Here is a 60,948-nt window from a genome sequence, read left to right on the forward strand (position 1 = left end):
CTAGGCTGGATTACTGTAACTCTCTATTATCAGGTAGCTCTAGTAAGTCCTTAAAAACTCTCCAGCTAATTCAGAATGCAGCAGCACATGTACTAACAGGAACTAAGAAACGAGATCATATTTCTCCTGTTTTAGCTTGTCTGCACTGGCTCCCTGTAAAATCCAGAATTGAATTTAAAATCCTACTGTTAACTTATAAAGCTCTAAATGGTCAAGCTCCGTCATATCTTAGAGAGCTCATAGTGCCATATTATCCCACCAGAACACTGCGCTCTGAGAACGCAGGGTTACTCGTGGTCCCTAAAGTCTCCAAAAGTAGATCAGGAGCCAGAGCCTTCAGCTATCAGGCTCCTTTCCTGTGGAATCATCTTCCTGTTACGGTCCGGGAGGCAGACACCGTCTCCACATTTAAGACTAGACTTAAGACTTTCCTCTTTGATAAAGCTTATAGTTAGGGCTGGCTCAGGCTTGCCCTGTACCAGCCCCTAGTTAGGCTGACTTAGGCCTAGTCTGCCGGAGGACCCTCCTATAATACACCGGGCACCTTCTCTCTCTCTCTCGCTCTCTCTCTCTCGTATCCTATTACTGCATCTTGCTAACTCGGCCATTCTGGATGTCACTAACTCGGCTTCTTCTCCGGAGCCTTTGTGCTCCACTGTCTCTCAGATTAACTCATATCACAGCGGTGCCTGGACAGTGTGACGTGTGTGGTTGTGCTGCTGCCGTGGTCCTGCCAGATGCCTCCTGCTGCTGCTGCCATCATTAGTCATTAGTCATACTTCTACTGTTATTATACACATATGACTATTGTCACACATGTATACTGTCAGATATTAATACATACTTTCAACATATTGTACCACAGTAGCCAGAACTATAACTATAATATTATTACTTTCAATAATGTTGTTGTAAGCTACTGTTATTACCTGCATCTCTCTCTGTCTCTGTCTCTGTCTCTCTCTCTCTCTGTCTCATTGTGTCATATGGATTACTGTTAATTTATTATGCTGATCTGTTCTGTACGACATCTATTGCACGTCTGTCCGTCCTGGAAGAGGGATCCCTCCTCAGTTGCTCTTCCTGAGGTTTCTACCGTTTTTTTTTCCCCGTTAAAGGGTTTTTTTGGGGGAGTTTTTCCTGATCAGCTGTGAGGGTCATAAGGACAGAGGGATGTCGTATGCCGTAAAGCCCTGTGAGCTAAATTGTGATTTGTGATATTGGGCTTTATAAATAAAATTGATTGATTGATTGATTGAACTGATGGCTCTGAAATGAGGCTGTTAAAGCTGCTGTTCTGTCTCTGGATTAATACACACACACTCAGCAGTATCATCGGTGGTTTTACTGCACATTTTCCTCAACACTGTTAAAATACAACAGTTATTTATTCTGACAGGAAGCTTAAGAAGCTCCTGATACCTGCTGATCTAATTTGGTTGTTTATATATGTGTTATAATGATGTGGTGAACAAAGTGGAGGTGTTGAGAGTAGATGAAGTGTTTCTGTTTCCACTGATGCTGAATAAAAATGTTTTTTTTATCTGTATCTGTGTAAAATCACAGGTTATATAAATAATTATAACAATGTGTTGAATGAAGGTGAGGCATTCAGTTTGTTTCGACTGGCGCTGAATAAAAATGATCATTAAACTGAGTCACAGTAAAAATACAACTCTGCGTCAGTGTTTCAATGTTAACGGAAATCTGAACGTTAAAAAATCTTCATGACTCAACAAGAGTCTGTTTCTATTCACTGAGTTTCCTACAGACCGTCACCATGGTCACACAGACAGAAAAATCAGGGTTCATCACAGTAAACCAGTCACTTTACAGGAATTTACCCTTTAAATTACCCTTTAATTTACCCTTTGATTAACCCTTTGAGTTACCCTTTAAGTTATTAATTTACCCTTTAATGTCCTCAAACACACTGTCACCACCTCACTGAGACTGAAACCCAAAGTTCATTGCAGTAAACCAGTCACTTTACAGGAATTAACCCTTTAATTTACCATTTGATTAACACCTTTAATTTTAAACAACTGAGGATTAGTTTAAAAAAATGTTAAAGAAATAAAAATCGTACATTTCAAGAATAAAGTTGTAATTCCACAAAGTTGAAATTTTCTGGGATTAAATTCGTAATTTTAGGGAAATAAAGTCACAGATTGAGAGCAGAAAGTCGGTAACATGGTATGAAATGTGACAGTGTGTACAAACAGAGTTGGAGTGACAGTAATTCAGATAGTGATTTAAGGGTAATCCAGCTCTTTATAAGGAGCTGACCTCTGGTTAGTTTTGTCCTCGTCCTGGTGATGGGCACATCTGGGTGATGTCAGTATATGTTGGCTGTTTTTCCTACAGCTGCAGAGTGATGCCAACACACCGTCTAAAATACTCAGTAAAGTACATTTGTATTTGAGTAGATGATCTGACTGAGGTGTGTGTGAGGGCGTGTGACGTTCACTGTCGATCAGAGTTTCTCTGAGTAAACTCAAACATCACAGCTGATAATAAACTGAGTAATGAACATTTACTGTAAACAGACTTTTTAATTTTTGATCAGAAATGTGTCATCAGAGGTTTTTTTCCACTTCAAACAGGTCGAGAGGAAACTCAGTGTTCATGACTAGCTCTGAACAACGCCTCAAATACTTCCTGTATGAAACTAACAAAATAAAAACATGTCTGTGTCTCTAATAATCAGCTGCTGCTGCTGCACGTCTTTAATGCCACAGTATTTATTCTATTTTATTTTATCTGTGCACCTGCAGCTGGTGGTTTAAAAAATAGTAAAGTCCAGGACCTGACGGGTTCATTAATGACTTCTATAAACACTTTAAAGACGTACTCCCCTCCCATGTCCCAGCACGCTCTGCACTAACACACACCACCGCCATTTTGAAGAGAACCAACTGTAGTAGAAGAAGAACATAAGATATCTCCGTACGCTGATGATGTGTCACTCTATTTAACCGAACCCACAGGAACTAAACCGTCTCTTCTCATCCAGTGTGGAGACGACTCAGACTGTAAAGTTATTTTCTAATGTAGGTTGAGAATGGTGTCCGACGGGGAAAGACAGGGATAAGATGTACTGACGCTGAGTGACAGACCTGTCAGTCTACGTGTCATTCTCTTCTGATAATTCTGATTCAAACTATTGTAGTTTTATTTCTCATATCAATGGTAACCATGGCAACAGGAACAATCCCTTTTTGTTCTAGTCACATGTTCAACACACAGTTGCTGAAGACAAAAATTTAGCTTGGACTAGTCTGGAGGAATACGCCTCAACTCGTGGAAAATGGGCGTAGCCAATTCCATTCTCTTTCAAACATAGCTCGTTTGGAACAGCCAATTGCGGAAAGGGGGCGGGAGTTGTGAGTATCCACATGAACTGGGTGCTACATGTAAATAGAACCGAAGGGAAACACTTTTCACGGGAGCTGTGGAATAAATAAAAAGCTTTATCATGACCGAAAAAAGTTTAATAAACAATCGACTCCAAAAATTTAATTTTGTTAGAATGTAACGTTTTACCATCATGAATGTTATTTGTGTTGTGGTGTATTTGACTCCATACACAACCCTACCATAACGTCCAGTCATTCATTCCTCAGTCCATGCGAGTTTACAGAAGCTCGCTCAGGAGAAAGAAGAGCCACAGAGCCGACGATGCATCTGCCTCATCATGACAGAAAGCTGTTGCTGTTTGTGTCAGACAAACGTAAGAATACAAGGTGTAATACAACATGCTGCAAAACAACAAATCCCTAATCGCCATCTCCGGCCAGCAGATTGGTTAACTTTGGCCAAGTTTGGTATATAATACTCTTGCCATAGCCCGTTGGCAGACACGCAAGCACATTCTGTCCCTTCACTAAACTTGGTAAACATAGCTTCTGTAGTGGTTTGAAAGCATAAGGCCTCATTTACACTGCAAGCGATGCGTTCGTGTAGCGGCCGCAAAAGGGTCCACAAGCGTAGCGGCAGCACACGTGTATTCACACCAAAACCAAAAGACGCGTCGTACAGCAGCCACTGCTGTCCCGTCAAAATACAAACCACACCTGAACAGTTGGTGGCAGTAGTTCACCGTGTTTGCAAATCTCCAATAAACCCCAAAGAAGAAGAAATAAGTTCAGACCCAAAGGGTGGACAGGTTCGCGCACCAGTGATTATTCCAACGCTTGGAGAAGTAATATTTAGAACTACAAATTGGTAAGTAGTCTGTGTCTGCTTTGTGTTACTACTAAACACGAGTTTGCGTTTGTTGTGACCTCTCTCGGTCACTGTAGATGTCGATGTTTTGTTGAATACCGTGACCATTCGCTCGCAAAAAATCAGCATCTCCTCTATTTTCGAGTTTGCTCGTGAAAGCAGCACAACTCCAGCAGCGCGTAGAACAGATGCGGTGTGAATGCTCTAACCTGTTAAAATGCTTTCTACATTTGTGCCCTCAGGAAGAAGGTGGATAAAAATATGTCCTCAAAAACCATGAAACAAAAGTCACAGTATACTATGCTTTTTAATGTGTTTTTAAACATGTTTTTTTACATGCTTTTTAATGTGTTTTTTAACGTGTTTTTTTTACATGCTTTTTAACGTGTTTTTGTTACATGCTTTTTAATGTGTTTTTTACATGCTTTTTTACTTTTTAACTTGTTTTTAACATGTTTTTTTACATGCTTTTTAACTTGTTTTTTAACGTGTTTTTTAACTTGTTTTTTAACGTGGTTTTTTTTATTCTTTTTAATGTGTTTTTTACATGCTTTTTAACTTGTTTTTTAACGTGTTTTTTTTACATTCTTTTTAATGTTTTTTACGTGTTTTTTTTTACTTTTTAACTTGTTTTTAACGTTTTTTTACATGCTTTTTAACATGTTTTTTTAAATGCTTTTTAATGTGTTATTTTAACGTGTTTTTTTACATGCTTTTTTAATGTGTTATTTTAATGTGTTTTTTAACATGCTTTTTAATGTGTTATTTTAACTTGTTTTTTACATGCTTTTTTAATGTGTTATTTTAATGTGTTTTTTAACATGCTTTTTAATGTGTTATTTTTAACCTGTTTTTTTACATGCTTTTAAACTTGTTTTTAACGTGTTTTTTCACTTTTTTACATGCTTTTTAACGTGTTTTTTAAAATGCTTTTTAATGTGCTATTTTAACGTGTTTTTTTACATGCTTTTTAATGTTATTTTAACATGTTTTTTACATGCTTTTTAATGTGTTATTTTAACATGTTTTTTTAAATGCTTTTTAATGTGTTATTTTAACGTGTTTTTTTACATGCTTTTAAACTTGTTTTTAACGTGTTTTTTCACTTTTTTACATGCTTTTTAACGTGTTTTTTAAAATGCTTTTTAATGTGCTATTTTAACGTGTTTTTTTTACATGCTTTTTAATGTTATTTTAACATGTTTTTTACATGCTTTTTAATGTGTTATTTTAACATGTTTTTTTACATGCTTTTTAATGTGTTATTTTAACATGTTTTTTTACATGCTTTTTAATGTGTTATTTTAACATGTTTTTTTTTACATGCTTTTTAATGTGTTATTTTAACATGTTTTTTTTTACATGCTTTTAATGTGTTATTTTAACATGTTTTTTTACATGCTTTTTAATGTGTTATTTTGATGTGGTTTTTTTTACATGCTTTTTAATGTGTTATTTTGACGTGTTTTTTTTTTACATACTTTTTAACGTGTTATTTTAATGTGTTTTTCATACACACAACGTCTTAATGTAGAGAACAGCCTGATGCCAGATACCCCTGAAGGTATTTATCACCCTTTGTAAATGTTTCTCCATAAAATACTCAGATGGGATCATGGACCTGAGTCACCATAAAAACCTATATTTGACCTGCCAAAGTAAATCTCATCAGTGACCAGTAAAGTCTGTCATAAGAGTTTTATATATAAGCCACACGCTTTAAAAATGGTCTGAACACGAACATAATTATTGACATCAGATCCTACAGATCATTTTAACGAATAAGAGACAGGAGGTCATTTTCCCAACATCTGAACTCTTCAGACATTTACCACAACAACAGAAGGAAACACTGAAAAACTAAGTTCAACAGATTCAACAGGTTCCTCACAGAAATACAAACTGAGGATAGAAAAGTAATCAGTAAAGTTCATCCCTCTCAGATACTCTGAACAAACTACAGCTGACAGATAAATGAACTCTTATCCCCTGACACCTGTAATGAGGAACATGTGACGACTGGTTCTGGAATAATATCTGACAAGCGGTTAAATGTAAAGTTATACAATATTTACAGACCCCACAGTAACAGCTCAGTGGGCTCCTCCCAGTTCAGTCAGGTGCTGGAGAAAATGTGTCCCACAGCAGACCCAAAGGTTAGTCTCCTCAGAGTGATCTCTGAAGGGACTGAGGGGGGATCCTCTCTGGGGCCGCTCTTTGTTCATTACAGTTCTGCTTTTAACACCTTGTCCCCAGCAGGCTGGTCACAAATATGCGAGGCCTGGGTCTCAGCAACCAACTCTGCCTGTGGATTAAGGGCTTCCTCAGCGACCGCTCACAATCAGTGAAACTGGGCACTCGCAACTCTTCGACCCTGACCTTCAGCACTGGCGCACCACAAGGCTGCGTACTGAGTCCCCTCCTCTACATGTATGACTGCGCACCAGCTCACCCCACAAACTCAATAATCAAGTTCGCTGACGACACAACAGTGGTGAGGCTCATCTCAAACGGCAGTGAGGCCGCCTACAGAGATGAGGTGCAGAGACTGACTGTGTGATGTGCAGACAACAACCTGTCTCTCAACATCAAGAAGACAAAGGAGCTAATTACAGACTTCAGACAACATCAGGATGAGCTCCTGCCACTGACAGTAGGGGGAGAGGAGGTGGAGAGGGTGCCCAACTTTGAATTCCTGAGCCTCCACGTCAGCGAGGACCTCAAGTGGTCTGTCAACTCTGCTACTCTGGTCAAGAAGGCCCAACTGAGACTTTACCCACCTCTCTGCCAAACATGTATTTAAGGGTCATTTTAAGGGTAAATCATCATCGTGAACAGCTGACGGAGGTTTAAGAAAAGTGTCAGTTTGTGTCAGTGGTTTCAGAGTCAAACACCTGAAGTCAAATCCAGGACACCACCTCAGACTCCTCCTCCTCCTCCTCCTCTCTGGTTAAATCGCTGGGCTTCACGTCTCATCAGTGTTCGGTTGTTATCGCAGACGCAGCGGGTTGACAGATACACTCACAGTCTAACAGACTGAACATGATTAATCTTTAACAAGGTGTGAACCAGTTCTGAGTTCAGCAGCAGCTTTCGTCTCCATGACAACGACCAAAACCACCATCTCTTTTTGTTTCAGTCAGACCGCAGCCCGGGTCACATGATCACATGATCACAGCTTTAAAGACAAACCACACAGCTGCTTCCTGAACCGATGATGCCTCGCTGCTCGTGGTCGAGTCATCACAGCTGCGTCAGACTCAAGTATCACTTCACTTCCACTATTATTTACTTGTTTATTTAGTTACTTACTTATTAATTTATTTATTCACTTATTTATTTACTTATTTATTTATTTTTAGAACTAATTTTATCACTGTATATTTCCTTTTCTGAGGGCGCTCCTTCAGAGCACCTGAAAGTCTTGGTATGTGAATCGGAGCCCACTCAGGGCGGCTGTGGTCCATCCTCTGTCCCTCCATTTGTAGAAGTTGAAGTGAAACAGTTGTTATGAGATAATACTCAGCTTCACCTTCAGTAAAGTACGGTGTCCCACAGGGATCCGTTCCTGTTGTTATAAACCCAGCTAAGATTCCTCTGTTCACAGACGACACTGCGATTACCCACCAAGCTCTGCGACTGATGCGATGCAAATGACACAAAATACTTAAGTATAAAGCGAGTAGCGTGATTTCACATCCTAAAGTTATTCGTGAGAGCGCTGAACTTCAGCAACTGATTCACACCACGATAGCCAATCAGCATTGACATACTCTGGGAACGTATGACGCTGACCTGTGGGAGTTCACTCATCGATCCAGCAATTATAAACACACATATGATGTCATTTGTGCGTATGAAGTGAGTCAACACAAAACACTGTAGAGTACAAACTTCTACAGGTAACACGATAACGAGAAAATTCACTTCCTGTTTGATGTAAACTGAACATAACTTTTAATCTTTGCAAGTTTGAATTCAAAATAAAGATTCACAATGAGTTTAAACAGGACACAACTGTAACGTTCTGTAACGTTTAAAAACACCGCTGTAACGTTTCTCTGTAACATTACAGAACGTTACAGAGAAGTGTTACAGCGGTGTTTTTACCACATAACAGGACGTTACAGAGAAACGTTGCAGTAATGTTTTTACCACATAACAGAACGTTACAGAGAAATGTTACAGCGGTGTTTTTACCACGTAACAGAACGTTACAGAGAAACGTTGCAGCAATGTTTTTACCACATAACAGAACGTTACAGAGAAATGTTACAGCGGTGTTTTTACCACGTAACAGAACGTTACAGAGAAACGTTGCAGCAATGTTTTTACCACGTAACAGAACGTTACAGAGAAGTGTTACAGCGGTGTTTTTACCACGTAACAGAACGTTACAGAGAAACGTTGCAGTAATGTTTTTACCACATAACAGAACGTTACAGAGAAATGTTACAGCGGTGTTTTTACAGCGTTACAGAACGTTACAGAGAAACGTTACAACTATGTTTATACAACACTACAGAACGTTACAGAGAAACGTTGCAGCGATGTTTTTACCACATAACAGAACGTTACAGAGAAACGTTACAGCGGTGTTTATACAACGCTACAGAACGTTACACAGAAACGTTGCAGCAATGTTTATACAAAGCTACAGAACGTTGTAAAAACACAGCTGTAACATTTCTCTGTAATGTTCTGTAGCGTTGTATAAACATCGCTGTAACATTTCTCTGCAACGTTCTGTAATGCTGTAAAAACACAGCTGTAATGTTTCTCTGTAACGTTCTGTTGCGTGGTAAAAACATTGCTGTAACTTTCTGTTAGGTTGTAAAAACACAGCTGTAACGTTTCTCTGTAAGGTTCTATTACATTGTAAAAACACTGTTGTAACGTTTCTCTGTAACATTTAATCTTGTCACCGATCTTTGGTCTGAACTGCACTTTACAGAGTTCAAACTTACCCTTATAAAGACCCTTATCTCTCAGGTTAAAGGTGTTTCGAGATGTTTCTCAGTCACTTAATGGCCTTTAATCTCATTATTTATTTTACGGGATAAATCCCTGAAACCCCCTTAAAAATCCCCTTATTCTAATATTTCACTGGACATTTTCTCTGAACAAAATGTTTCTGTAAATTATTGTTATTATTACTGTTGTTGTTGTTAATTTCTGTGTAAATAAAAACACTTTAATGTCTGTAGCTGTTGACGCTTCTCTGCTCATCTGACATGTTGTTTTAATGTTTATCAGGTTTTAAAGGTAAACAAACGTTGACAGGAGTTTAAAAGTCAAAACTGAATTTGTGACACACATGTATAAAATATGAGATGAACACTGAGCTGTTGCACATGTGTCTGAGAAACACGCCTGTAACATGTGACAGGATTTATCTTCACATCTGTTATAAATACAGGTGGGTCATCACGTCCTTCATGAGGTCACAGAGGGGGCGGAGCCTGTGTTAGTTTCATAATGAACAGCACAGAGCGCGCAGAGGATCCACAGGTGCACTCAGGACGTCTGACACACTGAAACATATCAACACTCACACACTGCTCTGATACCCGGATTTATTGATCACAGCGTGACGTCTGTGTCATATTTCAAACTGTGGAAGTCGATGTCTGAAATGATTTGTTGGTGTTATGTTTAGGTGATCTGAAGAGTTGCTGCCTCGTTCTGACATTTCTTCTTTTAACTCATGTTCTATGTCAACAGGTTTATTTACAACTGATGTAAAACCGTCCCCAGTCTGTTTAAATAAACCAGTAATGAACCCAGTTTATTTCCAGTGCAGGAACCTCCACACAATCAATAACACAACCTGTCCTCCTCCTCGTCTATATATCTGACAACAATAAAAACTGATTAAAATCTGTGCTCAGCTTGTTCCACAAATCACTTCACTTTAAACGCTGCTGCGGAAACACAGAGCGTTGATGTCATCTGCCAATAAAACTCATTTTAATTTCCTGGACACCATACACACGTATCATTTATGGTCCCAACACTGACCCCTGTGGGACCCCACAGTTATGTCTCACAAACAGCTGCCTGTGTCTCACACAGTTTTGTCAGTGCTATGTCATGGCTCATGGTTTCATGGTGTCACATGCTTTAGTTAAATCTATAAACCCTGCAACTACAGAATAAACCCAGTAGTTTCCTCTGTTGGTTCCATTAATAAATTGTGTTTGCTGACTGAGTGCAGATCACAGCAGCTGAACGTTGGGTAACGAAGGCGGGCTGCGGCGTTTCCTCTGACACAGTTTGAGTCTGAAACTTCTGAAACACTCAGTCTGTGGTTTGTCAACATGTTCCGTCAGTAAAAATGTGTCTGAAGATTTAAAGTCAGATGGAGGTTTAACGACAGCAGCAGCAGCGGATTGGAGCTGAGACGCCAGCCGCCATCCTCCATCCTCCAACATGGCCGACACCAACCTGCTACCTCTGCTGTCGTTGTTGTTTCGATCGTTTGAGACCTCAGAGCAGTTTCCCCCCTTTAATCAAAGTTCACACAGCTTATTAAATATATATTAACTTAACTTTAAGACTAATGTTTGTGATGTTTTCAGAGCAGGTAAAGTTCCTGTGATGTTCAGAGACGTGTCAGGACGAAGTCACGCCGTCTCAGCAGCAGCTGCATTTATCTTAAACATCTCGCCATAAAGTTATTTAAAACATAATGAGTCGTATTTAAATTTAATTTTTCTTCCTGTTTGTGATAAACTTAATTTCAAAGGTTTCATAACTAAAGTTGGAGGTGAAGCAGTGAGACAGGAAGTGGAGACATCTTTGAATCTTTAACACAAGGTTATACACCATTTGAGTCGTCCTACCTGCCAGAGGTACAGTGGCGGCAAGTAGCAGCAGGAGGACACACGTCCACGTCTGGAGCTCCATTTTCAGTCAACTGAACCAAACGCTCGTCTTCTTCTTCTTCTGGTGTCATCTGTAAGTGGAACAGGAAGTGGTGAGGAGCTGCTGTATGGCAGGTGACACGCTCTGTCGACTCCCACACATCACATCTCAACTCTGTGTTTTCTTACACGTTTATATCTGTCGTCTGACCTCAGGGTGAGATCTGACAGACCAGAGGACAAAGACAAAATGTCCTCTAAGACAGATTTATGATTTTAACCTGTTAAATAAACTGATTTAAACTCTGTCACACAGACACAGTGCCGGTGTTTGAGCTCACTGTGATGTCACTTCCTGTAGAATCTTCTAACGTCTCATATCTGTAGAATCTGTAACAGGCTGAAGTTAAATTAACTGAAGCATATGAACCAGAACATCTGATCACAGCATGGAGACTGTGTCGTAATATTAAAGGTTTATAAATGTAGAAACATGGTCAATCAATCAATTCAATCAATCAATTTTATTTATAAAGCCCAATATCACAAATCACAATTTGCCTCACAGGGCTTTACAGCATACGACATCCCTCTGTCCTTATGACCCTCACAGCTGATCAGGAAAAACTCCCCCCAAAAAAACCCTTTAACAGGGAAAAAAAAAACGGTAGAAACCTCAGGAAGAGCAACTGAGGAGGGATCCCTCTTCCAGGACGGACAGACGTGCAATAGATGTCGTACAGAACAGATCAGCATAATAAATTAACAGTAATCCATATGACACAATGAGACAGAGAGAGAGACAGAGAGAGAGAGAGATGCAGGTAATGACAGTAGCTTACAACATCATTAATGAAAGTAATAATATTATAGTTATAGTTCTGGCTACTGTGGTACAATATGTTGAAAGTATGTATTAATATCTGGCAGTATACATGTGTGACAATAATCATATGTGTATAATAACAGTAGAAGTATGACTAATGACTAATGATGGCAGCAGCAGCAGGAGGCATCTGGCAGGACCACGGCAGCAGCACAACCACACACATCACGCTGTCCAGGCACCGCTGTGATATGAGTTAATCTGAGAGACAGTGGAGCACAAAGGCTCCGGAGAAGAAGCCGAGTTAGTGACATCCAGAATGGACGAGTTAGCAAGACGCAGTAATAGGATACGAGAGAGAGAGAGAGAGAGAGAGAGAGAGAGCCCGGTGTATTATAGGGGGGTCCTCCGGCAGACTAGGCCTAAGTCAGCCTAACTAGGGGCTGGTACAGGCCAAGCCTGACCCAGCCCTAACTATAAGCTTTATCAAAGAGGAAAGTCTTAAGTCTAGTCTTAAATGTGGAGACGGTGTCTGCCTCCCGGACCGTAACAGGAAGATGATTCCACAGGAGAGGAGCCTGATAGCTGAAGGCTCTGGCTCCTCATCTACTTTTGGAGACTTTAGGGACCACGAGTAACCCTGCGTTCTCAGAGCGCAGTGTTCTGGTGGGATAATATGGCACTATGAGCTCTCTAAGATATGACGGAGCTTGACCATTTAGAGCTTTATAAGTTAACAGTAGGATTTTAAATTCAATTCTGGATTTTACAGGGAGCCAGTGCAGAGAAGCTAAAACAGGAGAAATATGATCTCGTTTCTTAGTTCCTGTTAGTATACGTGCTGCTGCATTCTGAATTAGCTGGAGAGTTTTTCAGGACTTACTAGAGCTACCTGATAATAGAGAGTTACAGTAATCCAGCCTTGAGGTAACAAAAGCGTGGACCAATTTTTCTGCATCTTTTCTGGTCAAGATAGGCCTAATTTTCACAATATTACGCAGATGAAAAAATGCAGTCCGTGAGGTTTGTTTTAAATGAGAATTAAAAGACAAATCTTGATCAAATATTACTCCGAGGTTTCTTACGGTAGTGGTAGAGGCCAGAGCAATGCCATCTAGAGAAACTATGTCATCAGATAAAGAGTCTCTGAGTTGTTTGGGGCCAAGAACAATAACTTCAGTTTTGTCTGAATTTAACATCAGGAAATTGGTGCTCATCCAGGTTTTTATGTCTTTAAGGCAGTTATGGAGTTTAATTAATTGATTACTTTCTTCTGGCTTCATCGATAAATACAACTGTGTATCATCCGCATAACAATGGACATTTATAGAGTGATTTCTAATGATGTTACCTAAAGGAAGCATATATAGAGTAAATAGGATTGGTCCGAGCACAGAACCTTGCGGAACTCCAAAACAAACTTTGGTACGTAAGGATGATTCATTACGAACGTCAACAAATTGAAAACGATCAGATAAATAAGATTTGAACCAGCTTAGTGCTGAACCTTTTAGGCCAATTAAGTGATCCAGTCTCTGCAGTAGAATTTGATGGTCAATTGTGTCAAACGCCGCGCTAAGATCTAATAAAACAAGAACAGAGACGAGTCCTTTGTCTGAAGCAATCAGAAGGTCATTTGTAATTTTAACTAGTGCTGTCTCAGTGCTATGATGCACTCTAAATCCTGACTGAAATTCCTCAAATAAATTATTATCATGGAGAAAATCACACAGCTGGTCTGCGACTACTTTCTCAAGGATCTTTGACATAAAGGGAAGATTAGATATTGGTCTATAGTTGGCTAACACCTCTGGATCCAGGGTGGGCTTTTTTAGTAGAGGTTTAATTACAGCTATCTTAAAAGACTGTGGTACATAGCCTGTTAATAAGGATATATTGATCATATCTAATATATGAGTGTTAACTAAAGGAAAGACCTCCTTAAGTAGCCTAGTTGGGATGGGGTCTAAGAGACACGTTGATGATTTAGATGAAGAAATCACCGCGGTCAATTCTTGAAGAGAAATTGGGGAGAAGCAATCTAAATATATATTAGGTCTTACAGCTGTGTTTGAGGTTAGATAGGTACTATCTGAGGACAGGAGGTCATGAATTTTGCCTTTAATAGTTAGAATTTTGTCATTAAAAAAGCTCATAAAATCATTACTGCTAAGGGCTAAAGGAATACAAGGCTCAATAGAGCTTTGACTCTCAGTCAGCCTGGCTACAGTGCTGAAAAGAAACCTGGGGTTGTTCTTGTTTTCTTCTATTAATGCTGAGTAATAGTTTGCTCTGGCATTGCGGAGGCCCCTCTTATACGTTTTGAGACTGTCTGTCCAGATTAAACGAGATTCTTCCAGTTTGGTTAATCGCCAATTCCTTTCAAATTTTCGCGATATTTGTTTTAACCTACGGGTTTGAGAGTTATACCAAGGAGCGAACTTTCTTTGCTTTGTTAACTCCTTTTTAAGAGGAGCTACAGAGTCGAGCGTTGTTCGCAGCGAGCCTATGGCGCTATCAACAAAATGATCAATTTGGGAGAGGTTAAAGTCGGCACGGGAAACCTCTGTTATTGAAGGTATTGGTATTGAATTTAACGACGAAGTAATCTTTTCCTTAAATTTTGCGACAGCACTATCTGATAAACATCTAGTATAGTAAGTGTTGCTGAGTGGCGTGTAATCGAGTAAAAAGAAATCAAAAGTAATCAGATAATGATCTGATAGCAAAGGATTCTGTGGAAAGACTTTTAGGTTATCAATTTCAATTCCATACGTCAGAACTAGATCGAGGGTATGGTTAAAACAGTGAGTGGGTTCATGTACACCCTGACTGAAGCCAATGGAGTCTATTAATGAGATAAACGTGGTAGCCAGGGAGTCATTATCAACGTCGACATGAATGTTAAAATCGCCTACAATAATAACTTTATCTGATTTAAGAACTAAACTGGATAAAAACTCTGAGAATTCAGATACAAATTCAGAATATGGGCCAGGAGCACGGTACACTATAACAAATAAAAGTGGCTGCGAGGTTTTCCAGGTCGGATGTAAAAGACTAAGAACGAGGCTTTCAAATGAATTATAATCTAGTTTAGGTTTAGGGCTGATTAACAGACTAGAGTTAAAAATGGCTGCAACTCCCCCTCCTCGGCCGCTGCCTCGAGGAATGTGGGTATTATTATGACTGGGAGGAGTGGACTCATTTAGACTAACATATTCATCTTGACACAGCCAGGTTTCAGTGAGACTGAGTAAATCAATATGATTATCTGATATTAATTCGTTTACTAACACTGCTTTAGACAATAGAGACCTGATATTTAACAGTCCGCATTTAATTCTCCTGTTTTGTCTTTCTGTCACAGAAGAGGTTTTAATTTTTATGAGGTTGTTATGCACAACTCCTCTTTGTTTAATTTTAGATTTAAATAATTTAGGTGGTCGGGGGACAGACACCGTTTGTATAAAACTATGAAAACTATGGCTGGGTAACTGAACTAGAAGCTCAGAGAGGCGTTTAGGACTGCAACTCTCTGTCCTGGTCTCAACTCTGGGTTGTCAGGGATTTAAATTACTAATAAAATTTGCCAGGTTCCTAGAAATGAGAGCAGCTCCATCCAAAGTGTGGTGAATGCCGTCTCTCCTAATAAGACCAGGTTTTCCCCAGAAAGTTTGCCAATTATTAACAAAACCCACATCGTTTGCTGGACCGCAGATCAGAACACAGTGTCATGCTCACGTTTGGTTGTGTCACAGATTGGACTGGATTGTGTGCAAGGTTGACGGATCAGTCTAAAGAACAGAAAACAGGGATGTGCTGCAAAGTGCTGCGTGCACCTGTGTTCACCTGTCTTTACCTGTGGTCACCTGTCCATCACCTGTGTCCACCTGTCCATCACCTGTGGTCACCTGTGTTCACCTGTCTTTACCTGTGTCCACCTGTTCATCACCTGTGGTCACCTGTGTTCACCTGTCCATCACCTGTGGTCACCTGCCTTTACCTGTGTTCACCTGTGTTCACCTATGGTCACCTGTGTTCACCTGTCCATCACCTGTGTTCACCTGCCTTTACCTGTGTTCACCTGTGGTCACCTGCCTTTACCTGTGTTCACCTGTCCATCACCTGTGGTTACCTGTGTTCACCTGTCCATCACCCGTGTTCACCTGCCTTTACCTGTGTTCACCTGTCCATCACCTGTGTTCACCTGTGTTCAACTGTCAGTTGCCTGTGGTAACCTGTGTTCACCTGCCTTTACCTGTGTTCACCTGTCCATCACCTGTGTTCAACTGTCCATCACCTGTGGTTACCTGTGGTCACCTGCCTTTACCTGTGGTCACCTGTGGTTACCTGTGTTCACCTGTCCATCACCTGTGGTCACTTGTATTCATCTATGGTTACCTGTGTTCACCTGTCCATCATCTGTGGTCACCTGCCTTTACCTGTGGTCACCTGTCCATCACCTGTGGTCACTTGTATTCACCTGTGTTCACCTGTCCATCACCTGTGGTCAGCTGTGGTTACCTGTGTTCACCTGTCCATCACCTGTGGTCACCTGCCTTTACCTGTGTTCACCTGTCCATCACCTGTGGTTACCTGTGTTCACCTGTCCATCACCTGTGGTCACATGTGGTTACCTGTCTATCACCTTCAGGCAACTCATCATTAGGTAATAGGTCCAGCTGTGGCTGTCACATGATCTCAGTCCACACCTGTTCAACACCACCAAGTAAGTGTGACAGAGGTTAGACTAGACATGGTGGTGCAGCGGCACCAACGCTGGTGCAGCAGTGTTGTGTGTGTGTGTGTGTGTGTGTGTGTGTTGGTGTGGGAACATCAGGGCACATGTGGGGCACCCCGGTACTGGAGCCCACCGGCCCGTCGCTCACAGAGAAAGTGTTGGGGAACGGCTGCCCCTCCACCGGCTTGTGAGTGGAGATGGTGGCCATGGAGGCCCAGTCACACAGGTGGGCCACGAAGCGCGCGAACCGTGCTTTTGTTAGCTAAATGTAACCACGTGCTTTTGTTGGGTGAATATAACCACATGCTTTTGTTGGCTAAATAATGTTGGGAATAGAATGATGTTATGTGTTTTACTATAAGTTGTGTTTCACTATATAAGTTTTAGATGTGTGAACAATGAGAATACTGAGATGATTTCAGCTGATCTGAATGTGTTTGCTTTGCAGAAGTGGAGAAGTACAGGAGAGGAAGAGACATGAAGTCTGAGGAGCACATACCGCAATGCTTAGATAATTAGTTTCATATATGGTAAAAAGAATAGAAAGTGATATACAGATAGTAAGGTACAGGACGTGTAGGGAGTTGTGTTGTTCTCTTGTCTTTCAAAACAGGAACCACGCCCCCACCGCCAGCTGGAAGGAGTCAGATTAACACGAGGCAGGGGCGTGGTGTGGTGAAGGAGGAAGTGGAACTGCCAATGAGAAGAGGACAACGCCTTGCGTGCACAATGACACTCTGTTACGCTCAAATATACTGGGTCAGGGAAAGGACAGGAGGTCAGACTTCGTGAACTGACACACCTTTGTTGTTCGTCAGGGACGTGAAGTTGAGACCCAGAGCTCTGTAATTTTATTCCTTTACTGCTTAATAAACTACATTAACTGAGACCGAATATCTTCTCCTATTGCTTCATTAAAGAACACGCAGGACTGAGCTCACACATAGCACATTAGAGAGTAGGATGAGACTCTTAGTCCATCAATAACCACGTGCTTTTGTTAGCTAAATATAATCACGTGTTTTTGTTGGCGAAATAACCACGTGTTTTTGCTGGCTAAATACACTGCCTGGCCAAAAAAAAAGTCACCACCAAAAAAAAAGGTCATACACTCTAATATTTCATTGGACCGCCTTTAGCTTTGATTACAGCACACATTCGCTGTGGCATTGTTTCGATAAGCTTCTGCAATGTCACAAGATTTATTTCCATCCAGTGTTGCATTAATTTTTCACCAAGATCTTACATTGATGATGGTAGAGTCTGACCGCTGCGCAAAGCCTTCTCCAGCACATCCCAAAGATTCTCAATGGGGTTAAGGTCTGGACTCTGTGGTGGCCAATCCATGTGTGAAAATGATGTCTCATGCTCCCTGAACCAGTCTTTCACAATTTGAGCCCGATGAATCCTGGCATTGTCATCTTGGAATATGCCCGTGCCATCAGGGAAGAAAAAATCCATTGATGGAATAACCTGGTCATTCAGTATATTCAGGTAGTCAGCTGACCTCATTCTTTGAGCACATACTGTTGCTGAACCTAGACCTGACCAACTGCAGCAACCCCAGATCATAACACTGCCCCCACAGGCTTGTACAGTAGGCACTAGGCATGATGGGTGCATCACTTCATCTGCCTCTCTTCTTACCCTGATGCGCCCATCACTCTGGAACAGGGTAAATCTGGACTCATCAGACCACATGACCTTCTTCCATTGCTCCAGAGTCCAATCTTTATGCTCCCTAGCAAATTGAAGCCTTTTTTTCCAGTTAGCCTCACTGATCAGTGGTTTTCTTAAGGCTACACAGCTGTTCAGTCCCAATCCCTTGAGTTCCCTTCGCATTGTGTGTGTGGAAATGCTCTTACTTTCACTATTAAACATAGCCCTGAGTTCTACTGTTGTTTTTCTTCGATTTGATCTCACCAAACGTTTAAGTGATCGCCGATCACGATCATTGAGGATTTTTTTCCGGCCACATTTCTTCCTTGAAGACGATGGGTCCCCACTATCCTTCCAGTTTTTAATAATGCGTTGGACAGTTCTTAACCCAATTTTAGTAGTTTCTGCAATCTCCTTAGATGTTTTCTCTGCTTGATGCATGCCAATGATTTGACCCTTCTCAAACAGACTAACATCTTTTCCACGACCACGGGATGTGTCTTTCGACATGGTTGTTTAGGAAATGAGAAGCAACTCATTGCACCAGTTGGGCTTAAATAACTTGTTGCCAGCTGAAAGATAATCGCCCATGCAGTAATTATCCAATAGGAGGCTCGTACCTATTTGCTTAGTTAAATCCAGGTGGCGACCTTTTTTTTGGCCAGGCAGTGTATAACCATGTGCTTTTGTTGGCTGAATATAACCACGCGCTTTTGTTGGCTGAATATAACCACGTGCTTTTGTTGGCTGAATGTAACCGAGTGCTTTTGTTGGCTGAATATAATCACGCGATTTTGTTGGCTGAATATAACCACGTGCTTTTGTTGGCTAAATATAATCACGTGATTTTGTTGGCTGAATATAATCACGTGATTTTGTTGGCTGAATATAACCACGTGCTTTTGTTGGCTGAATGTAACCGAGTGCTTTTGTTGGCTGAATATAATCACGTGATTTTGTTGGCTGAATATAACCACGTGCTTTTGTTGGCTGAATGTAACCGAGTGCTTTTGTTGGCTGAATATAATCACGTGATTTTGTTGGCTGAATATAACCACGTGCTTTTGTTGGATAAATATAATCACGTGATTTTGTTGGCTAAATATAACCATGTGCTTTTGTTGGCTAAATATAATCACGTGATTTTGTTGGCTAAATATAACCACGTGCTTTTGTTGGCTAAATATAATCACGTGATTTTGTTGGCTGAATATAACCACGTGATTTTGTTGGCTAAATATAACCACGTGATTCTGTTGGCTGAATATAACCACGTGCTTTTGTTGGCTAAATATAATCACGTGATTCTGTTGGCTGAATATAACCACGTGCTTTTGTTGGCTAAATATAATCACGTGATTCTGTTGGCTGAATATAACCACGTGCTTTTGTTGGCTAAATATAATCACGTGATTTTGTTGGCTGAATATAACCACGTGCTTTTGTTGGCTGAATATAATCACATGATTCTGTTGGCTGAATATAACCACGTGCTTTTGTTAGCTAAATATCATCACGTGATTTTGTTGGCTAAATATAACCACATGCTTTTGTTAGCTAAATATCATCACGTGATTTTGTTGGCTAAATATAACCACGTGCTTTTGTTAGCTAAATATCATCACGTGCTTTTGTTGGCTAAATATAACCATGTGCTTTTGTTGGCTGAATATAATCATGTGATTTTGTTGGCTGAATATAACCACATACTTTTGTTAGCTAAATATAACCACATGCTTTTGTTAGCTAAATATACTCATGTGCTTTTGTTAGCTAAATATAATCGTGCTTTTGTTGGCTAAATATAACCATGTGCTTTTGTTGGCTGAATATAACCATGTGATTTTGTTGGCTGAATATAACCATGTGCTTTTGTTGGCTAAATATAATCATGTGCTTTTGCTGGCTGAATATAACCATGTGCTTTTGTTGGCTAAATATAACCATGTGCTTTTGTTAGCTAAATATAATCATGTGATTTTGTTGGCTAAATATAATCATGTGATTTTGTTGGCTAAATATAATCATGTGCTTTTGTTGGCTGAATATAACCATGTGCTTTTGTTGGTTGAATATAACCATGTGCTTTTGTTGGCTGAATATAACCACATGCTTTTGTTAGCTAAATATAATCATGTGATTTTGTTGGCTAAATATAATCATGTGCTTTTGTTAGCTAAATATAATCATGTGCTTTTGTTAGCTAAATATAATAATGTGCTTTTGTTGGCTAAATATAATCATGTGATTTTGTTAGCTAAATATAACCACGCGCTTTTGTTGGCTAAATATAATCATGTGCTTTTGTTGGCTAAATATAACCACATGCTTTTGTTAGCTAAATATAATCATGTGATTTTGTTGGCTAAATATAACTACATGCTTTTGTTAGCTAAATATAATCATGTGATTTTGTTAGCTAAATATAATCATGTGATTTTGTTAGCTAAATATAATCATGTGCTTTTGTTGGCTAAATATAACCACATGCTTTTGTTAGCTAAATATAATCATGTGATTTTGTTAGCTAAATATAATCATGTGCTTTTGTTGGCTAAATATAACCACATGCTTTTGTTAGCTAAATATAATCATGTGATTTTGTTAGCTAAATATAATCATGTGCTTTTGTTGGCTAAATATAACCACATGCTTTTGTTAGCTAAATATAATCATGTGATTTTGTTAGCTAAATATAATCATGTGATTTTGTTGGCTGAATATAATCATGTGATTTTGTTAGCTGAACATGCTTTTGTTAGCTGAATGTAACCGAGCGCTTTTGTTGGCTGAATATAACGACGTGCTTTTTTTAGCTAAATATAATCACGTGATTTTGTTGGCTAAATATAACCACATGCTTTTGTTAGCTAAATGTAACCACGTGCTTTTGTTGGCTGAATATAACCACGTGCTTTTGTTAGCCAAATATAATCACGTGCTTTTGTTGGCTGAATATAACCACGTGCTTTTGTTAGCTAAATATAACCACGTGCTGTGGTTTGCTAAACATAACCACGTGCTTTTGTTAGCTAAATATAACCACGTGCTTTTGTTGGCTATATATAACCACATGCTTTTGTTAGCCAAATATAATCACGTGCTTTTGTTAGCTAAATATAACCACGTGCTGTGGTTTGCTAAACATAACCACGTGCTTTTGTTAGCTAAACATAACTGCATGTTTTTCTTAGCTAAATATAACCACGTGCTTTTGTTAGCTAAATATAACCACGTGCTTTGGTTAGCTAAACATAACCACGTGCTTTTGTTAGCTAAATACAACTACAGACTTTTCTTAGCTAAATATAACCACGTGCTTCTGTTAGCTAAACATAACCACGTGTTTTTGTTAGCTAAACATAACTGCCTGTTTTTCTTAGCTAAATATAACCACGTGCTTTTTATAGCTAAATATAACCATGTGCTTTGGTTAGCTAAACATAACCACATGCTTTTGTTAGCTAAATATAACCACAGACTTTTCTTAGCTAAATATAACCACGTGCTTTTGTTAGCTAAATATAACCAGACTTTTCTTAGCTAAATATAACCACATGCTTTTGTTTGCTAAACATAACCATGTGCTTTTGTTAGCTAAACATAACTGCATGTTTTTCTTAGCTAAATATAACCACGTGCTTTTGATAGCTAAACATAACCATGTGCTTTTGTTAGCTAAATATAACCACAGACTTTTCTTAGCTAAACATTACCACGTGCTGTGGTTTGCTAAACATAACCACGTGCTGTGGTTTGCTAAACATAACCACGTGCTTTTGTTAGCTAAACATAACTGCATGTTTGTCTTAGCTAAATATAACCACAGACTTTTCTTAGCTAAATATAACCACGTGCTTTTGATAGCTAAACATAACCATGTGCTTTTCTTAGCTAAATATAACCACGTGCTTTTGTTAGCTAAACATAACCACGTGTTTTTGTTAGCTAAACATAACTGCGTGTTTTTCTTAGCTAAATATAACCACGTGCTTTTGATAGCTAAATATAACCATGTGCTTTGGGTAGCTAAACATAACCACATGCTTTTGTTAGCTAAATATAACCACAGACTTTTCTTAGCTAAATATAACCACGTGCTTTTGTTTGCTAAACATAACCACGTGCTTTTGTTAGCTAAACACAACTGCATGTTTTTCTTAGCTAAATATAACCACATGCTTTTTATAGCTAAATATAACCATGTGCTTTGGGTAGCTAAACATAACCACATGCTTTTGTTAGCTAAATATAACCACAGACTTTTCTTAGCTAAATATAACCACGTGCTTTTGTTAGCTAAATATAACCACAGACTTTTCTTAGCTAAATATAACCACATGCTTTTGTTTGCTAAACATAACCATGTGCTTTTGTTAGCTAAACATAACTGCATGTTTTTCTTAGCTAAATATAACCACGTGCTTTTGATAGCTAAACATAACCATGTGCTTTTGTTAGCTAAATATAGCCACAGACTTTTCTTAGCTAAACATTACCACGTGCTGTGGTTTGCTAAACATAACCACGTGCTTTTGTTAGCTAAACATAACTGCATGTTTGTCTTAGCTAAATATAACCACAGACTTTTCTTAGCTAAATATAACCACGTGCTTTTGTTAGCTAAACATAACCACGTGTTTTTGTTAGCTAAACATAACTGCGTGTTTTTCTTAGCTAAATATAACCACGTGCTTTTGATAGCTAAATATAACCATGTGCTTTGGGTAGCTAAACATAACCACATGCTTTTGTTAGCTAAATATAACCACAGACTTTTCTTAGCTAAATATAACCACGTGCTTTTGTTAGCTAAACACAACTGCATGTTTTTCTTAGCTAAATATAACCACGTGCTTTTGATAGCTAAACATAACCATGTGCTTTTGTTAGCTAAATATAACCACAGACTTTTCTTAGCTAAACATTACCATGTGCTTTTGTTAGCTAAACATAACTGCGTGCTTTTGTTAGCGAAATATAACCACAAGCTTTAGCTAAATATAAGAAAAGCTTGTGGTTTTACTTCTTGTACCCTCTCAGAACCAGCGTGCTCCTCCTGACACACCTGAACACAGGTGAGTCATTATCTGGGAGCCTCTCTCCACAAACATCCACAGGTAGGCAGAGCCCCGCCCCCTCATTTCCTCTCCACAGTGTTATCCGTGGATTCAAATTTGGTTTCACTTAAGCTACAAAAATAAAAGAGATGGAGCCATTTTGGGTTTTTTTTTAGCACAAACTTTATTAAAAATATAATTTCACAGCAAAAATCAGAGTCGATAAAAAAACGTCTCATTGGGTTAAATCAGAGTGAAATATAAAATCATTTTAAAGGCACCAAACAAACACCTGAAGTCAGCTGAAGCCCCGCCCCTCTCCGATTTTTAGGAGTTTTTAAAAAACATTTTTTAAGTTTTTCTGTTCGAATTTAAAGATAAAAATGTGAATCAGACAGAAACATGTCTCCACCCTGAATATATAAGGTTTAAAGTGTTAGCACTGTTAGCATTTAGCCTGCTCAGAGCTAAGACTCATGGGAGATGGAATCATTTGTGTTTCCTCTGACAAAGATCTTTAAAGTAATAAATCTATAAAGGTATAAAGTGCACTTTGTTTCATTGTTGTTGCATCAAACATGTTAAATCTTAGAGTGAATATATGGTGCGGTCAGTGGAGCTGCACTGAGCCACAACACAAACACACGGAAATACTTTTTTTATTAATGTGATAGAAGAACAACATGTTGTGTTACAGCTCCCCCTGATGGTCAGACTGTAACACTGCAGCTGGACTCTTATGACAACACACACACGATCACATGTTTATAACCTCTGATCCACACCTGACTGACTGACAGGAAATACTTCTACTGTTGAAGTAGAACTAGAGAGAGAAATAGGACTACAACCCCCAGCAGCTGGTAGCCTCAGTGGTGCTTCCTGTACGGAGAGGCCTGGAAATATTCCTCCGGAGTGACGGTCTTCACCCCGCCAAAATAATCCAACACCCACACCTGGAACGTGGAAGGGGAGGGGCATTAACATCACTTCCTGGCCTCCTATTGGCTCATCACACCGTGATGTCACAACCAGTTGTGGTCTGACGTATTATTAGCAGTATTATCTGTAGTAGTATTTTGCACCACTGGTCGTACTGGGTGGTACAGGTCGTACTGGGTTATACTGGGCGTACGTGTCGTACCTGTGTGATGTTGAACTTGGCGAAAAACCAGTTGTGGTCAGAGGGCCAGTCGATCATCTCCGGGTGTCGACTGAACAGAGACTTCTTAGCAAACTCCGCCTCCGTCCCGTTCACCTGGACAGAAGAAAGGGGCGGGGTCAATGATGAGGTCATGTGACTGCTCACCTGGACAGGTGTGTGTGTGTGTGTGTGTGTGTGTGTGTGTGTGTGTACCTGGAGGACAGATCCAGACAGGATGATGTGAGCACAGAGTGGACTCTGAGGGTCAAAGCCCTGCTGTTTGCAGTAATCTGTCTGAGCCAGGGACATGGACAGGGACGCCTGGGGGGACACCTGAGGGACAGAGACAGACACACCTGAGAGACAGAGACACCAGAGGGACAGACACACCTGAGGGGACAGACACAATTGAGAGACAGAGACACCTGAGGGGACAGACAGAGACACCTGAGGTGACAGACAGGTGAACTGACTGTCTAGGTATGTCCTGTCCCCTCCTGTGTCCTCACATGAGGACACCGGGACTATGTGTTGTAGTCAGAGGAACTAAAAGACAAAATGTCCGTCCTGTCTCTAAGGGCATATTAAGATGTCTCTCAGACTGTCCTCAGTCACACACTCATCACATGAGTCTTTCTGCTGTGCTCATCACTTTGAGGTCACATGACCTCTGGTCTGACTCGTGATTGGACCTCAAACTGCTGAGACACTCTGAGGTCACATGACTTTTGCTGAGTCACTGTGAGAACAAACTGCTGAGTCACGGCAGAGCCTCCGTTACACAACCCTTCATACATGTCTCATGCTGAACAACAACAACAACAACAACACTATAAATCTCTCTAGAGGTTTTGAGTGGCAGATCAGAGAGACATGGAGACACCGCACACACACACACACACACACACACAGTACACACACTACATTAACGTTATATCATGTGTTAACAGATAAGAGAGACATGGAGACACCACACACACACACACACATATTATATCATGTGTTAACGGAGCTCTGAAACAGGAAGTTGATTTCTTTACTTTTAAACCTTTTCCTGTTCAGTCCACGGAGCACCGGGGACTGAGTTACCTGCAGGTCCTGCACAGAGATCTCCATGTGGGTCAGGTACATGTAGGGCACCCCGGTACCGGAGCCCACCGGCCCGTCGCTCACGGAGAAGGTGTTGGAGAACGGCTGCCCCTCCACCGGCTTGTGAGTGGAGATGGTGGCCATGGAGGCCCAGTCACACAGGTGGGCCACGAAGCGCGCGACCCGGGCCACCTGGTCGTGAGGCGGGATCCGGGCCCGGGAGCCGGGGACGGAGGCCCAGAGGAGGCCGAGGAGGAGCACACACGGAGCCCGCAGGACAGCTCTCATGGTCGGGTTCAGATCAGGAGGACAGTCGGTGAGACTCCGGGGGTGGAAGACTTATAAACAACAGGCTGAGATCCGGTTTGGACTTGCACAATAAGAGCCGCAAAGACGGGTATATAACGGGAAGTCCTTCTTGCTCGACGATCGTGTAGGGATTTCAAAATAAAAGCAGTAAAATAGTTAAAACTGAAGATTAAATAGTCTGAACAACTTTATCATAGAGTGACCAAAATCATCGTTATTATTTTCGTTATTTTTATTAGTAGTAGAATTACAATGTATTGTTTTATTCATAATAGTAGTAGTAGAAGTATAATTTTCGCCTCTGTACATGGGGCACCTGCACTATCCACTATGCTACGGATGCCCCAGTAGTAGAAGTATAATTTACTGTTTTATGATTATATAATAATTACTATTATTATGATTATTATTGATATTAGTAGCAGTAGTTAAAGTACTTTTTTATTTTATTTTTAAAACACTAATAACAATTATTAGTAGTCGTATTAGTATCAGTATTATTTAATTTTTAGAATTATTTTATTATTGGTGTTATCATTATTATTTTATTGAATAATAATTATTATTATCAGTGGTAGTATTCAGTTTAAACAGTGCCTGGGCATTAGTTATGTTTACAGATGAATCCAAGTGCAGGGGGTGGACTGAACCATTCTACACCTGTAGGGGGTGGGAGGAGCCTCAGGAAGTTTACACTCTTATTTTAAACAAAGTTCAGTGTTTAAACCAAATGATTTCACTAATATTAATGTAGTTATGGTTCTGATTGTCAGAGTTCACTCACAGGTTCATGGTCCAACCTGCAGGGACGACGTCTCTCTGAAGTCACTGTCACTCTGGTTCCCTCGTCACAAAGCAATGACATTTCAAAATAAAAGATACAGTAACAACTGAACATCCTCCTCCTATTCCTACAGTGGAGTTTCAAAATAAAAGATACAGTAACAACTGAACGTCCTCCTCCTATTCCTACACTGGAGTTTCAAAATAAAAGATACAGTAACAACTGAACGTCCTCCTCCTATCCTACAGTGGAGTTTCAAAATAAAAGCTACCATAACAACTGAACGTCCTCCTCCTATTCCTACACTGGAGTTTCAAAATAAAAAACACAGTCACTACTGAACGTCCTCCTCCTATTCCTACGCTGGAGTTTCAAACTAAAAGCTTGGATGAGGAAACTTTTCCCTTGAACTCTGAAATTAAAAAACAAAAGCCTTCCAAAATAAAAGGCTGTGAAGCTGATCAAAAAAGTCTTTTATTGTTAAAAAAAAACACAGTACAGAAGATTTGAGATGATGACATCATATCCTGTCACTGTGTTTCACCTTCGTCCTCACACACGTCACACAGATGCTCCTCCATCGTAAACTGACCCCGACAACCGTCGCTACCGCACAGACACACCACTTCCCGTTTGCTCTGAGTGTCGGCGGAGTAGTTCCAGGTCAGCTCCGTACCGGCCTTCACTGCCCTGAAACACAGAGGACAGGCCGTTATTACATCATCATCATCATCATCATCATCATCATGGCCGTGACGAGCTGCGTCTGACCCTCCTCTTCCTCACCTGCTGGTGAAGAAGGCGATGACGGGGAAGGCGGGGTCGTGACAGTCGGTGAAGATGTTCTGGATGAACAGGTTGGGCTGACAGCTGTGCTGCAGGGGGCCAAGACAAGGTCAAAGGTCAGACTCAGTGGTGACATCACCTTCACTGTGACGCCACGTTGACTCGTTTCTATGGCGACACAGTTCAGGTCAAAGGTTCAGATGCTGAATATGAGATTTGATTTTTACAACAGTCGGAATGACAGAATAACAAAAATAAATCTCAATATTTCAGAATAAAATTATGATAAAAATAAAATAATGAAAAAAACAAACAATATTACAAGAAATTATTCTTATTTTGAAATTCATAAACTCACTTACGGACTGGAATTACGCTGACGAAGCGGCTGGCGGCCATCTTTACATGGCGTCAGCTTCATAAACGCTGTTAACCTTCACAGCACCGTATCACTTTGGACTTACGTTGATGAAGCGGCTGGCGGCCATCTTTACACGGCGTCAGCTTCATAAACGCTGTTAACCTTCACAGCACCGTATCACTTTGGACTTACGTTGATGAAGCGGCTGGCGGCCATCTTTACATGGCGTCAGCTTCATAAACGCTGTTAACCTTCATAGCACCGTATCACTTTGGACTTACGTTGATGAAGCGGCTGACGTTCCCCTCCTTGCTGGCGTCCAGGACGTAGATGTCGTCCACCTTCATGGCTCTCTTCAGACTCTTGTGGCTCTCGGTGCCGTTCACACTGTGGACTTGCGGTGCCACCCCCTGGGGACAGGCGGGTGTCATGGCGACGTTGTTGTCCTGACCTGGAGAGTGGCCACCTGACTCCCCCACTGATGGAGACAGCGGCGGCGGTGCTCCGACCAACACCGTCTGTAAGCAGAGTGGAGCATATTAGACAGGAAGTCAGAGTGTCTGTGTGATGATGTAACTGTTTCCTGTCTCACCTTGTCTCTGTCCTGTGGCGTACTGGCGGCAGCAGCGGTGTCGGCGGGTCTCTGGATGACGGGGACATGCAGGGGTGGCGAGGTGGGCGTGGACATAGGCTGCTCCAGCAGGTTGCTCCGACTCTCCAGCACGGGCGGAGCGAGCCACTCAGTGACAACCTCCACCTCGTCGTCTGAGGGAAGGTCTGCCCTCGTCAGCTTCGGGGGCGGAGCCTCAGCGGGACTCTGTACCCTCCGCAGCATCACACCTGGACACATGTTATCGTGACCTCACAGCTGATGACAAGAACGTTTACATGAACAACATCGACGGTGCCTCACCTGCGTACATGCACACAAATGTGCCACGGTCCAGGTCGTCACGGCAACGGACGCCCCAGCCACACCTGTCGGTCTGGAAGACCTGGAGGCGGACTTTGATCCCCCTCTGGACCAGCCGGTTCTGACAACGAGCCCGAACGCAGCCGCACCACGGGCCGCACTCGTACACGCTGACAATGATCAGACAGGAAGTGGTCAGAAGGATGTGGACAGTCTGCCACCACTTCCTGTCACCATACACACTGATTCATGTCTTACCCTGACGGTACAGGCTCTGTCAGCCTGTGGTGGCTGTAGCTCCGCCCTCCTCTGGTCATGGCCACACAGGCGCAGCGCTGAGCGTCGCTGCAGCCATCGGTGCAGTCGCAGCAGACGTCGAACAGCGCCGGGCTGCGGGTCAGGAAGCAGCCGTGTGGCCAGCGGTCCTTCCTGTAACGGAAGTCTGACGGCCGGGCGCTGCCGTCCCTGACGCACAGCTGCACCGGCGTAGGCTCCGCCCCCCGGCTCAAGTCCATCTCTGGCCGCTGGGGTCCCGCCGGCGGGGGCGGGTCCAACCGGACGGACGGGTTGAAGGTGAAGAAGTCCACCTGTGGAAGATTTAGAGTCACATGATACTGTATGCTACTTTTCCTGCAGTCCCTGAACACATCGTAACCAACCTGCAGGATGTCGTAGCTCTCTGTGGCCAACAGGAAACGCATCACGTCGTCATGGTTACGGAGGCTCTGTCCACATGGGGCTTTGTAAACGACGTCCCAGTCTTCCACGTCTTTGTCCATGTCCTCACAGACAGTGAGCTCTGCCCCCTCGCTGTCCACCCTCGATGACATCATGGGCATGGCGCTCAGCCTCTTAAAGCCACAGAGCAGCGGAACCTTCAGGGGGTTCTGACCCCAGAACGCAGGGGTGCACTGAGGCATGCTGGGTAGACTGGGCAGGCACGACTGCAACGACACAACACAACACAACACAACACAGTGTATCACAACACAGTGTGTAGCACAGTGTGTATATTGTGTGTTACCTAGGAGCAGGGGTGGAGCAGGTACTGCAGGTGGATGGGGGTCAGTGTGTAGTAGTGTGTAGCACAGTGTGTATATTGTGTGTTACCTGGGAGCAGGGGTGGAGCAGGTACTGCAGGTGGATGGGGGTCAGTGTGTAGTAGTGTGTAGCACAGTGTGTATATTGTGTGTTACCTGGGAGCAGGGGTGGAGCAGGTACTGCAGGTGGATGGGGGTCAGTGGAGGCAGTAGCTCCTCCCGTCCTGTGGGTGGAGCTGTAGAGACAGAGGGGGGGGCAGGGGAGGTGCAGGTGGAGGAGGAGGAGCTGTGGTGGGTGAAGTCTGCAGGCAGTAGCTCACCTAGAGGAGACAGGAAGACACTGTCACAATAAGAGTCTGTGGACAGGAAGTTTACAGGTTCAGTAGCAAGTGGAGTGTGTGTGTACCTGAGCCGATGACCACTTGGACCACAGATGAGTCCTGAGAGGACATTGGAGGACAGTTGAGACACTCCAGCAGCTTCAGGCCCTGGACATACTCTGACAGACACACAGACAAGAAGACATGAGGACAGACTGTCTCTCAGTGTGTCCTGTGTTCCTTCAGTGGTTCTGTATGTGTCCTGTGTTCCCTCAGTGTGTCCTGTGTTCCCTCAGTGTGTCTCCGCGTGTCCTGTGTTCCTTCAGTGGTTCTGTATGTGTCCTGTGTTCCCTCAGTGTGTCTCCGTGTGTCCTGTGTTCCTTCAGTGGTTCTCTATGTGTCCTGTGTTCCTTCAGTGGTTCTCTATGTGTCCTGTGTTCCCTCAATGTGTCCTGTGTTCCCTCAGTGGTTCTCTATGTGTCCTGTGTTCCCTCAATGTGTCCTGTGTTCCCTCAGTGTGTCCTGTGTTCCTTCAGTGGTTCTCTATGTGTCCTGTGTTCCCTCAATGTGTCCTGTGTTCCCTCAGTGGTTCTCTATGTGTCCTGTGTTCCCTCAGTGTGTCCTGTGTTCCTTCAGTGGTTCTCTATGTGTCCTGTGTTCCCTCAATGTGTCCTGTGTTCCCTCAGTGGTTCTCTATGTGTCCTGTGTTCCCTCAGTGTGTCTCTGTGTGTCCTGTGTTCCTTCAGTGTGTCTCTGTGTGTCCTGTGTTCCCTCAGTGTGTCTCTGTGTGTCCTGTGTTCCTTCAGTGTGTCTCTGTGTGTCCTGTGTTCCCTCAATGTGTCCTGTGTTCCCTCAATGTGTCCTGTGTTCCCTCAGTGGTTCTCTATGTGTCCTGTGTTCCCTCAGTGTGTCTCTGTGTGTCCTGTGTTCCCTCAGTGTGTCTCTGTGTGTCCTGTGTTCCTTCAGTGTGTCTCTGTGTGTCCTGTGTTCCTTCAGTGTGTCTCTGTGTGTCCTGTGTTCCCTCAGTGTGTCTCTGTGTGTCCTGTGTTCCTTCAGTGTGTCTCTGTGTGTCCTGTGTTCCCTCAGTGTGTCTCTGTGTGTCCTGTGTTCCTTCAGTGGTTCTCTATGTGTCCTGTGTTCCCTCAATGTGTCCTGTGTTCCCTCAGTGGTTCTCTATGTGTCCTGTGTTCCCTCAGTGTGTCCTGTGTTCCTTCAGTGGTTCTCTATGTGTCCTGTGTTCCCTCAATGTGTTCTGTGTTCCCTCAGTGGTTCTCTATGTGTCCTGTGTTCCCTCAGTGTGTCCTGTGTTCCCTCAATGTGTCCTGTGTTCCCTCAGTGGTTCTCTATGTGTCCTGTGTTCCCTCAGTGTGTGTCCGTGTGTCCTGTGTTCCCTCAGTGGTTCTCTATGTGTCCTGTGTTCCCTCAGTATGTCTCCGTGTGTCCTGTGTTCCCTCAGTGGTTCTCTATGTGTCCTGTGTTCCCTCAGTGTGTCCTGTGTTCCCTCAGTGTGTCCCGTGTTCCCTCAGTGGTTCTCTATGTGTCCTGTGTTCCCTCAGTGTGTCTCTGTGTGTCCTGTGTTCCTTCAGTGGTTCTCTATGTGTCCTGTGTCCCCTCAGTGTGTCCTGTGTTCCCTTAGTGGTTCTCTATGTGTCCTGTGTTCCCTCAGTGTGCCCTGTGTGTCCTGTGTTCCTTCAGTGGTTCTCTATGTGTCCTGTGTTCCCTCAGTGTGTCCCGTGTTCCCTCAGTGGTTCTCTATGTGTCCTGTGTTCCCTCAGTGTGTCTCTGTGTGTCCTGTGTTCCTTCAGTGGTTCTCTATGTGTCCTGTGTTCTCTCAGTGTGTCTCTGTGTGTCCTGTGTTCCTTCAGTGGTTCTCTATGTGTCCTGTGTTCTCTCAGTGTGTCCTGTGTTCCCTCAGTGGTTCTCTATGTGTCCTGTGTTCCCTCAGTGTGTCTCTGTGTGTCCTGTGTTCCTTCAGTGGTTCTCTATGTGTCCTGTGTTCCCTCAATGTGTCCTGCGTTCCCTCAGTGGTTCTCTATGTGTCCTGTGTTCCCTCAGTGTGTCCTGTGTTCCCTCAGTGTGCCCTGTGTTCCTTCAGTTGTTCTCTATGTGTCCTGTGTTCCCTCAGTGTGTCTCAGTGTGTCCTGTGTTCCCTCAGTGTGTCTCTGCGTGTCCTGTGTTCCCTCAGTGTCTCCATGTGTCCTGTGTTCCCTCAGTGTGTCCTGTGTTCCCTCAGTGTGTCTCTGCGTGTCCTGTGTTCCCTCAGTGTCTCCATGTGTCCTGTGTTCCCTCAGTGTGTCCTGTGTTCCCTCAGTGTGTCTCCGCGTGTCCTGTGTTCCCTCAGTGTGTCTCCGCGTGTCCTGTGTTCCCTCAGTGTGTCCTGTGTTCCCTCAGTGTGTCTCCGCATGTCCTGTGTTCCCTCAGTGTGTCCTGTGTTCCCTCAGTGTGTCTCCATGTGTCCTGTGTTCCCTCAGTGTGTCCTGTGTTCCCTCAGTGTGTCTCCGCATGTCCTGTGTTCCCTCAGTGTGTCCTGTGTTCCCTCAGTGTGTCTCCATGTGTCCTATGTTCCCTCAGTGTGTCTCCGCGTGTCCTGTGTTCCCTCAGTGTGTCTCCATGTGTCCTGTGTTCCCTCAGTGTGTCTCTGCGTGTCCTGTGTTCCCTCAGTGTGTCCTGTGTTCCCTCAGTGTGTCTCCGCGTGTCCTGTGTTCCCTCAGTGTGTCTCCATGTGTCCTGTGTTCCCTCAGTGTGTCTCCATGTGTCCTGTGTTCCCCAGTGTGTCTCCGCGTGTCCTGTGTTCCCTCAGTGTGTCTCCATGTGTCCTGTGTTCCCTCAGTGTGTCTCTGCGTGTCCTGTGTTCCCTCAGTGTCTCCATGTGTCCTGTGTTCCCTCAGTGTGTCCTGTGTTCCCTCACTGTGTCTCCGCGTGTCCTGTGTTCCCTCAGTGTGTCCTGTGTTCCCTCAGTGTGTCTCAGTGTGTCCTATGTCCCGTCAGTGTGTCTCAGTGTGTCCTGTGTTCCCTCAGTGTGTCTCCATGTGTCCTGTGTTCCCTCAGTGAGTCTCCATGTGTCCTGTGTTCCCTCAGTGGTTCTCTATGTGTCCTGTGTTCCCTCAGTGTGTCCTGTGTTCCCTCAGTGGTTCTCTCTGTGTCCTGTATTCCCTCAGTGTGTAATGTGTTCCCTCCTGTGTTCCCTTAGTGTGTCTCCATGTGTCCTGTGTTCCCTCAGTGTGTCTCCGCGTGTCCTGTGTTCCCTCAGTGTGTCTCCACGTGTCCTGTGTTCCCTCAGTGTGTCTCCATGTGTCCTGTGTTCCCTCAGTGTGTCCTGTGTTCCCTCAGTGTGTCTCCGCGTGTCCTGTGTTCCCTCAGTGTGTCTCCATGTGTCCTGTGTTCCCTCAGTGTGTCTCTGCGTGTCCTGTGTTCCCTCAGTGTCTCCATGTGTCCTGTGTTCCCTCAGTGTGTCCTGTGTTCCCTCAGTGTGTCTCCGCGTGTCCTGTGTTCCCTCAGTGTGTCCTGTGTTCCCTCAGTGTGTCTCCATGTGTCCTGTGTTCCCCAGTGTGTCTCCGCGTGTCCTGTGTTCCTTCAGTGTGTCTCCATGTGTCCTGTGTTCCCTCAGTGTGTCTCTGCGTGTCCTGTGTTCCCTCAGTGTGTCTCCGCGTGTCCTGTGTTCCCTCAGTGTGTCCTGTGTTCCCTCAGTGTGTCTCCATGTGTCCTGTGTTCCCCAGTGTGTCTCCGTGTGTCCTGTGTTCCCTCAGTGTGTCTCCATGTGTCCTGTGTTCCCTCAGTGTGTCCTGTGTTCCCTCTGTGTGTCTCTGCATGTCCTGTGTTCCCTCAGTGTCTCCATGTGTCCTGTGTTCCCTCAGTGTGTCCTGTGTTCCCTCAGTGTGTCTCTGCGTGTCCTGTGTTCCCTCAGTGTCTCCATGTGTCCTGTGTTCCCTCAGTGTGTCCTGTGTTCCCTCAGTGTGTCTCCGCGTGTCTTGTGTTCCCTCAGTGTGTCTCCGCGTGTCCTGTGTTCCCTCAGTGTGTCTCAGTGTGTCCTGTGTTCCCTCAGTGTGTCTCCATGTGTCCTGTGTTCCCTCAGTGTGTCTCAGTGTGTCCTGTGTCCCCTCAGTGTGTCTCAGTGTGTCCTGTGTCCCCTCAGTGTGTCTCCATGTGTCCTGTGTTCCCTCAGTGTGTCTCAGTGTGTCCTGTGTCCCCTCAGTGTGTCTCAGTGTGTCCTGTGTCCCCTCAGTGTGTCTCCATGTGTCCTGTGTTCCCTCAGTGTGTCTCCGCGTGTCCTGTGTTCCCTCAGTGTGTCTCCGCGTGTCCTGTGTTCCCTCAGTGTGTCTCAGTGTGTCCTGTGTCCCCTCAGTGTGTCTCAGTGTGTCCTGTGTTCCCTCAGTGTGTCTCCATGTGTCCTGTGTTCCCTCAGTGAGTCTCCATGTGTCTGTCCTACCTTTGTCAGTGGCTGTGTTCTTCTTGAGGACCCTCTTCAGGTGATCCAGGTACTCGTAGACTCCGTGGAACACCTGGTCCACGTCCTCCTCACACCAGAACGCTCGGGCCCGCTCTGAAACACAACAGGACACATGTCCTCTTTAGGGACTGTTGTTTATCTATTCTGGCTGAGGGGCGGGGCTTATAACTTTAAATGGTTGAATTCATATACTCATTTTACCACCATTTTTTTAGAGAACAAAAAAGCAGTGTTTCTCTAAAAGATATTGGTGATTGTTTTTGATTAGTTTTGGAATTCATGACAAATTTCTTTTCTTGAAAAATTTCTGGTATTTTTTAAATGAAAAGTTTAAAATCTTGACTGTTTTCTTTTTTGTGTGTTTCCCTAGAGAGTTTTGCCTTGCAGACCCATCTCAGGTTTGGGTCATGTTGTCTTTAAAGCTCTTTGTGGGTTTTTTATTTCTTTAAAATGTTTTGATTTTTTTTTTCCTTTAACATTTCTTGGTGGTTTGTTTATCCCTCTCTTTTCTTTTTTGTTAAAATAGTGGCAACTTTTTAAATAATTAATTACACAATCACATTCAGAAACTGCAAAGACAAAACATGGGTTTTCAAATTTCCCGCGGTCCTTGGACACATCATGTGCAACGAACACCTTTGTAAAAAAAAAAAAAAAAAAGAAATAAAATAAAAACTCAGACATTTCATCAGAATCACTTTATTCTGTTTCATTTAAAATGTGCCTGAAAAACAAGAGTGAAAAACTGAGACTTAACTTTCAAATATCAAAGTTTTATAGAATGTAAGAAGGTGTCTTACGGAGGAGGGTCCTGGGTAAAGAACAGTCCCTAACTGTCACCACACACATCATTACATCTGTGCTCCATCAGACCAGCTGCTCTACATTAAAGGAATAGATAACCTTCAGTGTCATTATCTGACCTGAATTAATATTCTTAATAATAAATTAATATATCAATAATAAATTAATTTAACGTTACAGGCTCCACAGATGACTTTAGACACAGTCTCACAGTGGCTTTAACAACACATGGGAGCTAACACTCCGGTGAGATGATGCTAACACGCTTTATAACTGATCAAACTGCTGCTGCATGAATTCATCCTGTCACACAGATAGTGAACCGTCACACAGTTAGAGGATGAAACCGTTGAACCGGGACTTCTTACCGACGTCCTGAAGATTTAACGGTTCCTCTTCCATCTCCATCAGTAAGCAGCCTGCTAGCACTATGCTAGCTCTGTTAGCCTGCTCGCTAAAAACAAACGGAGCCGTTAGCCTCCTCACGTGTTAACGACCGGAAACACACCACCAACCGTTAACATTAACGACAACCTAACAGTTACTTTATTAATTTATCATCTATCCATAAATTTAACGGTAAAGTTTGAAACATGATCTACCGGCGCGGGTTTTTCATGTTCGCATTGTCACTGATTTACATTGTCCGCGAATATTGGTCCTCAGAGGCCGCCGTAAAAAGTAACAGTATGAAATTGTGCCCTGATTTTAGTTTTGCAGGCAGATTTTACGTCTGATTTTCTTAATACGTCCTCACCTGAACCACAGAGATCACTGCTTTGAATAATAAAGTGAGCACAAACCCAATAATAATAATTTTTTTGACAGTAATGGTTTGTTGACGGCAGTATAACAGCCTGACAGTCTTCACTCTGGGACCAAAATTATCCGACAAAAACGCTTCGCTTTTTAACTGTCCCACATCGACCACCGTACAACAGCACCGGTTACAAACTTGAAGCTGTTTATCGCTTCTGTAACGTCTTACCGAACACATCATGACTTTATATGAACACTAACATGTCCGGACACATGTCAGGAAACAGATTATAGAACAGGAGAGCTCGAGCCCGCAAACAGCTGTTTGTTGATGTTAGCATGAGAGCGTTAGCCACTTCCGGTGTGATTTTGTAACAGTGTGGTAATAAAGTTATGTAAGTTTGAAGTTGATTCAGACACAGAGCTGCTGCAACAGGTAACAGGTACGGAACATAAACACCTTTACACAAGAAATGACCTTTGTTTTGTTTTTTCTTTTATCAAATGTCTTAAATTGAGTTTCCTCCTTCCTCCTCAGGTGAGATGGCTCAGGTGCGGCGGGCAGTGAGCGATGCATTGTGGGGGATGTCTGCGGCCGACTCCATGTCCATGCCGGTCCACTGGTACTATGACACCGAAGACATCAAGAGGGACTTCAGAGGCTGGATATGCGACTTCCAGCCCCCCAGACAGAGACACCCATCCAGCATCCTCAGCCTGTCTAACACAGGTGCGACCAGTCCTGGAACTCCTTCAACAAGTCCTGGAAAGTCCTGGAAAGATCTTCATGTTCCCTCTTAACTTCCTGTTTATGTGTTGCAGCTGGCAGCGGTCGGACCGCCTGGTCATCTGGTGCCAGCCGACCCGATGTGGTCGGTAACGTGATCCTCCACAACAAGCTGGACCTGTGGAAGTCATCCGCCGGCTCCACCCACTACCATCAAGGTACTGCCTACTGAGTACTGCTTACTGACTACTGAGTATTATCAGAGTACTGAGTACTCCCTACTGACTACTGAGCACTATGAGAGTACTGCCTACTGACTACTGAGTATTATCAGAGTACTGAGTACTCCCTACTGACTACTGAGTACTATGAGAGTACTGCCTACTGACTACTGAGTACTATGAGAGTACTGCCTACTGACTACTGAGTATTATCAGAGTACTGAGTACTCCCTACTGACTGAATATTATCAGAGTACTGCCTACTGACAACTGAGTGATATCAAAGTACTGAGTACTGCCTACTGAGTATTATCAGAGTACTGAGTACTAGGGCTGGATGGTATGGCAAAATGTCCATATCACGGTTTTAAGAAAAAATGATATCGGTTTCACGGTACTTCACAGTATTTTGCTCAGGTTCGGCCAACTTGACATGCTGCTGTGTTGTGCTATGGCCTATTCAAGTGCCGGAATTTGTTATTTACCTGACAACACCTGAACGCAACACACGCTCTGCTCCATTAGTGCTAGAGCTTAGATTCTCTGCCCGAGCCGCGGGCCCAAGCCGGGTCGGGCCGGGACCCCCTACCCATCTGACAGGCCCAGGCCGGGCACGGTGAGATATGAGAGAGAGAGAGAGAGAGAAATTGCTACAGGTTGGGGGTTGCAATTCACACATACAGAAAAAGAGAGAAGGGGGTGGTAGAGATAAGTGGGAGGGACAGCGGCTTTCCGTGCCTCAAAAAATATGCCCTATGCATTCAGTGTTTACCCAACACGCTCAATACATGGACATGCAATGACAAATTGTCATTAACTTATTACGTTATAAAAAACGATGAAAATATGGACTTGTTTAAAATGACCTGTTGAAGTGAAAAATGAGTACTGACGGGAACAGATGAGTGGAGTCGATGTTTAACCTGCGCGGAGAGCGCAGGAGAAATGCACTGCCTGTGTGGACAGTCAAGCGCCTGCGGGTACACTCGCAGGACTTCCGCGACACTAACGCATCTGGTGTGTCCTAAACGTTAATTATAACAGCCAGCTTATTGAAAAATGTCAGGTTTAAATCGGGCTCGGGCCCATAATTACAGTTAATTGGACGGGCCGGTCCGGTCCTGGACATAACGTGCACGGGCTCGGGCCCATAATTACAGTTAATTGGACGGGCCGGTCCGGTCCTGGACATAACGTGCACGGGCTTGGGCCCATAATTACAGTTAATTGGACGGGCCGGTCCGGTCCTGGACATAATGTGCACGGGCTCGGGCCAGGTCGGGCTGAATTTTTTGGGCCTGATCTACACTCTAACTAGTGCTGTGCTCGGTTATAACTGTCTCGGACTCGGGACGGGTCGTCTTCGGTCAGGAAAATGCGGCCCGAGCCGTGCTCTAGTGTGCTCACCTGTGTGTGCGCTTTGTCTGTGTGTGTGTGTGTGGGTGTGTGTGTGTGTGTGTGTGTGCGCTTTGTCTATGTGTGTGTGTGGGTGTGTGTGTGTGTGTGTGTGTGTGCGCTTTGTCTATGTGTGTGTGTGTGTGTGCACTTTGTCTATGTGTGTGTGTGTCTGGGTCATCGTGTACAGTTGCTTCACTTTCAGGACTCTCTCCAGCAGCCATTCTTGCCTCTAAACGTTTCTATATGCTCTCACTCTGACCTGCTCAAGCGTGCCTGTGGTGTGCAGCAGTGAAATGGGTCCCCGCTGAAACACTTTGCCGCCGCGCATGTTCCGGACGTTGTTGGGGCTATTCACCGGTATTGCAGTATATCAAAAATTCATATCATAACGAAAATAAATACTGGTTTTCGGTACGAATCGGTATACCGCACAGCCCTACTGAGTACTGCCTACTGAGTAATATCAGAGTACCGAGTACTCCCTACTGAGTACTGTCAGAGTACTGAGTACTATCAGAGTGCCAAGTACTGCCTACTGAGTACTGAGTACTATCAGAGTGCCAAGTACTGCCTACTGAGTACTGAGTACTATCAGAGTGCCAAGTACAGCCTACTGAGTACTATCAGAGTACTGAGTACTGCCCACTGAGTACTGAGTACTATGAGTACTGAGAACTGCCCACTGAGTACTGAGTACTATCAGAGTGCCAAGTACTGCCTACTGAGTACTGAGTACTATCAGAGTGCCAAGTACTGCCTACTGAGTACTGAGTACTATCAGAGTGCCAAGTACAGCCTACTGAGTACTATCAGAGTACTGAGTACTGCCCACTGAGTACTGAGTACTATCAGAGTGCAGAGTACAGCCTACTGAGTACTGAGTACTATCAGAGTACTGAGTACTGCCCACTGAGTACTATCAGAGTACTGAGTACTCCCTACTGACTGAGTATTATCAGAGTACTGCCTACTGACTACTGAGTATTATCAGAGTACTGAGTACTCCCTACTGACTGAGTATTATCAGAGTACTGCCTACTGACTACTGAGTATTATCAGAGTACTGACTACTGAGTATTATCAGAGTACTGAGTATTGCCTACTGAGTACTATCACAGTACTGAGTACTCCCTACTGACTGAGTATTATCAGAGTACTGACTACTGAGTACTATCAGAGTACTGAGTACTCCCTACTGACTGAGTATTATCAGAGTACTGAGTACTGCCTACTGACTACTGAGTATTATCAGAGTACTGAGTACTGAGTACTATCAGAGTACTGAGTACTCCCTACTGACTGAGTATTATCAGAGTACTGACTACTGAGTACTATCAGAGTACTGAGTACTCCCTACTGACTGAGTATTATCAGAGTACTGAGTACTGCCTACTGACTACTGAGTATTATCAGAGTACTGAGTACTCCCTACTGACTGAGTATTATCAGAGTACTGACTACTGAGTATTATCAGAGTACTGAGTATTGCCTACTGAGTACTATCAGAGTACTGAGTACTCCCCACTGACTATTATCAGAGTACTGCCTACTGACTACTGAGTACTATCACAGTACTGAGTACTCCCTACTGACTGAGTATTATCAGAGTACTGACTACTGAGTATTATCAGAGTACTGACTACTGAGTATTATCAGAGTACTGAGTACTGCCTACTGACTGAGTATTATCAGAGTACTGACTACTGACTACTGAGTATTATCAGAGTACTGAGTACTGCCTACTGAGTACTATCAGAGTACTGAGTACTTCCCACTGACTGAGTATTATCAGAGTACTGAGTACTGCCTACCTAGTACTATTAGAGTACTGAGTACTGCCTACTGGGTAATATCAGAATACTGCCTACTGAATACTGTCAGAGTACTGAGTACTGCCTACTGAGTAATATCAGAGTACTAAGTACTGCCTACTGAGTAATATCAGAATACTGCCTACTGAATACTGTCAGAGTACTAAGTACTGCCTACGTAGTACTATCAGAGTACTGAGTACTGCCTACTGAGTACTGTCAGAGTACTGCCTACTGAGTAATATCAGAGTACTGCCTACTGAATACTGTCAGAGTACTGAGTACTGCCTACTGAGTAATATCAGAGTACTAAGTACTGCCTACGTAGTACTATCAGAGTACTGAGTACTGCCTACTGAGTACTGTCAGAGTACTGCCTACTGAATACTGTCAGAGTACTGAGTACTGCCTACTGAGTAATATCACAGTACTAAGTACTGCCTACTGAGTAATATCAGAGTACTGAGTACTGTGTACTGTTTGTGGTGTCCAGGTCTCCAGGCAGGGGACAACACCTTGAACGTCCTGTGTTCCCTTCGAGCAGCCCGCTCGCTCGTCACAAGATGTTTCAGCGATGTCTCTCAGGCAGACGCTCGAGCTGCCGTCCTGTCAGACTACGTCCACTTCATGACCACACCTGGCTCGCACCAGGACACCTACGCTGAGTCCTTTCACCGCTCCTTCTTCTCCAGCTGGCAGAACAGCAGACCCACCTCCCCCCGTCAGGTAGATCAAACACACCCCGACAGGTAAATCAAACACACCCTGACAGGTAAATCAAACACACCCTGACAGGTAAATCAACCACACCCTGACAGGTAAATCAAACACACCCTGACAGGTAAATCAACCACACCCTGACAGGTAAATCAACCACACCCTGACAGGTAATCAACCACACCCTGACAGGTAAATCAAACACACCCTGACAGGTAAATCAAACACACCCTGACAGGTAATCAACCACACCCTGACAGGTAATCAAACACACCGTGACAGGTAAATCAACCACACCCTGACAGGTAAATCAAACACACCCTGACAGGTAAATCAAACACACCCTGACAGGTAAATCAACCACACCCTGACAGGTAAATCAAACACACCCCGTCAGGTAAATCCAGAACAGTTACCGGGTTCTCCGTGTTCCTCAGGTTTTGGCGTTTGCAGAAAAACACTCCAGAATCCAGATGAGTTTGTCGTTCCCCGACAGCCAGCTGGATGCCATCGGCTGCCTTCCCATGATCCTCCCCTTCATCCTGCTGTCGGCCTCGGCCAATGAGGAGCGAGCTGTGAGGGTTTTTTTTTTTTGTTTTGTTTTGGAGGCACATTTAACGTATGTCAGAGAGGACGCTGTGTTAATGCCTTTGACCCATCCGTCCTCAGGTCTCAGCAGCGGTGGAGTTTGTGAAGCTCACACACCCCCACCCCAAGGTGCCCGAGTACGTGTCCATCTACAGCCGAGCGCTGCACGCTGTGCTGGGCGGAGCCAGTGTCCAGCAGCAGGCTGAGCACGCTCTGAGGAAGCTGGGCGCCTGGGAAGCCTGTCAGAGCTACAGCCGCCGTGCCGCCAGGTAACAAACACTTCCTGTTTGTGGTCAGCAGGAAAGCTATCCGCTCTGTACACCACCATCAGGACACTGTCTCTGTCTCTCAGGTTCCCTGTGTCCTCTGAAGAACGTCTGCGGGTCCATCAGAACGCCGTGAAGCACCTGGGTCTGGCCTGCTACACCAAAGGTTCACAGATCTGCGTCACAGGTCACATGATCACTAACGACCACGATCACATAACTGAATGTCTTCCTGTGTGTTTGTGTCGCACCAACAGGGGCTCTAAGCAGCATGTTTTACCTGGCCCACCAGTTTCATGATGACCCGCCAGGAGGAATCCAGACCAACACCAACTGTGGAGGTTCGTACGTTAAACCCCTGGACCTTAAGTCAGATTTAAGTTTAAACACCAACTGTAGAGGTTCGTACGTTAAACCTCTGCTGACCTGGAGTCAGATTTAAATTTAAACACCAACTGTGCAGGTTCACACGTTAAACCCCTGCTGACCTGGAGTCAGATTTAAGTTTAAACACCAACTGTGGAGGTTCGCACGTTAACCCCCTGCTGAGCTGAAGTCAGATTTAAGTTTAAACACCAGCTGTGGAATTTCGTAAATTAAACCCCAGCTGAGCTGAAGTCAGATTTAACTTTAAACACCAGCTGTGGAGTTTCGTAAGTTAAACCCCAGCTGAGCTGAAGTTAGATTTAACTTTAAGCACCAGCTGTGGAGTTTCGTAAATTGAACCCCAGCTGAGCTGAAGTCAGATTTAACTTTAAACACCAACTGTGGAGGTTCGTACGTTAAACCCCAGCTGAGCTGAAGTCAGATTTAACTTTAAACACCAACTGTGGAGTTTCGTAAGTTAAACCCCAGCTGAGCTGAAGTCAGATTTAACTTTAAGCACCAGCTGTGGAGTTTCGTAAGTTAAACCCCTGCTGAGCTGAAGTCAGATTTAACTTTAAACACCAACTGTGGAGGTTCGTACGTTAAACCCCAGCTGACCTGGAGTCAGATTTAAGTTTAAACACCAACTGTGGAGGTTCGTACGTTAAACCCCTGCTGACCTGGAGTCAGATTTAAGTTTAAACACCAACTGTGCAGGTTCGTACGTTAAACCCCTGGACCTGAAGTCAGATTTAAGTTTAAACACCAACTGTGGAGGTTCGTACGTTAAACCCCTGCTGACCTGGAGTCAGATTTAAGTTTAAACACCAACTGTGGAGGTTCGTACATTAAACCCCTGGACCTGAAGTCAGATTTAAGTTTAAACACCAACTGTGCAGGTTCACACGTTAAACCCCTGCTGACCTGGAGTCAGATTTAAGTTTAAACACCAACTGTGCAGGTTCACACGTTAAACCCCTGCTGACCTGGAGTCAGATTTAAGTTTAAACACCAACTGTGGAGGTTCGCACGTTAAACCCCTGCTGAGCTGAAGTCAGATTTAACTTTAAGCACCAGCTGTGGAGTTTCGTAAGTTAAACCCCTGCTGAGCTGAAGTCAGATTTAACTTTAAGCACCAACTGTGGAGGTTCGTACGTTAAACTCCTGCTGACCTGGAGTCAGATTTAAGTTTAAACACCAACTGTGGAGGTTCGCACGTTAAACCCCTGCTGAGCTGAAGTCAGATTTAACTTTAAGCACCAGCTGTGGAGGTTCGCACGTTAAACCCCTGCTGAGCTGAAGTCAGATTTAACTTTAAGCACCAGCTGTGGAGGTTCGTACGTTAAACCCCTGCTGAGCTGAAGTCAGATTTAACTTTAAACACCAACTGTGGAGTTTCGTAAGTTAAACCCCTGCTGAGCTGAGGTCAGATTTAACTTTAAACACCAACTGTGGAGGTTCGTACGTTAAACCCCTGCTGACCTGGAGTCAGATTTAAGTTTAAACACCAACTGTGCAGGTTCGTACGTTAAACCCCTGCTGAGCTGAAGTCAGATTTAACTTTAAGCACCAGCTGTGGAGGTTCGCACGTTAAACCCCTGCTGAGCTGAAGTCAGATTTAACTTTAAGCACCAGCTGTGGAGGTTCGTACGTTAAACCCCTGCTGAGCTGAAGTCAGATTTAACTTTAAACACCAACTGTGGAGTTTCGTAAGTTAAACCCCTGCTGAGCTGAGGTCAGATTTAACTTTAAACACCAACTGTGGAGGTTCGTACGTTAAACCCCTGCTGACCTGGAGTCAGATTTAAGTTTAAACACCAACTGTGGAGGTTCGCACGTTAACCCCCTGCTGAGCTGAAGTCAGATTTAACTTTAAACACCAACTATGGAGGTTCGTAAGTTAAACCCCTGCTGAGCTGAAGTCAGATTTAAGTTTAAACACCAGCTGTCGAGGTTCACATGTTAAACCCCTGCTGAGCTGAAGTCAGATTTAAGTTTAAACACCAGCTGTCGAGGTTCACATGTTAAACCCCTGCTGAGCTGAAGTCAGATTTAACTTTAAGAAAAGGTCGTGGAGTTTTGTACGTTAAACCCCAGCTGAGCTGAAGTCAGATTTAACTTTAAGAAAAGGTCGTGGAGTTTTGTACGTTAAACCCCAGCTGACCTGGAGTCAGATTTATCTTTAAGAAAAGGTTGTGGAGTTTTGTACGTTAAACCCCAGCTGAGATGAAGTCAGATTTAACTTTAAGAAAAGGTTGTGGAGTTTTGTACGTTAAACCCCAGTTGAGCTGAAGTCAGATTTAACTTTAAGAAAAGGTCGTGGAGTTTTGTACATTAAACCCCAGCTGACCTGGAGTCAGATTTATCTTTAAGAAAAGGTTGTGGAGTTTTGTACGTTAAACCCCAGCTGAGATGAAGTCAGATTTAACTTTAAGAAAAGGTCGTGGAGTTTTGTACGTTAAACCCCAGCTGAGCTGAAGTCAGATTTAACTTTAAGAAAAGGTCGTGGAGTTTTGTACGTTAAACCCCAGCTGAGCTGAAGTCAGATTTAACTTTAAGAAAAGGTCGTGGAGTTTTGTACGTTAAACCCCAGCTGAGCTGAAGTCAGATTTAACTTTAAGAAAAGGTCGTGGAGTTTTGTACGTTAAACCCCAGCTGACCTGGAGTCAGATTTAACTTTAAACACAGACTGTGGAGGTTCGTACGTTAAACCCCAGCTGAGCTGGAGTCAGATTTTAACTGTTGTATCTGAATGATGTCCCAGGTGAGAACTGTAACCGCGGTGCCGCACTGGGGGCCCTGCTGGGGGCCGGAGGCTCCTACAGTGAAGCCACCATCCCTCAGGAGTGGAAAGACGAGCTGAGAGACGCTCAGGAGTTTATCCCCGACATCCTGAAGCATCTGTAGTGAGAACAGCACCACCCCCTGAATGAGTGGAGGGGAACTGTTTCTGTGTTTACTACTCCTTCTATTTTTTATTTATTATTTGGTAATAAAAACCTGTTCCTTCATAACGTCTGTTTGTCATCTGTTTGGAACTGTTTATGTGGAATATTAAAAACTACATGTAAACTTTAAGTATGGGTTGGGGTTACACACACACACACACACACACACACAGAGTACACTATAAGCTTGTGAGAATAGAAAAGTTTTTTTGAGTTTGGTTTTGAATGTGGACACAGTTGTGATGGACCTCAGGTCATCAGGCAGGTTGTTCCAGAGAACAGGTGATGGAGTACACTGTGGTATTTGTACTTTTACTTCAGTAACATTTTGACTTCAGGACCTGTACTTGTGATTGAGTATTTATACACTGTGGTATTTGTACTTTAACTGAAGTAACATTTTGACTTCAGGACCTGTACTTGTGATTGAGTATTTATACACTGTGGTATTTGTACTTTTAGTTCAGTAACATTTTGACTTCAGGACCTGTACTTGTGATTGAGTATTTATACACTGTGGTATTTGTACTTTTAGTTCAGTAACATTTTGACTTCAGGACCTGTACTTGTGATTGAGTATTTATACACTGTGGTATTTGTACTTTTAGTTCAGTAACATTTTGACTTCAGGACCTGTACTTGTGATTGAGTATTTATACACTGTGGTATTTGTACTTTAACTGAAGTAAAGGATCTCAGGCAGTACATCATACATTCTGTGTTTTTACAGTATTTTGTCATTTCAGTGTGTTTTCAGTACAGGGTCACAATAAGAGGTGAGTTTAACTCCAATACCCAGAATACCCCCTAAGGCACTGATCACACAGGAAGTGTTTCAGCAGCTTGAGGTGCCATTTTGTTTATAATGAGAATGAAGCTTTTTGCCCGCTGTTTTTGCGTTGCTACACACCTCGTGTGTCTGCGCGTTAGGCGCCTTGCGTTTTTGTCGGAGCGCTCTGAACTCCTCAAGTTGAAAAAACTTCAAATCAGAGCAGAAAAGTGCCCCATGTCATCTCTCCTTTATTCCCCATTGTCCAATGGGATGATTTGAGAGGCGGGCCTTCTGTGGTGGTCATGACAACAAGTTTACAGTTGGTAAACAATGGAGGAGAAACTGGTGGTAGTGGTTGCTGGATACCCAGAGCTATACAGCGCGACGATAGACAACAGGTTGTCAAACTGCCCCTGAGTCATCCTAAAATATGCCTGTAAACATCCATCATGGAGAAGCTCCTGGACCAATTGGTGGTACTCCCCATGATCCAGCCTCTTTTTTAGGGTCTCATGTACCCACACAGATCTCTGTTTATACCCTGTATACCTCTACCCAGAATACCCTGTAAACCCTGTATACCTCACATACCCGGTATACCCTGTATACCCTGTATACCCTGTATCTCATATACTCTGTAAACCCAGTAAACCCTGTTTACCTCATATACCCTGTATACCCTGTAAACTCTGTATCTCATATACTCTGTAAACCCTGTATACCCTGTATACTCTGTAAACCCTGTATACCCTTTATACTCTGTAAACCCTGTAAACCCTGTATACCCTGTAAACCCTGTATACCCTTTATACTCTGTAAACCCTTTATACTCTGTAAACCCTGTAAACCCTGTATACCCTTTATACTCTGTAAACCCTGTATACCCTTTATACTCTGTAAACCCTGTAAACCCTGTATACCCTTTATACTCTGTAAACCCTGTATACCTCACATACCCGGTATACCCTGTATACCCTGTATCTCATATACTCTGTAAACCCAGTATACCCTGTTTACCTCATATACCCTGTATACAAGCAAGCAATAAAAATCATGGACCAGAAACCAATGAGATGGCATCACTGCCGCATTTTAAGAAAACACAACTTTCTCACCTTTGAAAATTTTATGAATTTTAGTACTCTTTAATTGTTTTTTAAATGTCTAAATAATCATGTGTCAGTACTGTTTTCTGAACTGGCCATCAGGCGTCAGAGCTCTCACAGAGCGACCACGCGAGCCTCCACCAGTGGTGATTGTCTTGTCCCAAGATACAAGACTTCATTCTGTCAGTCTGCTCTTTCTGTAAAGGGGGCAAAACTTTGGAACTCTCTACCCACTAATCTAAAATTAGAGACCAACAGTAATGCTTTTAACAAAGGACTTAAACAATGGCTAAAATCAAAACAACAGTGCTCACATTAATAGTTTTACCTGGTTGATTGCTTGATCATGTTGCCTTTGCTTTGTAGCTTATGTATGTATTTTATTCTGAAAAATTGCTTCTCTTTTACTGTTGTATGTTATTGTACACTGCATTTTTTTTCCCTTTTACACTTATTATTTTTATCATTTCAAAAGCCTCCTGTGGACAAGTGTTGCGAATTAGCACGTGTGCTAAAACACTCAAACAATGCATCTGGTCTGTCCAATGCAATTGTGATGTCCACATCAAATAAACAATAAATAAATAAATAAATACCCTGTAAACCCTGTTTACCTCATATACCCTGTATACCCTGTAAACCCCGTATCTCATATACTCTGTAAACCCTGTAAACCCTGTTTACCTCATATACTCTGTATACCCTGTAAACCCTGTTTACCTCATATACCCTGTAAACCTCGTATCTCATATACTCTGTATACCCTGTAAACTATCTCATATACTCTGTAAACCCTGTATACCCTGTATACTCTGTAAACCCTGTATACCCTGTATACCCTGTTTACCTCATATACCCTGTATACCCTGTAAACCCCGTATCTCATAAGTAGTACATAAAAGACACCTTTTTACACGTGCACTCGCGTGAGGCGCGTGCATGTGATGTGCGTGTGACGTGCATGTGATGTGCATGTGATGTGCGTGTGATGTGGATGTGACGTGCGTGTGTGACAAATGGTATAGCAGTGTGTGTGTGTGTGTGTGACATGTGACATGAGGGTGTGAAGAAGCGTCATGTCACCATCAGAGGAGTGGTCTTGTTGTAACATGTCTATATACTCCCATTGGGGCGGCATGTACTAGATGCCAATTGGGAACAGTGGCGGTTGTATATTTTGTGGCACAATTCCAGATGAATTCCAATGGCTTCTGATAAACAGAGTGAATACTACGGTGCTAGCGATGATGTTATGGACATGCAATGGGAGCCTTATCCTGCTGGTTATTTTAACAAAACAGGGTTTGAGAAGTTTAAAGAATCAAACGTGATAAAGGATTCACTACTCCCCAAGGTCGCTAGTGCTAGGGGGATGTATTCAAAAGCAGCATCGCTCTCTCTAACCCCAGTAACTATAGCACATCGTTGTCTTGATTCCTCTATATGATCAAGGTAAGTTGTTTAATTGTTGTACAAATATACTACGGCATGTCTGGACATGTACTGAGCATGGGTGTCGATGGTCATTAGCTGTTGATTTTACTGGAGACCATTCCTTCAAAGCTTTGGAGCTGTTGCCACCACGTGTTGAGGATGTTTTTTTTTTTTAGGAAGTGATGTGTGGGGGTGTGGTTTGCCGCAGCTATATAGTCCAACCATGTGTCTGTTTGTAACAAACCACAACTGAGGACGCTGACGATCTGTGATTTAAACACAACAACCTTATACAGAGCATCCTTGTTTTTCTGCATTTCCTGTCTGAGACCCTACACTCTACAAAGATGGAAAATATAGGAACTACTTTTAGCTCCTAAAAAGAAAAGGACTGCTCCTACACACTTAACCCAGTTTTGGACCAAAAAGCATGGGCACCCATGTATGAGTGGGATGTAAAAGACTGCAGGGTTTCCGGATACTTGTTTAACCGGGGGATGGTGTATCTCTACACCAGAGAAGCCGATGAACTTTTTTTACAAGGAGTTACCCCACACGTCTGTTTTTCTGCCAAAGACTGGTGCCATTTCAGAAACAAAATTTGTAAGGAGTTAAGTACCTCGAAAGGCGTGTACACAGTGCAGTGGAACGGTTCAGTGTCTGGAAAGACCTATCGTGTGGAAACAGACTTAGAGGTCTATGATCCAGAGGCCTACATATTTTTCAGGCAGTGTATGGACAATACTGTTATTCACCAGGCCCGAAAGGGTACTCCGGATGAGGACAAGCTCTACCCCCTCACGCCTAAAGAATGGGAAACTTGGTTTACCACAGGGTTTTTAGTTCAGTGGTGTGAATGGGAGAGAACACTAGAAGTTTTCTCCCGTGTTGATTCTCTATTCAGATGGTACAAGGTTCACAGACAATATGAGAGCCTCAAGAAAAGAATCTTTGAGATGGACGATGGCACAAATGCCTCCAAGGAGGTTGACGTGACTCCAACCCTGTGAAAACATCTGCTATGTCTCATCTACGGTTGCTGACAAATATACTGACGTAAAATCTACTCTTATCAATATTCTTGATTGTTTTCCTCTAAATGATGATGAATTTCACAAAGGTCATGTTGCTTGTTTTTGTGCTTTTAGTATTGATCTGTGTGTATTGATAAACAGAAAACAAAACGTAAATGTTAGTAGTATGATGCAGTGTCTTGTAGAATCGCTGGTTAGAAAAAATTCAAATGCATGTTTTGATTTTATAAAATGGGTATCCGTGTACTGACTTTTTCAGACACAATTATGTCCTATTATGCATGATGGATGTCAGAAAATAAAAACCCTAAAAACCAACATTCGCTACTCATTCTTATAACAACAACAACCATGGAGAAGGTCATGACAAGAATATACTATGCGCCAGAAAGCGCTGGAGGATATGGAGGTATATAAAGGTTAAAACAGGCAGTGTTTGAAAGTACCGGGACTCGTTTAGCAGATTCTGAGACAGAAAAATGGCTCTTAAAACAGGATGTTTACACCCTTCACAAAATGGCCCCAATACATTTTAAGAGAAATCGGGTGCTAGTAAATAAAATAGATCAACAATTTCAGACAGATCTTGTAGACATGACTGCTTATTCTTCAGAAAACAACAGGGTACGTTTTTTATTAACATGTATAGATGTGTTTTCAAAGTACGCTTGGGTTTGATGTTTAAAAAATAAAAGTGGAAAACATGTCACAGCCGCTTTTAAAGACATTTTAGATGAAGGCAGAATACCCAATAAATTACAGACAGACAAAGGAAAAGAGTTCTTGAACAAAGAGTTTAAAGGCTTAACTAAAGCTAATAATATTATCCATTTCACCACGTCAAATGAGACAAAGGCTAGTGTTATTGAACGTTTCAACAGGACTCTTAAAACCAAAATGTGGAGATATTTATCAGCCAATAATTCTAAACGTTATGTGGATGTCTTGCAAGATTTAGTAAGGGCCTACAACTCGAGTTATCACCGAAGCATTAGAATGAAACCGGATGAAGTAACAAACGATAATGAACACATAGTTTTTAATAATCTATATAAAGCAAGGAGCAGTGATCCGCTTCAATGGGAATTTATAGCTGGTAATACGGTGAGAATTTCAAAATTAAGACAGCCTTTTAAAAAAGGTTATGAGCAAAACTATACTGATGAATATTTTACTGTAACAGAATGCATACCAAGAAGACCCCCTGTTTACAGGTTAAAAGATTATGATGGAGAAACATTACAAGAAACGTTTTATGGATCAGAGTTGCAAAAAATTATAGTGGGTAAAGACACGACTTTTAAAATAGAAAGGGTCTTATCTAAAAAGAAACGCCAGGGGCAAAACATGGTGTTAGTCTAATGGGTGGGATGGCCAGACAAATTTAATTCCTGGATTCCGGAAAAACATGTCATTCAACTGTCGTAAGGGGATCTCGCACATCAAAGGCGAGGGGGGAGGACGGAGGTCTGACATGGATGGAGAGGGCTTTTTTATAACATTGCCTAGCAGTTCCTCCTCAAAATTTTACCCTAACAACACAATAACTAATTTTAGAACAAAGTTATCCAAACCTCTGCATTTCAAAGTGCCCTATGAAGTAGGATTAATCGAAATACAGTATCCAAAAACATGGACAAATTTCTCGTCAGACAACGCAGAATTTGTTGTGTTTGACAAAAAATCAAAAAGGCGGGCGTGTCTAAGAGCAACACCAGGATTCTATACAACTATGCAGCAGATAATAACAGAAATAAATAACTGCTTGTCTAAAAATAATATGAATTACATCAAACTTCAGTACAATATCATCACCAATAGAGTCAGTATTTTGCCTATAAGAGATATTGAAATAACGTTTAGAGGAAAACTGGCACAAATGTTAGGATTTACTCCAGGCATTGCTTTTGACACCCCTGAGGACAGTTTATTGAGCGACGATGACATACCAGAAGAATTATATATGGCACAGCATGTTGCCGATCTGAACGTAGGCCTGTATAATCTCTTTATCTATACGGACATAATAGAACAACAATCTGTAGGCGACAGCTACGTTCCTCTTTTAAGAATTGTACATATTGCAGGACCAAACAATCATATGATCACAAGAACGTATGACAAGCCACATTACAGATTTCCTGTACCGACTTTGATCATTTTGTCGATAGCGCCGTAGGCTCGCTGTGAACAACACTTGACTCTGTAGCTCCTCTTAAAAAGAAGTTAACAAAGCAAAGAAAGTTCGCTCCTTGGTATAACTCTCAAACCCGTAAGTTAAAACAAATATCGCGAAAATTTGAAAGGAATTGGCGATTGACCAAACTGGAAGAATCTCGTTTAATCTGGACAGACAGTCTCAAAACTTATAAGAGGGGCCTCCGCAATGCCAGAGCAAACTATTACTCAGCATTAATAGAAGAAAACAAGAACAACCCCAGGTTTCTTTTCAGCACTGTAGCCAGGCTGACTGAGAGTCAAAGCTCTATTGAGCCTTGTATTCCTTTAGCCCTTAGCAGTAATGATTTTATGAGCTTTTTTAATGACAAAATTCTAACTATTAGAGGCAAAATTCATGACCTCCTGTCCTCAGATAGTACCTATCTAACCTCAAACACAGCTGTAAGACCTAATATATATTTAGATTGCTTCTCCCCAATTTCTCTTCAAGAATTGACCGCAGTGATTTCTTCATCTAAATCATCAACGTGTCTCTTAGACCCCATCCCAACTAGGCTACTTAAGGAGGTCTTTCCTTTAGTTAACACTCATATATTAGATATGATCAATATATCCTTATTAACAGGCTATGTACCACAGTCTTTTAAGGTAGCTGTAATTAAACCTCTACTAAAAAAGCCCACCCTGGATCCAGAGGTGTTAGCCAACTATAGACCAATATCTAATCTTCCCTTTCTGTCAAAGATCCTTGAGAAAGTAGTCGCAGACCAGCTGTGTGATTTTCTCCAGGATAATAATTTATTTGAGGAATTTCAGTCAGGATTTAGAGTGCATCATAGCACTGAGACAGCACTAGTTAAAATTACAAATGACCTTCTGATTGCTTCAGACAAAGGACTCTTCTCTTTACTTGTTTTATTAGATCTTAGTGCGGCGTTTGACACAATTGACCATCAAATTCTGCTACAGAGACTGGATCACTTAATTGGCCTAAAAGGTTCTGCACTAAGCTGGTTTAAATCTTATTTATCTGATCGTTTTCAGTTTGTTCACGTTCATAATGAATCATCCTTACGTACCAAAGTTTGTTTTGGAGTTCCGCAAGGTTCTGTACTCGGACCAATCCTATTTACTCTATATATGCTTCCTTTAGGTAACATCATTAGAAATCACTCTATAAATTTCCATTGTTATGCGGATGGTACTCAGTTGTATTTATCGATGAAGCCAGAAGAAAGTAATCAATTAACTAAACTCCATAACTGCCTTAAAGACATAAAAAGTTGGATGAGCACCAATTTCCTGATGTTAAATTCAGACAAAACTGAAGTTATTGTTCTTGGCCCCAAACAACTCAGAGACTCTTTATCTGATGACATAGTTTTTCTAGATGGCATTGCTCTGGCCTCTAGCACTACCGTAAGAAACCTCGGAGTAATATTTGATCAAGATTTGTCTTCTAATTCTCATTTAAAACAAACCTCACGGACTGCATTTTTTCATCTGCGTAATATTGCGAAAATTAGGCCTATCCTGACCCGAAAAGATGCAGAAAAATTGGTCCACGCTTTTGTTACCTCAAGGCTGGATTACTGTAACTCTCTATTATCAGGTAGCTCTAGTAAGTCCTTAAAAACTCTCCAGCTAATTCAGAATGCAGCAGCACGTGTACTAACAGGAACTAAGAAACGAGATCATATTTCTCCTGTTTTAGCTTCTCTGCACTGGCTCCCTGTAAAATCCAGAATTGAATTTAAAATCCTACTGTTAACTTATAAAGCTCTAAATGGTCAAGCTCCGTCATATCTTAGAGAGCTCATAGTGCCATATTATCCCACCAGAACACTGCGCTCTGAGAACGCAGGGTTGCTCGTGGTCCCTAAAATCTCCAAAAGTAGATCAGGAGCCAGAGCCTTCAGCTATCAGGCTCCTCTCCTGTGGAATCATCTTCCTGTTACGGTCCGGGAGGCAGACACTGTCTCCACATTTAAGACTAGACTTAAGACTTTCCTCTTTGATAAAGCTTATAGTTAGGGCTGGCTCAGGCTTGCCCTGTACCAGCCCCTAGTTAGGCTGACTTAGGCCTAGTCTGCCGGAGGACCCCCTATAATACACCGGGCACCTTCTCTCCTTCTCTCTCTCTCTCTCTCTCTCTCTCGTATTCTATTACTGCATCTTGCTAACTCGGCCATTCTGGATGTCACTAACTCGGCTTCTTCTCCGGAGCCTTTGTGCTCCACTGTCTCTCAGATTAACTCATATCACAGCGGTGCCTGGACAGCGTGACGTGTGTGGTTGTGCTGCTGCCGTGGTCCTGCCAGATGCCTCCTGCTGCTGCTGCCATCATTAGTCATTAGTCATACTTCTACTGTTATTATACACATATGACTATTGTCACACATGTATACTGCCAGATATTAATACATACTTTCAACATATTGTACCACAGTAGCCAGAACTATAACTATAATATTATTACTTTCAATAATGTTGTTGTAACCTACTGTCATTACCTGCATCTCTCTCTCTCTCTCTCTGTCTCTCTCTCTCTCTCTCTCTGTGTCTCATTGTGTCATACAGATTACTGTTAATTTATTATGCTGATCTGTTCTGTACGACATCTATTCCACGTCTGTCCGTCCTGGAAGAGGGATCCCTCCTCAGTTGCTCTTCCTGAGGTTTCTACCGTTTTTTTTCCCCATTAAAGGGGTTTTTTTGGGGAGTTTTTCCTTATCCGCTGCGAGGGTCATAAGGACAGAGGGATGTTGTATGCTGTAAAGCCCTGTGAGGCAAATTGTGATTTGTGATATTGGGCTTTATAAATAAAATTGATTGATTGATTGATTGATTACATACCGCTCTCTAAATCACACATTGATGACATTGAGATATCTCTTAAAACAGATCAGAATAGACATATTCCTTTTACATATGGTAAAACAATTCTAAAACTACACTTTCGACCTGTAAAAAATCAATTTTAGACGAGATCATGTATCAGCCATATATACACAATGCTGATAAATACATTAACTATTATACGGCACAAGCGGGTGGTGATTTACCAGGATACAGTGGGCTTAGCGCACAATATGGGGCAGGTCTTGGGGGTATTTTTCGCGGGTTATTTAGACTTGCATTTCCATTACTGAAGAAAGGAATTACGATAGCCGCCCCGCATTTAAAGACAGCCGCTAAAAACATTGTTTCCGATGTTATTACTAACGTTGTGACGCACCGCAACAATCAGCAGGAGGGATCAGGAATGATGGCACTGGCGCATAGACCAATAAAACGTCCTCCTGGACAAAGGAGGAGTTCCCAACCAAAAAGACGGCGCAAAGTTTTAAATAAGAAGAGCAGAACCAGAGCAAGAAAAACTACACCGTCTAGGAGAAGGAAGCAGGCAAAGCGTCGTAAGACAAAAGCCAAGGATATATTTTAACAAAATGGCGCTGGTCCACAGTATGTCGAAAAAATGCATTAAATCAGAATTGGATCTTTTCCTGCTACCGCTGACTCAAATGAGTGTTGAAAAAAGTGTCTATGTCGAAATTCCTCCTCTTGCCGCGATTTCGGACTCTGCCCCATTGGAATTTTTTGTGCCTGCAAGTAACGAGGACTATTTGGACCTGAACAACACGTATCTTTATACACGTGTTAAGATCACCAAATCCGACGGAGGAAACTTGGCTCAAGGAGATGAAGTAGGATTCATCAATTACCCGGGATGTACAATATTTTCACAAGACGGTGTTGACCTCAAGATTAAATTTATAAGAGCTAAAAACAAGTTTTGTTTAATGCGTAATACAGTTGATAATTTTTAGGTTAATATTATGTCAGCAAGCCTGTATGTAAAAAAGGTTACAGTGTCGCCCACTATTAAACTAGCCCATGCTAAAGCCCTGATGCATAGCAATGTGAAATACCCTATCAACAGAGTATGCCTCAAAAATTTTAGTATTCCGGCAGGCACAAGGGTCTGTAATCAAGAAAATCTATTTTTAGACCAGATACCTAAATTTCTCATTGTAGGATTTGTAGACAACGAGGCTTTTACTGGTAGTTATGCCCGTAATCCGTTTGCATTTAACCACTATGATATAGAGTTTTTATGTGTATATGCAGACGGGCAGTCATACCCTTCAAAACCTTTTCAACCCAATTTTGCGAGAAGTAACGCTATCAGAGAATATCACCAGCTGGTGTCAACAACTGGAAGGTATCTCAAGAACCACGCCCTATCAATAACCCGAGACGAATTTTGCAGAGGTTATAGCCTGTTTTGTTTCAACTTGTCTCCTGACGAAGGATGTGGCGATCATGTATCTCTTATAAAAAACGGCAGTGTTAGATTGGAGGCCCGCTTCAGAAACCTTCTTCAGCGAACCACAAACATAATTCTTAATGCAGTGTACGATTCTCTCTTGGAAATTTCTGCCAGGCGGCAAGTTCTTCTAGACTACTTCTAATTGTTTGAATAATTGCAGCATGAATACAATAGAACTGACAGAAATTCTTGATAAGCTAGCCCGACAAACCCTTTTTTTTAGGAGTATTTGCTAGCGACCAGCTCCCTAAATCATTTACGAAGGAGCGACCAGCTATGATGGTCATAAACACAGACCCCTCTTACATGAGCGGGCAACATTGGGTCACTATATACATTAATAAATATGACGTGGGGTCATTTTTTGACAGTTTTGGAAATCCCTTTACATATTTCCGTTTTCCAGAATCGATTTCTTTCTTTCTAAAGAGAAATTGTCCAACTATTAAACATTCTGCCAGACAAGTCCAAGACACATGCTCTACTGTATGCGGGCAACATTGTATTTTTTTTCTTTATCACATGGACAAAGGTCTAACATATGACAATGTGTTGAAAAAATATGGCAACAACTTGTCTAAAAACGACTTAATGGTTTGTAAATTTGTTAAAAAATTCAACCTTTTGCTACATGCCGCAAAAAAAGTTTTTTGGGATGTATCCAATGTGTCCAATCAGGAGATTCTTTTAAAAGTGTGTGAAGTAACATTTATCATGGTGTGTACTATTGTACCGTGTATTATTAATGCATGTCAAATAAATGTGAAGGCCTGCGTGAACGTTCTCTATACAACAAGTTTTGTTACTTTGCGAGATCTAAATAAACGACTCTACAAATGATAAATTTATGTTTTCTTTTGCTTTATTTAAAAAACACACACACTCAGCAGAATCACACATTTCAAAAATCTATCCAGTCACTTAAGCGTAGTCTAGGAGATACAAAGGGAGTTGTTTCAATGTCCGATCGTCGTCTTCTTTTCACAAGAGGAGTGGCTGGGGCAAGAGCTTGTTCCTTAAACTCCAGAATTTTTCCCCTGACTTGTTGATTTGGCACAACTGATAAAGGTATATTCAACACGGCTAAAGATTTTAAGTAATCCTCCCAACCTACAGGACGTCAATCATCAGGAACATTGTGGGATGCTGTGACATTTTTTATTAAATCATACACATGAGAACCTTTTACAACATTTCCATTAAAAATAAACGCTCCTTGTGGGTTCCAAGATGTAATGTGTTTTGAGGCATCCATTTTTTCCAAAATATGTTGTGCCTTATTCTTGCAGTTTTTCGGCATGTTTTTCAAAATGTCATTAATCACAGAGTCTTTCTTTTTTTCATTGCTCGTGTAAACCTGTTCTGAACCATCCTCGTTGGTCGGGAAAGCCAAAGTCAGCGTATTCTGCTCCCTTCCCCCTGCTTTACCACTGTGAGAAATCTCCGCAACACCATAGAATATTTTTTTGCTTTTTCATGAAGGTCTTCAGTTTTCTGATCCAGAATGTCTTTAATAGCACGATCCAACTCATTTTCCGCAGCCTCTCGAATAGACTCATGCCCGGGTTGTCTTCTTAAAAGATTGAGTTGTTGTTGAGGCACAAGAAACATTTTCTGAGCATGCTCCATAACTTCTCTTATTTTTTTGAGGCAATGAGACTCAATATGAAGGGTACAGCTATACTCAGAAGAGGTAAGAGAAATCCACCAGACTGATTGATAAACTTCTTTTTCTTTGACACGCAGACCTTTTCATCAGCTATTAATCTAATCTCTGCCTTCCTCTTTTTAAACTTTTGATACTGTGTCTTGTTTAAAGGTACCTTGCCCTTTAAAACATTCAAGGCTATTTCACACAATGTCAAAACAAAGTCTTTGGATGTGTATTGAATGATATGCTTTCTTTGAGCGGGTGATGCATCATGCAGGAGTTTTAATAAAGACAGGTTTCTCCTCAGGCGCCCAGACATGTTTTTTTTTTTTTTTGGTACATACACCACAGGCAGGTCAGAAAGCAAGTCTGTTCTGAGACGGAGGTGGTCAGGTGTCCTGGCTTTATAATCAATCAGTAAATACCCAAAAGGAACACTTGTAGCATCCTCAAAACACTTGGCGGGGAAAAATTTGCTTGTCCCCAGAAACATCTGTCTAGCCATTAACATGACCTGGTATTTATCTCGGGGGTTTTTAAACAAAACAAGATAATTTGTGTTTAGACTAATTGTCCTGCTGACTCTACCTTGGAAAAATAAATTCTGAATTAGATACAAACAGCTTAAATTTCTATGATGTACATATTTCGTAAACACATTTTGCACCTCGACATTGTTGCTTGCATCGTTCATTAAATCATCAATAATTAACAAATTGTTTTTATTTACAGGTAACAATGAATCATCACATAAAGACGAAGGCAATCCTTCAACAAAATTTACATTTCTTATTTTCGTCAATTCATTATACAGTGGTTGCCAACAAGAATAAATATATACAATATTTTCAACATTATCTGAAATCAGTCTGTCAACATTCTCAATCAACATTTTTACAAAATAGGTCTTTCCGCAATTTGAGGGTCCTGACACAATTAGACTAAAGGGATGTTGTAGTCTAAAATCAAAACCATTTATTTCTCTTGCCCCCATGTTAATAGCCATATGGCAGAGTTGTCAAGTCTGAGAAGACGCGGCGTTTGGTGTACACCACTCGAAGTTTTTTAATGTTTGACCTATTTTTCAGCTCAAAGGTCTTTTTATTCCTCACTATTGTGTCTGATCTTGTCACTAAATTTGCAAACTCATAAACAAGACTGACGAGGGCATCATGTGTGACGACAGAAGCGTTGTGTGCATTTAGAGTGATTCCCTTGCATTTTAATTGTGTTTTGTTATGGGCTGTCTGATAGGCATAACATTTCGGCCCTCCCGACACAAACTCAGTAATATAGTCATCATTGCCAGTATCGCCATTTACCTCATCAGTCAGGTCCCCTAAAAAGGGGCCTGTTTCTGGGATCCACTCTCCGTCCTTTGACACAAAAATAACACTGTCTGTGTCAGAATAGAGGCATCTCTCCCCCAGTTTATCCATGAGGTCGTACAACATCATGCGTGCATACGCTGTCGTCATTGCCCCAATAAAGATGTTTATGTTTTTTGTTAGAGCAGCCTGCGCCAGTCTGTATCTCCACTGAACAAGTGCAACGTGATCAGATACAAATGAAAACTGTCTGACATCGTACTGATCGCTAAACATGTAGCGGGCAAATTGTTCAGGGTCTGTCACTAACTCACATGTAGCCTGATTTTCACGCATTGAAAAACGACCCCACAAGGAATTGAGCAGCAGTTTGTTGATACTTTGCATGGCTTTGTTGACAACTATTTTTTCAGGGTTTAGTCGGATCCCCTCTTTATCATAGTAGTCTTGGACATATTTGGCTTTTGACGTCTCATCTTTTGCGTAACTTGGATAGCCTGAAGCTTCCTGCTTTCGCTGAAGGAACACTTTAACATATTCTTTGAATAAGTCATTGCTCTTTTCAGCGAAATGCCACACCTCGTCAATTTTGGTAACAACATACCCTTTTTCAACAGCTTTATGAAGTTCAAAACTGACCCAGACTCCTCATGAGCAGAGTGATTACACTCACCGGTTTGGTTTTGAACCTCTGCACATGTTCGGCACAAGGGAAACATCAGCTTGTTGTTACAACGGTATGGAAGCACCGGATGATACAACCCCCGGGGAGGCGACACAGTACACTTCACCAGACCAAAGTAATTTTCAATGGGCTCAAAGTCGCGGAAGATTATTTTGGGGTGTCCCACTGGGTAGTTTTTACGAGCCTGCATGGTGGGGTACAAGCTTGTAAAATCGTAATAACTTATCTTTTCACCCTCAGCATTGTTTACAGCATTTTTATGACCGGGACTGTAGCACTTTGGACAGCCGTGCCAGAAACAACCGGCAAACTCATATGCTGTGCGTTCATTTCCACTGTCACAAAAACCATCAACATGATACGGCCCAAATTTTTCTTCCCCATGATTGAGGGCATGTCGAATTTCTATTTTGTTTCTGAATGCCTCAAACTCTAGCCACTGTATAGATGCACTGGAAAATGTCTTGTACTGGCTGATGTATGCGCCGTCATATGTCAATGCCAGTGTGTCAGGGGGTAGGAATCGTGTTTTAAACACAGCCATGCAACACGAGGCAAGTGTGGTGTAGTCAAAAGGGTCTAAGTCGGTACACTCTATGAACGCCTCACGGTACACCATACATGCCTTGTGCAGCACAACAACGTCATTGATTCCATATCTACGTAGTTCAAGCTGGAAATCAAACACCCCGTCACGCACTGTATTGTACCACTGCATGTAATCTGTCCTGTCTTTGTCAGACATGTTGTCATACCCATAAAAGTGAGGTTCAGGGAATGGGCCTACGTACTTTTCATTTTCTGTTTCGTTGAACAAATGTGGAAAGAAGCCCTTCTTTTCTTCATATTCGAAACGTAATGCTGCAGGAGTCTTTGACAAACGCATTGGCAGAAAGCTGAAAGAATCGAGCCATCTCTTTTGGTAGAACGCATCATACAGTACAGGCCAAAAGTTTGGACACACCTTCTCATTCAATGCGTTTTCTTTATTTTCATGACTATTTACATTGTAGATTCTCACTGAAGGCATCAAAACTATGAATGAACACATGTGGAGTTATGTACTTAACAAAAAAAGGTGAAATAACTGAAAACATGTTTTATATTCTAGTTTCTTCAAAATAGCCACCCTTTGCTCTGATTACTGCTTTGCACACTCTTGGCATTCTCTCCATGAGCTTCAAGAGGTAGTCACCTGAAATGGTTTCCACTTCACAGGTGTGCCTTATCAGGGTTAATTAGTG

The 60,948-nt window shown here is 42.5% G+C and overlaps 4 protein-coding genes across 7 annotated transcripts in view; 1 reads left to right on the forward strand and 3 right to left on the reverse strand.

Annotated features, from left to right (window-relative positions):
* cd247 (CD247 molecule) overlaps positions 1-11,262 on the reverse strand; it is a 24,543-nt gene extending 13,281 nt beyond the window's left edge. Inside the window, exon 1 of the mRNA XM_033615662.2 lies at positions 11,073-11,262. Within this exon, the coding sequence (XP_033471553.1) occupies positions 11,073-11,136 (64 nt within the window). The 5' untranslated portion in view covers positions 11,137-11,262. The remainder of the gene's footprint in view (positions 1-11,072) is intronic.
* A 12,285-nt stretch (positions 11,263-23,547) lies between these two features.
* Positions 23,548-25,989, reverse strand: creg1 (cellular repressor of E1A-stimulated genes 1). Its single transcript, XM_033615496.2, has 4 exons — positions 25,616-25,989; positions 24,740-24,859; positions 24,527-24,640; positions 23,548-24,338 (listed from the first exon to the last, which is right to left on the reverse strand). Exons 1-4 carry the CDS (start codon positions 25,901-25,903, stop codon positions 24,252-24,254), a joined length of 609 nt encoding a protein of 202 aa, XP_033471387.1. The 5' UTR covers positions 25,904-25,989; the 3' UTR covers positions 23,548-24,251.
* Positions 25,878-45,241, forward strand: LOC117250034 (uncharacterized). 3 transcript variants are annotated; one of them, XM_078165994.1, is made up of 9 exons: positions 25,878-26,012; positions 36,677-36,868; positions 36,961-37,083; positions 40,789-41,021; positions 41,450-41,587; positions 41,682-41,869; positions 41,953-42,032; positions 42,124-42,207; positions 44,997-45,241. In XM_078165994.1, the coding sequence occupies exons 2-9, from the start codon at positions 36,682-36,684 to the stop codon at positions 45,137-45,139; spliced, it is 1,176 nt and encodes a 391-aa protein (XP_078022120.1). In that variant the 5' UTR covers positions 25,878-26,012; positions 36,677-36,681; the 3' UTR covers positions 45,140-45,241. The 3 variants fall into 3 exon arrangements, with proteins under 3 accessions (XP_078022120.1, XP_078022121.1, XP_033471876.2); XM_078165995.1 differs by lacking the exon at positions 25,878-26,012 and adding an exon at positions 35,602-35,625; XM_033615985.2 differs by lacking the exon at positions 25,878-26,012 and adding an exon at positions 36,315-36,581.
* setdb2 (SET domain bifurcated histone lysine methyltransferase 2) lies at positions 27,165-36,045 on the reverse strand. Of its 2 annotated transcripts, XM_033615982.2 has the most exons (11): positions 35,748-36,045; positions 34,555-34,668; positions 30,215-30,307; positions 29,965-30,128; positions 29,428-29,712; positions 29,027-29,355; positions 28,769-28,938; positions 28,448-28,695; positions 28,137-28,373; positions 27,495-27,583; positions 27,165-27,398 (listed from the first exon to the last, which is right to left on the reverse strand). In XM_033615982.2, the coding sequence occupies exons 1-11, from the start codon at positions 35,785-35,787 to the stop codon at positions 27,239-27,241; spliced, it is 1,929 nt and encodes a 642-aa protein (XP_033471873.1). In that variant the 5' UTR covers positions 35,788-36,045; the 3' UTR covers positions 27,165-27,238. The 2 variants fall into 2 exon arrangements, with proteins under 2 accessions (XP_033471873.1, XP_078022119.1); XM_078165993.1 differs by lacking the exon at positions 27,165-27,398 and having other exon boundaries at positions 27,530-27,662.
* Positions 45,242-60,948: the final 15,707 nt, after the last annotated feature.

This window comes from Epinephelus lanceolatus, chromosome 24 (assembly GCF_041903045.1).
Source record: "Epinephelus lanceolatus isolate andai-2023 chromosome 24, ASM4190304v1, whole genome shotgun sequence".
Classification (NCBI taxonomy): Eukaryota; Metazoa; Chordata; class Actinopteri; order Perciformes; family Serranidae; genus Epinephelus; species Epinephelus lanceolatus.

What these genes read in the sequence shown, in the direction of transcription:
- creg1 (XM_033615496.2), bottom strand. Translation starts at nt 25,903, where the DNA reads ATGAGAGCTGTCCTGCGGGCTCCGTGTGTGCTCCTCCTCGGCCTCCTC. An exon ending in TCTCTGTGCAGGACCTGCAG is followed by an intron (nt 24,860 to 25,615) that starts GTAACTCAGTCC and finishes TCTGTCCCTCAG; the next exon opens with GTGTCCCCCCAGGCGTCCCT. An exon ending in CCAAGTTCAACATCACACAG is followed by an intron (nt 24,339 to 24,526) that starts GTACGACACGTA and finishes TCCACGTTCCAG; the next exon opens with GTGTGGGTGTTGGATTATTT.
- setdb2 (XM_033615982.2), bottom strand. Translation starts at nt 35,787, where the DNA reads ATGGAGATGGAAGAGGAACCGTTAAATCTTCAGGACGTCG. An exon ending in GAACACAGCCACTGACAAAG is followed by an intron (nt 30,308 to 34,554) that starts GTAGGACAGACA and finishes TGTGTCTGTCAG; the next exon opens with AGTATGTCCAGGGCCTGAAG. An exon ending in CCAAGTGGTCATCGGCTCAG is followed by an intron (nt 30,129 to 30,214) that starts GTACACACACAC and finishes TGTCTCCTCTAG; the next exon opens with GTGAGCTACTGCCTGCAGAC.
- LOC117250034 (XM_078165994.1), top strand. Translation starts at nt 36,682, where the DNA reads ATGGCTCAGGTGCGGCGGGCAGTGAGCGATGCATTGTGGGGGATGTCT. An exon ending in CCTCAGCCTGTCTAACACAG is followed by an intron (nt 36,869 to 36,960) that starts GTGCGACCAGTC and finishes TATGTGTTGCAG; the next exon opens with CTGGCAGCGGTCGGACCGCC. An exon ending in CGGCCAATGAGGAGCGAGCT is followed by an intron (nt 41,588 to 41,681) that starts GTGAGGGTTTTT and finishes ATCCGTCCTCAG; the next exon opens with GTCTCAGCAGCGGTGGAGTT.